The following is a 72,089-nucleotide window of genomic DNA, read 5'->3' as shown; positions in this document are numbered from 1 at the left end:
CGATGGATCTCCATCGACGGAGTCACTGCTTACACATACGGACACAAACACGTATTGAATAACTGAACGCTTACTCACACATGCGTACATATATCATGGAGAAAATTTATTACAGACCGCGAGGGTACTGGAAAGGCGCGGACGCCATCCCGAAACTCGCCAAAGCCACTCGAGTCTCAGAAGAGAAAGCCAAAGCCTGGCTAAAAAAAACCTGCCTGTGCCTTGGTACATCCAAAGAAAAAAATTCGACATTTCAACGCCGAATCGCGTTCACCAAGCCGACCTCTTATTTCTGCCTCACGACAGGGTGATGCCAAAACCTACAAGTAGGCCCTGACCGTCGTCGACGTCGCCAGTCGCTACAAGGAAGCCGAACCGTCGACAACGAAAGATTTGAACGAAGTCGCCAAAGCCTTTGAACGCATATACAAATGCAGTTGCTTGACATGGCCTACTGTATTGCAAGTTGATCCCGACGCGAGTTAATGGGAGCCGTGTCACAACTGCTGGCCAAGCACAAAGTCCAAGTGAGACGAGGTATAGCGGGAGCTCACCGTAGCCAAGCCATCGTTGAGAGATTCAATCACACCCTAGTCGAACGCCTGTTCTCGCACCAATACTCGCAGGATTTAATGGATCCCGGAAACAGAAAAACGGAATGGGTTGTACGCTTACCACGAGTGGTGGTGGATGTCATCAACAACGAAGTCACCCGACTCGATGGGAAAAGACCCGTCAAGGCCATCAAAATGAAATCAGTCTAATCGTCATCAGTGGCGGCATGTCACGATAAAACAGAGAAAACATTACCGGACCGTGTCAGCGTTAGGTACTTATACCAGCCGGGCAAATACTAGGGAGACAGCAGAAAACAGAAAAAACCGATCCGATGTGGTCCATGAAAACGTGCAACATCGACCTGGTCGACATCAAAGACGGCGAACCGAACTTGTACTACATGAAAGACGGGACTGAGCATTCGTTGATGATCGTATCTCACGACACAGTCCATTACACATCACCAACCGTGTGATGATAGTTTCTCGTCATGATTTTTTATATGTCGTGCATGCTTATATTTCTGCTTAATGTAGCCAGCCAGCCACCCGTACACCAAGCCGAGAGAGACAGCGCTCCGAGGAGCAATAAACCCCATCCGAGGCGACCCTGATCCTTTTCCCCAACCGACCCCGTGCTCACTTAAAAGTCAATATTTCAAAAAAACTATTCGACCGATTTTCATCACATTTTGCATGCACCTCAGTAATAGTATACACAATGGGGCTATGGGATTAGGGACTTGGCCCCGTAGCCTCATTGTGTATACTTCTGTGATCCTATTCTCCGGACCAGTGGCGAACCCGTTACTTCAGCGTCATGGACTGGGATCAACATTCTAACAGGATAATGCCCGTCCCTCACAGTTAGGTACCTGGAGCTTTTCGTCATAGGCACGATGTTTAAATACCTACATTGACCTTCAAATTCACCGGATCTACCCCTGTAGAGCATGTGTGTGGGGTGAAATGAAGCGACGTCTATGCCGTGTACCAGATCCACCAGATAACGTTCGTGATATGGAAGCAGAGTTGTAGAGAATAAGAATACACCCTATAAGCATTTCTGTTCTCTATAAGCCTCATGGGCATACCCATTACTGACTTTAGGACATTGTTGCTTGCCCCACTTTAGGACTCGTAACGTCAGTGTCAAGGGCATTAAACATGCTTCAGTTAAGTGTGTATGTTCTTGCGCCGCTTTTAGCAATATTCCAGTAATATCACTAAAATGGGCTTCACACATTGTACCCATGTGAGGTATCGAATCGGATGGGTACAATGTATGAAGTCCACTTCTGGTGTCTCCCGCCTTGATACTGCTGGAATATTACTAAAAGCGGCATAAAAACATACTACATGCTGCTTTACCGTCTTCCTTCATCTTCGTATCCACGTATTAAAGTTTACATGGAAGCTTTTCATAGTTGTTTTATTGTCAAATTACAGTTTCCATTAATGGCTAGTATATGTAGTGCGTACAATAATACAATATAAACGCACCTCCTGGTGAGGATATCGGTCTTAGTGTAAACGAACTAACCTCATCCCAGACTCTAAAAGTATAGAGGAACAGGTAGCTGAATTTAACTATCACGAGAAACAGGTAAGCTCTCTACTGAGTAACTCTATCTTTTATGCAATATCTATCATCCGTCGCAGTCTGTAATCTGGAGAATTTTGGGATGGTTTCTGCAGTTAAAGATGTTAATTGTAGGAACAGTACAGGACTCCCTTGGTAAGCAACAACGATTAAACTGAAACTAAAATATGGTAATTTCTAGTCCCCAAAGTCAGGCAAATCCCTTTTCGCTTCGCCTGGCCATCGGAGTTTCAAAGTTAGTAACAAGCTAAAGTGTATGCTCGGCGAGCTTGTGTTGTTGGCGACCACACCAATGATGCTATAGAGTGTAGAATGTTGGGGAATAGCTAATGCTTTTTCTTAGTGTTTTCAAATGAGAATAAACTGACTGTAATCGGGATAGATGGTGACGTCTTTGGCGTTCTAACGAATATTATAGGAATGTCCTCACGGTAGACAAACATGACAGGATTTTGAGGTGATCTAAAATGTTAGGGGTGGGATAACAATCGCCCTTATATTTCCATGCAGGCGTCACTGGACAGTTGCTCACAGACAACACACTGGCGCCACCCGTTCACACACAACTGTGTTCATATCGTAACAAAACTTTTGCCAGAAATGCATTGATGAGTTAGGAAATATGGAGAAGTTTCTTTAATGGTGAACGGTTAGATGTTGTTGGTACTTATAAACATATCAGGGTACATTTTTCAAGTTCGGGGTCATGGTGGGGCGGTGGAAGTAACCTAGTGGTTAAAGCGTTCGCTCGTCACGCAGAAGACCGGGTCCGATTACCCACATCGGTCCAATGTGTGATGCCCATTTCTGTGTCCCCCGTCGTGATACTGCTGGAATATTGCTAAAGCGGCGTAAACCATACTCACTCAGAAGAGAAAGCCAAAGCCTGGCTAAAAAAACCTGCCTGTGCCTTGGTAATGGGAGCCGTGTCACAACTGCTGGCCAAGCACAAAGTCCAGGTGAGACGAGGTATAGCGGGAGCTCACCGTAGCCAAGCCATCGTTGAGAGATTCAATCACACCCTAGTCGAACGCCTGTTCTCGCACCAATACTCGCAGGATTTAATGGATCCCGGAAACAGAAAAACGGAATGGGTTGTACGCTTACCACGAGTGGTGGTGGATGTCATCAACAACGAAGTCACCCGACTCGTGGGCAAAAGACCCGTCAAGGCCATCAAAATGAAATCAGTCTAATCGTCATCAGCGGCGGCATGTCACGATAAAACAGAGAAAACATTACCGGACCGTGTCAGCGTTAGGTACTTATACCAGCCGGGCGAATACTAGGGAGACAGCAGAAAACAGAAAACACCGATCCGATGTGGTCCATGAAAACGTACAACATCGACCTGGTCGACATCAAAGACGGCGAACCGAACTTGTACTACATGAAAGACGGGCCACTGAGAGCATTCGTTGATGATCGTACCTCACGACACAGTCCATTACACATCACCAACCGTGTGATGATAGTTTCTCGTCATGATTTTTTATATGTCGTGCATGCTTATATTTCTGCTTAATGTAGCCAGCCAGCCACCCGTACACCAAGCCGAGAGAGACAGCGCTCCGAGGAGCAACCGGCCCCGAGGCGACCCGATCCTTTTCCCCAACCGACCCCGTGCTCACTTAAAAGTCAATATTTCAAAAACTATTCGACCGATTTTCATCAAATTTTGCATGCACCTCAGTAATAGTATACACAATGGGGCTACGGGATTAGGGACTTGGCCCCGTAGCCCCATTGTGTATACTTCTGTGATCCTATTCTCCGGACCAGTGGCAATTCCGTTACTTCAGCGTCATGGACTGGGATAACTTTCTAACAGGATAATGCCCGTCCTCACACAGTTAGGTACCTGGAGCTTTTCGTCATAGGCACGATGTTTAAATACCTACATTGACCTTCAAATTCACCGGATCTACCCCTGTAGAGCATGTGTGGGGTGAAATGAAGCGACGTCTATGCCGTGTACCAGATCCACCAGATAACGTTCGTGATATGGAAGCAGAGTTGTAGAGAATAAGAATACACCCTATAAGCATTTCTGTTCTCGCTCCTCATGGGCATACCCATTACTGACTTTAGGACATTGTTGCTTGCCCCCACTTTAGGACTCGTAACGTCAGTGTCAAGGGCATTAAACATGCTTCAGTTAAGTGTGTATGTTCTTGCGCCGCTTTTAGCAATATTCCAGTAATATCACCAAAAATGGTCTTCACACATTGTACCCATGTGAGGTATCGAATCGGATGGGTACAATGTATGAAGTCCACTTCTGGTGTCTCCCGCCGTGATACTGCTGGAATATTACTAAAAGCGGCATAAAAACATACTACATGCTGCTTTACCGTCTTCCTTCATCTTCGTATCCACGTATTAAAGTTTACATGGAAGCTTTTCATAGTTGTTTTATTGTCAAATTACAGTTTCCATTAATGGCTAGTATATGTAGTGCGTACAATAATACAATATAAACGCACCTCCTGGTGAGGATATCGGTCTTAGTGTAAACGAACTAACCTCATCCCAGACTCTAAAAGTATAGAGGAACAGGTAGCTGAATTTAACTATCACGAGAAACAGGTAAGCTCTCTACTGAGTAACTCTATCTTTTATGCAATATCTATCATCCGTCGCAGTCTGTAATCTGGAGAATTTTGGGATGGTTTCTGCAGTTAAAGATGTTAATTGTAGGAACAGTACAGGACTCCCTTGGTAAGCAACAACGATTAAACTGAAACTAAAATATGGTAATTTCTAGTCCCCAAAGTCAGGCAAATCCCTTTTCGCTTCGCCTGGCCATCGGAGTTTCAAAGTTAGTAACAAGCTAAAGTGTATGCTCGGCGAGCTTGTGTTGTTGGCGACCACACCAATGATGCTATAGAGTGTAGAATGTTGGGGAATAGCTAATGCTTTTTCTTAGTGTTTTCAAATGAGAATAAACTGACTGTAATCGGGATAGATGGTGACGTCTTTGGCGTTCTAACGAATATTATAGGAATGTCCACGGTAGACAACATGACAGATTTGGAGGTGATCTAAAATGTTAGGGGGTGGGATAACAATCGCCTCATATTTCCATGCAGGCGTCACTGGACAGTTGCTCATAGACAACACACTGGCGCCACCCGTTCACACAACTGTGTTCATATCGTAACAAAACTTTGCCAGAATGCATTGATGAGTTAGGAAATATGAGAAGTTTTCTTTAATGGTGAACGGTTAGATGTTGTTGGTACTTATAAACATATCGGGGTACATTTTTCAAGTTCGGGGTCATGGTGGGGCGGTGGAGTAGCCTAGTGGTTAAAGCGTTCGCTCGTCACGCAGAAGACCGGGTCCGATTACCCACATCGGTCCAATGTGTGATGCCCATTTCTGTGTCCCCCGTCGTGATACTGCTGGAATATTGCTAAAAGCGGCGTAAACCATACTCACTCACTCAGGTTCATGGTACATTTCTCAGAAAGTTCTTTACGAACAGGCTTTGAAACTTCTTAGAATTATCCGCTCTAATCTGCATTATTGTTTAAACCTTCTACATAAAATGTTATTACATATTTTCGATGTTAAATATCTACCTATCCTTATGTACGGTAGAGAGGTTTGGGTGTTCCATTCATCGCCTGACGTTGCTCTTGTTCATGATAATTTCTGTAAAGATGTTTTGCATGTGAGTAGAACTACGCCTAATTTGGTAGCTAGAGGCGACCTTGGTAGACATTCTCACCATGTTCATCAGCATGTTAAGATTATTGAATATTTGGTAAGGTTGTTGTTCCAACAAGATAAGGATATTCTACGGAAGGCTTATAATAATCAATATAGTTTAGCGGAGGCTGGAAGGAAGTGTTGGGCATTAAATGTTACAAAATTGTTATTTAGCTATGGGTTCGGTTAATCAAGATGAAGGCTGCATTAACAGTTTTATTTCAAAGTTTAAAGAAAGGTTTGTTGCTATAGATAATCAGTTATTCTTTGAAAATATCTCAAGTTATTGTAAACTCCATATAAGCACTTTGTAAGTTCTGATGCTCAAACCGCCAATTGTTAATCAAGGAGGACAATAGACCGGCCAAGCACGGAACAAAAGATTATGCCCATTTTGCAGTACCCGTTGTTGAGTCAGAGTACCACTTCTACATGGAATGTGACTTTTATAATAATCTTCGTCGGAACCTGCTTCCTAAATATGGTCATTCTTCCCCAACCATTTGTAAATTTGTAAAACATATATTATAACGAAATACTACTCTTATTAATATACTAAGCAGCAACAGAAACGTCAGTTTGGAATTTTCCGTCGCAGAAACGCATAACTGTAAACTCGTTTAATGTTTTGGTTGCATATTTTTGACAACATCTCCAACTTTACCTGAGCAAACGCATTCCTTCCCAAACCCAGGAAATGGTCTAAAAAGCGCAACCTGATCTCGGAGATAGTACGGTGTTCTCCATGTTTTTCATGCAACTCATGCTGCACGTGCTGTTCACAAGGACCAGCCCTTTAAAATGCACCCCCAAACCTGGTTGAAACATTCACATTACAACGTCAGCAGGATGCCGCGACTCAGGACAGCTCAGAGGAACCAGGCGCTTGGAAGACTTGAAGCTGGCCACACTGCACAAGCCGTTGCCAATCACTTCCAGGTCAACGTTCGGACCATCTACAGGCTGCAGCAACGTTTCCGGACCACCAACACCACAAATGATCGCCCCCGTACTGGCAGACTAGGGATGACGACAAGACCGCAATGTTGTGCGACAGCATGTGCAGAATCCCTTCATGCAAGCATCCGAAACAGCACGACAGACAGTGGGAACACACGGAAGACCAATCAGTACTGATACAGTACGCCGACGTCTTAACAGCGGGAACCTCCATGCCGTAGACCTTACCGTGGACCTATCCTCACCCCTCGTCATCGGCGTGAACGTCTACAGTTTGCTCTACAATACCAAAACTGGCGATACAGGCAATGGAGAACTGTTCTGTTCACAGATGAGAGTTGGTACTTCGTATCAACTGCAGATGGCAGAACACGAATATGGCGACGACATGGCCAGCATTACTCAGACCAATGTGTTATGGAAAGAGACTCATGGGGAGGTGCAAGCATCATGGCATGGGGTGGAATAGGCCTGAACCAGAGTGGGTCCTGTGGTGTTTCAGAACCTTGGTCCAGGGAGAGGAGGCGGCATCACAGCGGTGCGCTACATCGACCAAGCTCTCAGACCCCACGTCATACCACATTTCGCACGTCACCGGAACAACATTTTCCAGCATGATAACGCCCGTGCTCATACTGCCAGAGCTACTCGGGACTTCCTACAGCAGAACGGTGTCAACATTATGCTGTGGCCAGCCCTTAGTCCTGATTTAAACCCAATTGAACATCTTTTGGATGAAATTCAGAGGAGACTGAAATATGTCACACCAAAGCCGCACACAGCCGATTTATTGCGCCAGGCCTTTCTCAGAGTGTAGTTCCAGGTGCCAATGGCCTTCATCAATCGATTGGTGCACTCCATGCATAGACGCTGTGCTGCAGTTATTGCCGCTCCTGGTGGTCACACTAGATACTGAAGTGAAGAGTCTGAATGGACTGCAAACGTTCACGTAATGTCTTGACATTGATGTGTCAAGATATTGTACACAAGAAATGTTTTTGATCCGCTTATTATGTCCATTTCTGTAATGATTTGATTACAGTGCCTATGTAATTTTGAATTCGTACTGACGATTTTTGCTGCTGAGTATAATTTAGCTAATATGTATTTCTAGCTTTCAAGAAACGCTCAAGCTTTTTCAATTGTAATTAACCGAAACAGTGTCATTTTACGTTGCTTCACCATCCATCCATGTATACTTGGTACCTGTATAATGGGCCTGTGCCCCCTTTACTGAAATAAACGCAGTTTATATTAAAGTCATGAATCCTGCCCTTTCCCCTTTAGAGCACACCTGCTACATGATCGACAGACGGGCAACCACCTGGATGTTTTGGTGATTGTTATGTTCACTATATGGTTCTTATCACCATAACTCTCTCTACTTTTGTAATTACCAGTTTTTTCGATTATCTCCGACATCTGTGGCCAGTACACGTAGTGCTTACTTTAACATAAAATGGCTATATGATATAGCTGAAGGCATGCAGATTACAGCCTTTACTCAAATGGTAACATAAGCGATTTTATGTGAACCGAAAACTGTTTGTATATAACACGTGAAAGAACAATCTATAAACTCATTTGACAGACAGGTTGTGTTGGTGGGCATCTCCATCTGTGGTTTGTAATGACAGGTCGCTTGAATCGATGACACATGGTAGTTTTTCTAAAGGTTTGTTGTTGACCTTATCTGTTAATCGTTATATGTTTTCGACATTCCCTGCAAACATGAGTCCTAATAGATGTTTATCTATTGTCAGTTTGGCACACCACGCATCCAAGTTAGAACAGATACAAACGGACTGCATTTGTATGAAAGGTTAACATCTGGCAGATTGACGTTCGTGCCATGGCATGATTTGATGGAGGATAAACGTATAAATGTTGTTTTCTCCAGTTAACAATTGTTTACTGTAACAAATAACAATGGGCGACTTATTTTTATTGATTTCATCTTGTGTCCAAATCTTTATGCATTATGAAAACCCGACCGTGTCTCTTAAGTGTACAATACACTCGAACGAAATAGTTTGTAACTACCGAACATAACATTGCAAGTTGAAAACAACTTGAACTCAGGCTTTGTTTTGTTTGTTTGACGAAACTAAACCCAATCAGTTCTTCACACGTTTGTTCTTCTAACACTGTTTGTCCCCAAATGTCCGTGTTACGGTGCCGTCATTTCAAATTGGTTTTAAACCTAAAAAGTATTAATACTTTAACGATAGATGGAGTTTTAGTAGCAGAACCATAACGTTAATTCATGTGTTGAACAATATTTACTTTCTTGTTTGACATCTTATGTCAGGTTATGCTAATACGTGATTACACTCCTTACATACCGACCGCCTGCGTGGTGTAGTGGTTAGAGCGTCCGCCCGGAGAGCGGAAGGTCGCGGGTTCGACCCCCCGACCGCGTCATACCAAAAGACGTTAAAATATGGTACTTGTTGGTCCCTGCCTGGCGCTCGGCATTAATGGGTACAACCAGGACTGGTCGGCTCGGAGTTAGTATAGTGTGTCTGAGTCAGTATAATGTGTCTGAGTGGGGTATTCATGCTTCACTGCGGCATGGTATCTTAGTGGGCTAGCACTATAAAACCAGCTGAAGTCTGGGCTAGTACAAGCAGCCGCACATACACACGCATGCACTTCGTCATATGAGCGAAATATTCTCAAGCACGACGTAAAACCCATTTTCACCTCACCTTACATACCGAATATGATAAAGACGGTTTTTTCGGCTGCAGCAGAACACCGTAGCTTGTTGAGACCGGAACAAGCCGCATTGGTCAGGCGATGAAACAGCAGATCGGCACTGTCTGCATCCTATCATTAACGTTAACATTTCAAGAAATATCATGCATTCAGTGTTTGAATAATATAACAAAAGAAGAACTGACATTATTCAGAACAAGAATAAATACACATAAATATGGCTTGGTATAAACAAGTGTTTTAAAAAAAGGAAATGCATGCATTTTTATTCTTTCAGAAGTCCAATTGATTCTTCAGAAAACTCTTCCCAATATAACGCATAGAATAATGTAAAAACAGCCGGTGTAAATGTCATACAGCCAGTTGGCTGCACGACATTGCTGATCTGTGACATGCCCCATGTTGCTTGAGTGGTGGCTCAGATGTTAGTTAGGCACATGCCGTCCACACAGGCGCACACATCCAACACAGATAATATCAGCTTACACCAGAGCTAGTTTTGACGACGGTCAGGTTACTCTTCCTATCATTCATGACCATCCCTCCAACTTGCCGAGAAACTGTACATGTTGAAAGTTATGGTGTGAAAGATTCAATCCGTTAATAATGAAATCCCACGCCCTCGCCCAGCTGTACAACAGTGAGACCTGGCGGGCCGCCCACACAATGGCTCACATCGATGAGAGGCAAGACACTAGATGCCATATAAGCTACAATGACGTGACATTCTACAAGTAACTTCATACACACTGGGTATCCCTTCCATCCAAATATCTGGCTATGCCGTACCACTTTCACCTTATCATATGTCTTTCTGCTACACAAGGTAAGAAGCTTTCTGTTTCACATCCCTTTGTTAAAACTAAATACACTCACTGCGTATTCCACCTGGACACAATAGGCCAGTTTGTAGCAAAGGTGAAATAGGATGAGTCCTGTGGAATACACTTGTACAGTTTACAATATCGATTGTTTAGCGGTGATTTAATAATTATTAATGACGCATTTAATATGTGCGCTAATATATGTTTGCTAGAAGCATTTGTTTTATATCAATGTGTGCATATGCATAACATTTGAAACTGTATCTAAGGTGGTTCTGTTCTTCGACCTTACCAGTTTCAGACCTTAACTACCTTCACTATGCAAACATTCTTAACTGTCTCAATTTTAACATCAGAGAGAATCCAAACTTGACGACTGACCGACGTGCAACCTAATGTCAAAACCAAAATCCAGTGGACAATGTTCTCTAAAATGTTTCTAGGTGCAATATACTGCGTTGTACAGGGGACGGAAACAGCAAAGTAAACCGTCGATCCTAAATTTGCAAAATGTTGAAGTTGTGAAAACTGTTTGTTTGAATGCATGCACTTTTATTCTTTGAGAAGTCTAATGGATGTTTCAGAAAACTGTGTCTAGAAAATGCCACATCATCCTAACATACTTTTTAGTGAAGCGGAAAATCGCGACGCGTTAATTATCAACTCACGCACGTTTGTGAGACATAAAAGATTACTCATAAACATCAATAAAGGATTTGACCGATTACGGACAATATCATGGTGCATGTTGAATAACAGTGAACTACAAATGTCAACACTAATTCGAAGTAGAAGATATACTCTATTAACTCAAATTGCATGGAACAAGGTCAACAAGTGATGCTGGACATGCCTCTAACGTTTGAGGTCTTATGAAACTGTTTTGTTCACTTTGTACTTGTTCATTGCATTATCACCAACCAGACATGTATAACATCACCATCAGATGGGAAGTGTACCCCAGTAAGTCAGTCATCATGGATCAGTTGGCCGATGATTAAAAAATGGTAATGACGAAATGTGCAATGGAATATCACTGTCAGCCAAAGCATTGCTTTGGGTCGATACTTTGGGTGTGCATTTCTTAGTTTTGTCACGAGGAAGAATATTAGCGAAATTCACTGGGTTTTCTCAAGGAGAGTAGGAGTGTATGGTCAGTGTTTGTGTCATTCAAAATTTAATCCGTCTGAAAAACGAATGAAAGTCAAAATTTGTCGATCATACTCTTATTAACGACAGTTCCGTCAGACCAAGTACCAATAATCAAACATAGATTAATTTCTATCCTGTCTGGTGTGTTAGTCACACGAGTGTTTGAACCATACATTATACTGATGTAAAACCAGACGTCATTACTGGCACGTAGAAAGAACATATTAAAGAACCGGCAACAGCAGTGTACAAAGGTTTTCTGATAACTGTATCTCTAGAAACAATGCTGATACCTACGTGATTCCCACGAGATGTCCTGATAGTGCGCAGGGGTACAGCCGTCTGAGGCGTAGCAATACTCTGTGCAGCACGGCTATGTCCCAGAGATTCCAATACCAGTTCCCCTCGATTATGTTTCTTGGGTTTTTAGCACCATACGCTTTCGTTTCACCAAAGTTTTTTATGTCTAGCACCTGCATCACTTCAAGCCTTCCCAAATCAAAGCTCATGACATTAAGTAGGGGTAAAAGAAACTATTATCACATGCATGTTTTGCAATCGTAATTAAATTGGCGATATCATGTCCATAATTTGAAATATACTGGAGCATATGATGAATACTATCATCATTTTATTGCTTGAAATAGAAGTTTCATTTCATACTATTGATTAAAATTTCGATAATACGCAACTGCGGGGAGTGTTAAGTCCCATCCGGGATTCGAACCCACACCCTCAGAGTCAGGTTAGGCGGCTGACTTCGTGTGCAGGCGATTAGGTGCCTGACTCTGAGGGTGTTGGTTCGAATACCGGTTGGGAATCCCCCCAACCCCCACCCTCCATAAAAAGAGAAAGAAATGTACCAGAATCTGTACCTTACTAAGAAAGTGTAATCCCAAATATTGCATATGTTACACTTGAACAAATCTGTTTTTTATACAAATACATCTAGCTACAGATATTTTTTACAATCTGCGTAATAGTTAAATAACATAATCAAATCTACAACCTTTCTTAAAGTTTTCAAATGCAGGAAAAACAAACTTGGAATACTTTCTGTTTCCCCTCAGTTCCTATCCCAATCATCCTTGCATAACTGCATCCACATAAAGATCCCACACCCCGAATGAAATAACAAAAGACATACCGAGAACCTTATGTAATGTTATAGCTCTGGAAACAGGTGCTAAGAGACACGTATCTTAAATGTTATTCAGAACATGAAACAATACACCTCGAACTAGTATTTTACCAACCTTGTATGCAGCCTAAACATACACCAGGACCATACCTTTGTTCATTGAGAGCATGTCATTTAGAATCGCTGAATGCTTTTCATATCGCGGTTGAATTAATTCTTTACAAATTCGAAAGTGTAATGCCCATATTTCAGAAACGATGAGTCAGTGATTTTAATTAATTGGTTTATTGTCCGTTGCGCATTGAGAAATGAATGTGATAATGCTGATTTGTCAATTCCTTCATTGTTATAATCTAATCATTACCAACATGAATAACATCTGCACAATTGTCAGATCGGTTATCATTCTTGGATATCCATTACACTTCTTGAATATTTTGCCCTTAATGAAGGCGATACCGCTTCTTTTTCATGAGGAACACAACATTATAGATCATATTCATACTCCTTGCAATGGACAAGTGGAAGCCAGCTTGATTAATTAGCTTTGATTGTATGAATGTGGGTGTCACGGGGGAGTCTAGGGTTTTCCCACTTATCTTAAGACACAGTTGCAAGGAATCAAGTATAGTGAGGTGCTGCTGGTGCCTCTTGATGGGTGATGGGGCGGGTTGTGGTCGTCTGGGCTCGAGTTCTTGAGAGTCTTCTTCGTGGTTTTGGCGAGTCTAGGTTGGCAGAATGTCTGTTGAGGAAGTGAAGGATTTCTTGAGATGTCTTAGTTCACTGCTGAAGGTATCAGGAAGGCAAATGGCCCTTCAGAATAGCCTCCCCAACCAAGGCCCCATCAGTCATCACATTTACCAGTTAATCAAGCATCCAGCTAGCACTGATGCCACCTCCTCAAGCGGCTAGACCATCAAAACCCACCTACGATCCAATATCAGAGGTACCAGCAGCGCAAGTTCCTATCCAAGAGGATGTATTTACTTTGACCACATATACATTGGAGCAACCCCTAGCCCCTTCACACCAAAGATGATCAGACCCCATGTCAACACAAAGAAATACTCAATTTCCGAACACATCACCAAGACTGACGCCCATATGTCAAGCTGTCGTCCAATCAGTCAAATTATCTGTTGGCGTCCCTTGTTTCGTTTCCATCTTCGTCATCTTGTTACTTTGTTTTTTTCTAACATGTGCGCTCAATCAAAACTTTGGATAATCAACTTGGACCACTATGATTGGCTGCGTATTCTCTGAAACGGCAGGGGTCACATAAATGGTAATAAACTTAGAACAAATAGGCAGCTTTAGTCAGCTTCATTTCTTGTACCATACGTTTCTATGCAACTATACCGCTCCCACCGTAGTATTATGAGCAAGTTCTTCTCTGGCACTTTGTCCTTAGAAATAGGGCTGGCAGATTTACTCGTCAGCCCGTGTTTGCAAATGTTGCAGTGAAAATGTGGTTGAAGAAGAAATACACTTTCTCGTTAATTGCAGTATTTATTCGGATTTGCGATATGACATATGGCAAGAAATAGGATAAGTTCATCCAGGTTTTTCCCAGTTTATACCACTTGAGCAAACCACGTCCCACATGCGGAATCACTTGTCAGTAAAACCTCTAGCTGCATTACTAAAATGTACAAGCGCCGGCAATTTGCTCGGCGATAATAAGCAGTATCACTTTCATGTGTAAGATATATATCTTCAACTTTTTAAATATGTATACGTGCTATGTGATCGGCCTGTCGTGGCCTTATTTTAACCTTTATCATACCGGTACTAGATCCCATTGTCGGAAACTCTTCAAATTCACAGTAGACTCTCATGCTGGTGTGACTAAAAAAAATCCTAAATTGCATAGTGATATCACGAACGGTTCCAGATATACAGGTATGTTCCCATATGGGAACATTGGCGGGATCATCGTGAAAAGTGAAACAAAACTATATTTTTGTAACATCTTTTATTTCTTTCAAATTTAGTGAACAAAACTTTCTTCAACTCATAAATCGATGATGCAGGTTTCTTCGCAAACTTTCAGCGACCAAAATCATGTGGCAAGTGTTCCTGAATGTTAGTCCAGCCATGTCAAAACTGACCTTGAAAAAGGTCATCTGATTTTAATGGGGGATTTCAATATCCATGTTGATTCTGTGTCTGACTCCTTTGCTAAATCTTTCTGTCACATGCTTGCATCTTTCAGTCTCCTACAGCACGTGTCTGGCCCAACTCATCGATCAGGCCATACACTAGATTTAGTTATAACCAAGTATAGTTGTGATAGTCTGGACGTCGTTGATGTTAGTGACAGACAGATATCTGTTCAATCACAGTGCTCTGTCAAACTCACCAAAGCAAGTGAGAAAAGAAATTCGCTACACGAACATTGGATAAACAAGCTCCTCTGAAGTCTAGCTCTGTTGTCATTCGTCCTCACTGTGGCTGGTATAACGATGATATCCGCAAGCAGAAATAGATATGCCGTGCAGCTGAAAAACATTGGCGTTCAAAATTGGAAATTCATCGCCGGCTCTTCAAAACTGCCAGGAATAATGTCAATAAAGCTTCAGCAGCAGCCAAACGAGCATTTGTGTGCACCTCTATTGAACGCAACTGCAACACTTTCAATACGTTATATTCCTTGTTGAACAGTCACTTGAAACGGGATACAAATTGTACCCTAGCCCACAGATTTGCAGATATTTCCCACGCCGAGATATAGGATATACGTCATGAACTAAACATTAGACTTACTCTGCAGAATCAGGTGTTCAATGAGTAATGTTTCAGTGGTACATATTTGTCTGAACTCTCCTTAACCTATCCGGAAGAAATAAGACACGCTATATCCAGAGATAAAGCAACTTCTTGCCTGGAAGCCATACTAACATGGCTGGATTCCCTTATCAGTCCATTATCGAATGTGGTCAACAGCTCATTGAGGGATGCCACAGTTCCCAATGTTTTCAAGCAGGCAGTCGTCACTCCTCTCATTAAAAAGGCCAATTTAAATCCGGATGAGTAAAAAAACTTCTAGCCAGTATCTAATCTGTCTTTCATTTCAAAATGTTTGAAGACGATTGTTTCACGAAGAACACCTACTCAATAACGACCTGCTAGAACCCTTCCACACTGCTTACAAATGAAAACATTGCACAGAGACTGCGCTTGTTACACCTTAAACCACACGATACTGTTTTCTCGCTTGGAGGAAAGACTCTGTGTTACAAATCCTATCTGTCCGCCAGAACTCAAGTTGCCAAGATTGGCAACATTACCTCACTTCCGACAATAGCCAACGTTGGTGTTCTGCAGGGTTTAGTTCTGGGGCCTTTGCTTTTCAGCATATATATCCGTCCAATAGGTGATAAAATCAGGAAACACAGTTTGATGTTCCATCTCTATGCTGGCAACAATCAGATCTACATATCTATAAAGCAACCTGAAACCACTACTGGAATCAAATTGAAGCCTGTGTGAGCGAGGTTAGATCCCGGATGAATGTGAATATTTTCAAATTAAATGGCAATAAAACAGAATTTCTACTACTTGGTTCTAAACAGCAGCTTTTGAAATGCCTGCTGGTCTGTCGGTTAACGGTTTGGCTACAGCAATGTCGGAACCACTCCATCTGCAAGAAATCTTGGAATCATATTTCAATCCAGCATGTCCCTTGAAAAAGTCAAGAACTTGTTCCACATTCACAACATCAGTAAAATCCGCCATCTTATTGACCATGAAACGACAAAACTTCTTATGCAAACTCTCAGCACATTATTGTAACTCCCTTTTCTTCCATATTCCTAGTTACAGCGAATCCAGAATGCAGAAGCAAGCGTTGTAACGCGCACGCTGCAAACTGAGCATGTAACACCTATCCTGAAGGCCCTCCACTGGCTGTCCCTGAATTTCAGGATTCAGTACAAGATATATCTTCTAACCCCAAACTGTGTCTGTGATGAATCATCGTGTCAGAAGCCTTGTCAGCATATACAAACCAACCCGTACCCTTCCGTTCTGTCGACCATCTTCGCCTGTAAATCCCAATCACAAAATCATCAGTGAGTGATCGAGCCTTCTCTGCCTCAGCTCCTCTACTGTGGAACAATCTACCTCTTCCTATAAGGACTCTCTCTGACAAACCTCATTTTAAGCAAGCCTTTGACTAGCTATTCTTATATCTCCTGTACAAAGCACCACTGAGCAACCTGTATATAGATGGAAGATGGGTGCTATAGAAATATATTATTATTATTACGTTTTACAGATTAAAAATAGTATGCAGCAGAGAGGGTTCGGGTGATCCTGGCAGTCAGGCTGGTAAGGCTCATTATCAGCTCAGGGCACTTGCCCCCTCTACACACAGCCCAGACAGCGAATGGGACTTCTCCCATGAAACGCTGCCTAGTTGAACCCACCAAGAACTTTTGGATAATATGTAGACTCCCCGCCCCTGGTGGAAAACCCGGGTACTCTCCTGATCTGCTCCAAGAGATCAGGAGGTACAAAACCAAGGGCACCGAGAACAGTGGGTAGCCTGATGACAATGTACTTGGGATACAAGCGAGACATTTCAAAGGCAATGTTCGCATATTTAGCATGCTTTTCCCAAATCTTGCCAATTACATTGGTGTCAAAAGGGACAGAAAATTCAATAACATAGATATATTCATTGGCTTTATGAATAAGGACAAGATATATCATTCGAAATAAAGAATTGAACAAATCATTCGAAATGTTAGAACATTGGCTATTATCTTAAGATCAGTATGGTCCAAAAACATCAATTTTTCTTCACACATAAAAAAGTTGCAAAGCCTTTTATGACATATTCCCATATGACCTTAAGTTTGTTTCTATTATTGACGCAAGCCAAGAAGTAGTGCATTAATGTATGTTTAAAACAATAATTACTGACATTCAATATATCTTAACATTCAAAAGAGTACTTGAAAAGATATCATCACACGTCTGTGAGTCCAATAAGACAGTGCAGTCAGTCATTTAACAGAGTGTTTTTCTCAGTAGGTACTATTGACAGATGCCCACTGCCAGTAGCGTACAAATAAACAGAAGACAGCAAAACAGGAAGTAATGAAAAACCGAAAGAATATTAGGTAACTATTGACTATTGAGTTACGATGACTTGAATAAAGCAAGTCTGCGAGCCTGTCAACCCGCTCCTGCCAATTCTAACCTGGATCTTTAAGGGCATAGATTACAGTAATCCTCCCTCATTACAATATACATGTATATGTTAATTGATAATCGTTGTTCAGCAAATCACTAACTTACTTTAGTTATTTTCTGAGAAGTAAATGCATATATCATTTGTAATGTCATGTACTACTAAGACTTAGAGTTTCAATCCTCTTTCGCTGTCTTGGCTTTCTGGCTGTCCGTGGTGTTTTTGGGTTGTAGATGATACAGTATTTGGTTGTTGATATCAAAGACCCCGCATGAAACGGTCTGTCTTTCTCCTGTTGGCATTTTGGTGTAGTGCGGCCATGAACTAGAACCTCAGTAGCCATAATAGCTGGAGGAATATATACCTTATTTGAAAGAATATCACTAATGGTAGTAATGCAAATCAAGCTGGTTCACAGTCGTTTACCTACCTCACTTGAAACACCCCTATAAACCTGTGTACTTGGACCAATCAACAGCCTTCATTGGTTTGACTACTTTAAACAATAGTAGCGGGTACACCGGGAAGTTAACCCACCAGCGAAATTGTCGTAGACAATGTCAGTCAGGTGTCAATCCACAGGCAACATCGGACAGTGTACATAAAAAAACCATCTAGACATCAAAGTTCAAATTAATGTTATATCATGCTGTGCGTATCAATGGCACTTCCAAAGGCAATTTTAAAAATCTTACTAGTTTTCATTTTGAATACCATTATGTAATTGTAGTAGATTATTCCTACATAAGACAACATCACCAGCATGTAATAACATCTAATTGTAGCAATATCATGGAATTTGTATCCATATATTCCAGGTTGTAAGGTCAGTGAATAGTTTTAATTTTGCTAGTTTGAATATTTCTGTAAGTGTGCATAACCAATGAATTATCGTTTACAAAGAATATTTTTTGAAATATATTTAAGTATTAGTGACTATTTTATTCATTTCTATGAATTCCTTTTTATTATGTAAGTGTCACATTTACAACGGTAGTAAATAGTGTAGCGTAAAATGGTTAATACCTTTCTTCTTGTACATCGGTTTTTATAGACACTGAAAAATAAAGAACTGTCAGTCGTGGTAATCAATTGGGAAATCGTTTTCAGCTAAGTCTATTCCGGAAGATATTTTTTTTTTCGATTATATTAAGAGCTGGGAAAATTTCTTCAATCTTGATACCTACATGTAATGTTTTATATAGTATGTTATATCATTCATATATACTAGGCACATAAAGAAACTGTGCATACAAAAATTTAAAATCTAACTTTATCAAACCTGTGTAGACACATAAGGATGTAAACTCAGAGATAAGTGACATGTATCCAACATGCATGCACGTGCCACGTTCCGTGACGTCAGTGGGTTCGTCCTTGAGACGTGCAATACGTTGTTGCACGTGCATTCCGGGAAAGAGAAACAGAGCAAATGAATGCCACACAATACTGTCACTTTGGAAAGCTCAACCCCTGCCCTTGCGATCGTTCAAAAAATTAACGGCTATTGAAACGCATAGCATGCCACGGCTCACGTCTGCACAACGTCATGAGGCCATTGGGATGGTCCGTGGGGGAATGTCTCAACGACAAGTGGCTGCACATTTCCACTGCCACCGGAACACCATTTCTGCACTGGTGAGACGCTACCAGAACACAAATGACGTCATCGATCGGCCACGCTCTGGACGTCCACGTGTAACATCGCCAAGACAGGACAGATGGATAAGGGTGACCCATCTTCGCCACAGGTTTCAGACTGCAGTGATGACTGCCCAGGACGTCGCCGTATCCATCCCAACACAGTTCGACAACGTTTACGTCATCACGGGATCAGACCACGACGTCCCGCCATACGGCCTATCCTGACACAAAGTCATCGACAAGCTCGCCGAATGTGGTGCCGAAATCATGTCCGCAGACCCTTGTTTTGGTGGAGAAATGTTGTTTTTACAGACGAGTCCAGGTTTAACATTTCCCATAGTGATGGACGTCAACGTGCCTATAGACGCGTGGGAGAACGTTATGCACAGGCCTGTGTCTTGGAGAGGAATCTCTTTGGTGGTGGTTCCGTGATGATTTGGAGTGGAATAACAGCACGCCAAAGAACTCCTTTGGTGATTGTTCAGGGCAACTTAACTGGTGTGGGCTACAGGGATTAGATTCTTCGACCTGTGGCAATTCCTTTTATGCAACGTCATGGCCCTGGGTTAACATTCCAACAGGACAATGCCCGCCCTCATACGGCAAGGGTTGCTATGGATTTCTTGCAACACCACAACGTTGACTTACTGCCTTGGCCTGCAAATTCACTGGATCTCTCCCCGATAGAGCATGTTTTGGACGAGATGGATCGACGTCTACGCCGTCTTCCTCATCCGCCAGATAACGTCCTTGACCTTGCAACAGAACTTGAGAGAATCTGGCGTGACTTCCCACAAGCCTTCCTTGCACGTTTGATAGGCTCTATGCGTCGTCGATGCACTGCTGTTCTCAATGCCGATGGTGGACATACCCGTTATTGAGCTTGTGACATGGTCGTTTGACCCCTGTCACGCTTGTGGACTCGTGACGTCATTGTGATTGACTTTTTAATTGAAATTCTCCCGACGTGTTATGGTCTCATGATCCCTCCATTAAAGTTTATATGTACCTTTGACATTGTTATCGTACTTATCAACTGGGATAATATTTTGACAATGCACAGTTTCTTTATGTGGCTAGTATATATCACATGTTTAACCTCATCATTAATTTTACTTCATTTAGTTCATGCCTCACACAGTAATATTCCAGCTATATGGCGGTACTTCATTTACTTCTTTAAAGGACTAAAAATGACTTGACACTTACATTCTTCGTCATAATTGTGAGGGGCGGTAATTCAATGTAGTGTCTTGTTGTGTCATAAACACGGCAATGACAGGTAGACAGTCTAAAACATGGTCCTTGCGACCGACGTGAAACTTATGGTCATAAAAGACTGAAACAAACTCCGTGAAATACATCAATATTACCTTGGCGATCGCATGTACTTTTGAGTGCAAACTAAACGGCATTGTTAAACAGGAAAACACATCAAAATTGCAAGTTTATAAAAAGGGATTCACAGATCAGCAAGGGGGTCCTGGACTGACGTTTCAACAAGACAACAATGCCCCCATACTGCAGTTCTGACTCGCATCCCCAGACTTGACCCCGTTTTTTATCTAATTGTATATCAACAAGCTGGAGGGGACCAGTGAAGACTTTGTTCTACGAAGGGCTTTAGGATCGTGGCGTGACTCGGTCACTTCCTCCGATACGCCTCCGTCTGCACCTACAGAAGGCGTTGTGTATCTTTTTTGTCTTTTAGTGTCATATCACTATCACTGGTGGGCTACCGCTTCCCAGACTGGGCCGTCACTTTGAGGTGATACCTGTCTGCAGTGCTACCCTGACCTTAATAGTCACATGGACGTTTTAGTACTACAACCGGATGTAGGGTACCCCAATATTATTCAATGTGACCCGTTGTAGCGCCCATTTACAGCATTCCGATGGCCCTCTCTCGCTCTGCTGAAGTTAATCTCGCCATTTAAAAGTGTTTTTCTGTTGAAGTACGATCTGCTCTGTACTGTGAGGTGGTTTTATATCATGCATGCACGTGCATTTTACCTTTACTTGCAAAACACGTGCATTTTGCTGCTTTCGATGCAAAGTTGTCAAGAGGTGCGTTTAAGTGCTGCTGTTCGTCAGAAACGACCTCTTGTTGTTGGCAATAACTATGGGGCAATTTCCATTTGATTATATTTTCTTATGTTAATATTATGAAAGATTTTGCAACAGAAAGTTTCTTTTGCCAATCAGTATAGTATGGCCAATGCGGCAGCGTCGCATAATGACCTCCTTAAACCTGGACTGACAACCCAAGTAGGTGTAACCGATAGTTGGCTTTATTTGATGTAATTTATTTATACCTACTTGGGTGTCCCACTTCTTTTGCATAACATCACGGATGTACGATCTAATGCTAGCTTTGTAATCAGAGTATGAAATGAGAAGTGTTGTCACAGATTTGTTGAGTGCAAAATCAGCCATTGTAGTACCAGAAATGCCAACGTGGCTGGGTCACCAACAAAAGACGATGTCGTATTGGCCAGTTGCAAGTTCATTATATAAATCAATAATTTCTGTTAAAAGTGGATGTTTGCAACATAAGTTTTTTAATAGACTGAAGGCAAGAAAGAGAATCAGGAAAAATTAGCTCTTAATATATTTAAGAGCTGTTAATATGGCGTTTACTTCTGCTGTGAAAATAGAGCTGTGATCCCGTATTCCAGAAGATATTGTTCTCGATTCAGAGACAGTGGCACAAGCAACTGCACCACCATCTTTGGATCCATCTGTAAATAAGGATTTGTATGTATAATATTTACTTTTTAGATGAATATGGTCTTGTTTGTATTGTAAGCCATGGTCCCTGGCATGGTGATCTACCTTCAGTTGCTGGCAATCTATAGCCCGATTTTATATTGTATTGTATTGAAATGATTAAACATTTTACACTGAACTCAAACTAGTTTTAATAAATTTGTGATAATCTAGTCGTTATACTGTCCTTCGCTGACAGGTTTTTACAAATGTACACATATATTTATTCTTAGTCTATAACTTTTTGTCGTCACGATATGGCTGAAATATTGCCGATGTGGCGTAAACTTTTAACTCACTCACTCACTCACTCATTTACTCACTCACTTGTATTGTAAATCAGTGTCTGATTTTTTAAACGTTGTCAGTGTTATTCCAACTTGTGGCCTCACTTTAATTGCCAAGGAGTAGAAGACAGAAGGCGGGAAGGAGCTATATTTTCCAGCTCAATGCCGGCAGCAGGAATGAATGTTTTAATCTTAGCCCAAGAGAAGACTTTTCGTTGTACAAATCCCCATAAAGAGGATTAAAAACACAGTTAAATGCAGGGTTAAACTCGTTAGAACATAGTTTGGTAATATGTTATACAGATAATTTTATACGTGCAAGAGATGACTCATCTGCCTCGACGTAAAGACTGTGAACAGAAGTTCTAAAAGATCCAAGGCAAAGTCTTAAACCTTGGTGGTGGACAGAATCTAATAGTTTTATGTTGCTTTTGCAGGCTCCACCATATACGATGGAGCCATAATCAAGTTTGGAACGGACCAATGATCCATATATACTGAAAGGCAAAAGAAACGTCGTAATATTCGAAATGACATTTAAGTATCAATGGAACATTTGAACCTATTTTTTTTAAATAATACGCCACTGAAATGCAGTACCGACTTTCATCAGAGAAGATAACCCCTCTCCATTGTCCCCCACGACAGTTTTGCCGCTGTTGTGTCCACTTGGATACGTTCCCGGCGGTGACGTTGGGTGAATATGGGTCTCCTGGCAGGACATCGACAAAACAGGTTCCTGGCTTGGAGACGTCGCCGAATGGTAGGTCACTGACTGGTCGCTGGTGGTTTCCTATGGTCACCCAAGCTGTTTCTCTGGCCCTTGCGAATAGGTCTTGCACGTGTTGATGGACGATATGACGGTCCTGGCGACGTGTTGTTACACGGGGTTGACCACTACGTGGACGGTCATCAGTGCTGCTGGTGGCGTTGTATCGCACTCTAAGACGTTCTATCGTTCGTACGCTGCAACTGAAGTCATTAGCAATGACTCGAGCATGTTGACCAGCGTGCAGACGTCCAATTGCTTGTTGTGGTTGATCTCTCGTTAACCTAGTCATAGCTGCTGTGTTCAGAAAACAAGTGAACGATTGCCATTCAAGCCGGCAATTTATGCCAGAATGCATTTATGATGCACGTGCATCTCGATTTCAATGTTGTGTTTGTGGGAACTTTTCCCTCTCCAAAAAACAAAAACATTTCTAACTTCAATCTCAAACAATACTTTATTGGGCGATGCAGGCTATACGACCACGATTCATGTTTCCTCAAACTTGACTTCTGGTGTATATTTAAAAAAATAGGTTCAAATACTCCATTGATACTCAAATGCCATTTCTAATATTACGACGTTTCTTTTGCCTTTCAGTATAGTTGTAGGAGGGTAGCTTGATCCCCTCTTTGAGTTAGAAACGACTTTCAACAAGTCAAGTGCCTTCAGGCATGTATTTTTTAGGTATTTGATATGTGGCAGAAACGTTAAATGGAAGTAAAAAATTAGACCCAAGAACTTAGCCTCCTTAACAACTTTGATGGGAGAGCTATTTAAAAATAGTTCTGGGTCGTTATGTGGTTTGTATTTACGGCAGAAATGTATACAATTAGTTTTCGATTTAGAAAATGTTTAAGCCGTTTTCAAGACACCATTTATGTTTTTTCTTTAAACACAACTGCAGTTGCCGTTCAATAGTATGCATATTTGTACCACGACATCGATCCATCGATTGAATCATTAAAAAGCTTTGATAAACTGTTGATCTTAATACTAAACAATGTGACAGACAAAATACTGCCTTGTGGGACACCCTGATTCTGATTATAATGATCAGACAGGGTAGAACCCACGCGTACTTGAAATTGCCTGTCAGTTCAAAACTCAGATATAAACTGAGGCAAACGGCCCCGTAAACCAACATCAGGCATATCTTTCAAAATGCTGTACTTCCATGTCGTGTCATAAGATTTTTTCTAAATCGAAAAAGATTGACACTGCATGTTGCTTGTTAATAATGGCATTCTTAACGAATGACTCCAATCGAACTAAATGGTCAATGGTCCTGCGATTTTTACGAAAACCACATTGAATATTTGTGATTAAATTATTTGACTCTAAGTACCAAGTTAATCTGTTATTGACCATGCGTTCCATGGTTTTTCAAACGCAGCTAGTAAAAAAATGGGCCTATAATTAGAGGGATCTGTATGATCACGTCCAGGTTTAGGTAAGAGTACAATGGCATCACGCCAGGATGAAGGAAATTTACGAGATGTCCAAATGTCATAAAAAATATTCTTTAGTGTCTCTAAACACTCTTCCGGTAAGTGTTTCAGACGTTGATCATGAATAGAAAAGGTTTCATTATAATAATCTTCCCCATTATCCGAATAAAAAGTAATTTTGTTGTTATTCTGCTGTTTTGGGTATTTTTGAAATTTAGGAACATAGTTAGACGAGGAAAAATGTTTTTCAAGTATTTGAGATATCAGATGTATCTGTTAACACCTGATCGTCAGTTTTGAGATGATGTATGCTTGATTTGGTACCATTACCTTTAATTCCCTGGATCATGTTCCATTCCTTGGACATCGGCGTCGGTGAATATATTTTTGAAACATATTTTTGCCAAGACTGGCGTTTATTTTGCTTAAATGTACGCCGTGCTTTAGCATTTAAAATTGTATATTTATTTAAATTATGCACCATTGGGTGGCTACGGAAAGAGAGTTTGCCTTTTTTTCCGTGCCTTCCTGGCTTGTTTGCATTCACTATTAAACCATGGTGTACGTATATGCGGATTTGCAGAGGACTTAGGAATACATCCATCGGCTATTTGGTTTAATTCATTAGAGAATAATTGCACTGAATCAGGAACATCAATAAAGGTTAGGTGAAATTGGGTTTAACGTCGTGCTTGAGAATATTTCGCTCATATGACGACGTGCATTCGTGTGTATGTGTATGTGCGGCTGCTTGTACTAGCCCAGACTTCAGCTGGTTTTATAGTGCTAGCCCACTGACAAACCATGCCGCAGTGAAGCATGAATACCCCACTCAGACACATTAAACTGACTCCGAGCCGACCAGTCCTTGTTGTACCCATTAATGCCGAGCGCCAGGCAGGGACCAACAAGTACCATATTTTAACGTCTTTTGGTATGACGCGGTCGGGGATCGAACCCGCGACCTTCCACTCTCCAGGCGGACGCTCTAACCAGGAACATCAATAAAACGATCAGGAGTTAAGGTGTCCGTACATAGTAACTTGAACAAAGGCCAGTTAGCTTTGTTGAAGTTCCATCTTGATGATGGAGGAACGTAAGCCGGAGATTGTTTGAAGAATGGTCGGAAAATGATCACTGCCACACATATCACTGCCACACTGTGGACCGACCATTCAAATTCATTTAACAGACCTGTATCAGTGAGAGATAAATCTAGACAAGAGTATGTATCTGTACCAGTATGTAAGTATGTTTTCGAATTATCATTGAAGATACACAGCTCGTTGTTAGAAATACCATCTTCCAGTATCATCCCATTTCTGTTCGTATCAGAAATACCCCAAAGTGGATTATGACCGTTTAAATCACCCATAATTATACATGGCTGGTAAGCTGGTCATAGAGAGTCTGAAGATGTGTTTGGTGAAGAGAAGAAGATGGTGGTACATACAGTGAGCGTGATGTGAAAACAATGTTTAGAGTCAGTCTGACAGCAACAGCTTGAAGACATGTATTTAGGGGAACAGGACTATGTACAACATACCGTCTCACCAAAACGGAAGAAAACCCAGTAGCTCTAGGCCCTGGAGGAGAAAAGTAGTTATATTAACTATATTGTCTTGCATCAAATTGATCTGTATTTTTAAGATAGGTTTCCTGTAAACAAAATGCCGATGATTTTAAATATTGAATCAGTAACTTTAAATCATTGAGCTGTTCATGGTATGGAGGCTCAATGAGAGATCGTATATTGGAGTGGGGCCTTCTCCCATGGCTAGGGAGCAAAGGATTGACCTCCATCTCCAACCTTTACTGGAGGTGACTGAGAGGAAGGCACCTCCAAATGCTGGAGGGTTCTGGTCCTTTTTGACTGCTTTTTCTCTTTTAAAGTATCCAGCCTTTATACACTTCGGAAGAGCCGAAAGTGCAAATGTAAACAGGTAAGTATTAAGTTTAAGAATACTGCCATCATCTCTCTTTTTGGTAAATCGATTTACAGCGATCACCCCTTGATGTTTCAGCTCAGCTGCAATGTCTTCCTCACTCATGTCAGAAAGACAATGAGCCCTGTCTCTGACTATACCTCTGCAGGAGTTCAAAGTTCTGTGTACAGAGACAGCAACGGGTGTATTGACGACCTGCTTTAATTTTAACAGATTATCCGATTGTTGTCTCCGTACACATTCAACTAACAATAAGCCGTTCCGGAGACGTGTTACGTCCTTTTACCTCCCCATAGACACCTTGAATGCCCTTTGAAATAGCGAATGGGCTCAGTTTCAAAGGATTTTCATCTGTAGATGAGATCACAATGAATCTCGGCCATGATTAAACTATGTCAGGAGATCATTCATCTGATGATGTAGAAACCACATGTCTACGTTTGTGTTTTGAATGGATTGAATGGAAAAAGCAATGGCGTATCAAAAGTGTTCAACATCCCTGCTCTCCATCCGCCATGGAGTGTCAACAAGGACGGTGTTAGAGCGGAAGCCAGGCTGTTCCACCAGGGCTACAGGGATGTTTTACTCCAGCAAGTAAAAATAAATAGCTGTAGAATCTGAAAGAAGAAATGTCAGATTGGTTCGCCCGTGACATCACTCTAGAGAAACACAGAATTCAGCGGTTTTTATTGCCAGATTGGCCCATGAGCCACCGTCTTCTTTCATAGGACTCTAGGCATATCAATCTTTTAGTAATTTATACACTGTAATTCAAAAGAGCTATTAGCGTTACCCAGCACCCACCACGAGGAGGTTATTATTCAAGATTGCCTATATCAGTTAGTTCTACAATACAATCTCATTGTTTCAGGTGTCACAGAACTACTCAATCAATCGGGTAAATAAGCAAAACATATCTAAAGACATATGCGTACGGTTTATCCAACTTTACTACATGCTGAGTCACATCACTGGTTTTAATGCACTTTGTCAGTTTGGGAATTGGCCTTCGATGTTGCCTGTCAACGCGTAACAACTTGACTACACTGCAGCGAACGAAGATATCGATATGTGGATCTGGCGTTGGTTGGTTTAATACCAATGACAATTTGTGTTTTACGTTTCAAACATTCCATTTATTTTGTGGTCGCAACATATAACAAGTTGAATTAGAACTGAAAGGCGAAATATCTCTTTCTCGAAATTATTACAGAAGTTCAATTTAGCTTCAAACACAACTATAATAAACAACAAGCTCGACAAATGAGTCACAGCATATTTGATAGTGTGGTAAACACGATGTTCCTTTGTATATACCTGTCTGTTTGGCTCTGTATTGTGTCTGTAACTTTCAGTTCTGATGCCTTTAATCTGCACGTCGCTCTATAGTTCACAAAGGGAAGAAATCCTCACACTACACAACAGGTTCCGGCACGACATCGCCACTGGAAGACGTGGACCTAACATTTCCAACATGAATGAACTGGTGAGATGACCTATATGCTCATTTTGTTATGAAAAGACCACTATCATATTGTGAATATTTTTGTTTTGTAACCCCCTAAAACAGATGGTATCTAGGTAACTGTTACAATTGGCTAAGGTAAATACGTAAATCGCCGTTAAATAACCATTTTGTGGTATATATCCGTAACCATGTAAAACAGCCCATGCTATATAACTTTACAATTACGTGCCGTCCATAGCTACTGAAGCATTTTCTTCATTGTGGAATACATTTTGAAATATGACCTCCGTTCGTGATACTACGGCAGCACACAATGCCCTTAACAATGGGCAGTATGACTAAATAATAAATCGTAACCCTGGTACTTTGATTTTTAACATGAGCTTATCAGCATATTCTCACCTATATTCTGACCCAAACCTTTCTATCTTCAAATTCCAAATCCGTGTTTTGATATACCGCTAACATAAATCTTTGCTGTTGAAATCAGTATGAAGACAGAAGTAGGAGGTATTAGTTGATACTGCTGGTTTATAATTGAAGGTATGGAGTCAGACTTTGGAACAAACTGCTGAAAGTCTGTTGACGTGCTCAAGAAACGTTGTACACAATGATGACAACTTCCTCATGCCAATGATTAACTATGGAAGGTATAGGATGTTAAACATCACCAAGATATTGAGATTCTGGCATCGGGAAAGCAGACATTATGTTCCAGAAGCTGCAGACTGTATACCCTGGGACAGTTGCAACAGGTACCGCGCGGTGAGTGGACAACAACACTTCTTTAACATTGCAGGACCAAATGATGTCAGATTTGATGATGTAATGTTCTCATTTGGAGTTCTAAGTTTAGTATTTCCTGCCATGTCCTACTCAATTGTTTTACATATGTCAAAATACTTCTTGTTGATTCAATGTCTAATTCTGACGTACTGTAATATGTATCACACAGGCTCACACACACACACACACACACGCACGCACGCACGGATATAAGGAAAGTGTGACGAAAATCATATCGCAAATGCACACTTTCATTTTGTATACTCACTGACTGTTTCATTGATTCCGCAAATTGAAAATGCCTAATATTCCACTCGTGAATGAATCGTTTGTTTACCGAAGCCATTTGCAATCATCACTCATTTGTGTGCCCACAAAATGTGAAGTGGATTACGTAGTCGTTTACAATATATTACTATGTACGGCAGCCCATTGCAGTAAGTATTGACACCAAGGAAAGCAGACGACGATACGTGATCAGGTTGGTGCTAACGGTATCTTTTTTACTTGACATTTTGTTAAAATAATATTTGGTATTGGTGGCATTAGTGATCTTGGGCTCTTTATCTCAGTCCTTGACAGCTAGATTTAGTGTATTTACGTGTAATGCAGACATACTGAACATTTTTGTCAGCGAGGCGTGGCATTGTAAGTACATCAAAAGTACCGCTTCGTGACGTCATACGAGACTTAATTTACGAGATAGCATGATAATTACCGCGAATCAAGGTTATCCACGAATTTAGGTTACGGTTCTGTACATGCTTATATATGATGAGTGACAAATTTTCTCATTTAGTGATTGTTTCTGATGACAGCGTTACCAGCGTAATGAAGAATCATAATATTGCATAACTGTATAGTTCCCATTCTTATGACGAGGAATGGTGCCATTTGTTGACGTGTTTATTAGCGTTATTATTGCCAACACATTAGTTGGTGTCTAGGAAATCGGTTCGCGTTCGCATGCACTCGTATCCCTGCCGCTATCCAGTTCCTTGGATGCCTATTAAAGGATTTGGAATTGATGTTAATGTAAACCAAGAGAGCACGGAAGTGGTTGCTGGCCGATTTAAGAGTCCCCTGCTTGATCGATAACAAGGACATGCCCTTAGCGGAAATTTGCGTTCATGAGGGACCTCGTCCTAACGCCAAAAGCTCGATATAAAACATTTCTCGACAACATCCCATCCTATTTCATGTATTTCTAGCACAAGTCCCTAAATGAAAAAGTTCCTAGAAATAATTCAGAACAGGATCAATATGTGTTGGCACCTCAGCTTAAGGTACTTTCTGTCTTACACAATGGCTATTCTGCTATCTATAATTTATGGTAGTGTTTTGAAAACACGTAGAGTACGTTACCGTAACCCGTGAACAAATGGTGATGGCGACTCACATATACACTAATCACTTTCTTCGAGGTGTAGATATTCATCTTTTATGTTATTGTGCTGTGGTGGGCAATGCTGCGACGCCTCAAACAATAATGTAGATGTTATTGCCTTCAGTATAGCAAGTATCGAGGAACATATCCACATTGCAGTGACTTTAGTTAATTACAATGATTAGCGAATAAATACTTTGTCATGCCGCAGTTGTCATAACTTGACGTCCCAGTCCATTCCTTGTCACCCAGTTCAGTATGACCACACCGCATACAGTGGCAGAGAAGTCACCAGTGTAATGAAAAAAAGTAGACATCTACAATAACACAGGATGTGACGTTTACATTCAATACGCTACTAGCAAGTTGTAATTAACTGTCGCCATTGCTTCCATCTAGCTCCAGTATATTGACATACTTAACCTGAACTCGCAGTTCTGACGAAGCCTGTACAATATAACATTAACAGTTACACAACATACAGTTGACATTCCTTTGTAACTGCCCTTGACGTCCGACCGATGACACGCCTCAACAACAATTGGCCTGCTTGATTGAAGGAGTCGACACATACGTGGCATAGGTTGTATTCCAATTCCAATTCCTTTATTCTCGTTCAACCAACATCGGTGGTACAAGAGAAGACAATACATACAAGTTATGCATACAAAAAACAATGACGTACTTTAAGATATTGAGTCTATGGCAGTTAGGTAGTTGATTGCTGAACGCATCAGATAGTTCTATCACAAAGGACAATGCAGAACGTGATTCTTTAAACTGATACGATAAATTGAAAGTTAGACACTTGTATGCAGTGTCAGTATAGATAAATGTAAACAGAATCAGTGTTACAAAAAGGTTTGAAGTAGTGGTTATTTTGACCACCAAATTTGTTACGTTTTTGAACATATGTTGGTGACGTAGTGCAATAATCCTTAATGACCATATTTCTATTCCGTGTATTGTAGATGGTGGGAGCGGATCGGGAGAGAGTTGGGTGCAGCTTGAAGCACTGTCCGCGGCGTCAATCACAGACTGTCTACGTTCTTATGTGCTTATATGAAGGGGGGTAAGTGTACATATCAAACTTCCATTAGTGCAAACTAGGAACGTGTAAAGTAGGTTTCAAATGCCTAAAGTACTGTCGGAAATGCTGGAAAAATGCTTTTTGACTTATATTTAAAATTCAGAGGTATTACAGTTACTTAAATAACAAATATCACTTCAAGAAACATCTACCTAATGTAGACCGGGGGGAATAAATTTAGAGACATGCTCTAAACTGTGTTTTTACTGATGAAAATACCAAAAACTTAGAAAAATAAGGGGTAGTTGGACGTTATTTGAAACAAACATTAACTGCCTGTGTTACGTCATCAGCATGCACGGTATCGACAGGTGAAATTGACACCTGAGCACACGCTCGGGCGAGGGGTCATCTCAATAGATGTTTTCTGCAAAATGTTGAATATGTGTACGTATAGTATACGCATCAGTTATGTAAGGGATCATTTGTGTATGTGTGTTTGTTGTGACATAAACATACGAATTACTGTACATTGGAAAGAATCCTATCACTTGTGGTATCTTATCGATTGATTGTAGAAATGTGCAACGTTTTAATAAATGTTTTGCATGTCAACAGTATAGTTCATTGAAAAAATATGGATGTAATTCGGTCAGTTTAATCTAGTTGTGAACATTGGCCAAAGATATATTATATATATTTTTCTTCTCATAAAGTTTGTAGACCGTCCGTCTAAGCACTCCCTTGTCAAAGTTGTCAAGGATGGTTTTACGTCTCGGTTTTGCATATGAGACGGTCCCTGTCTTGTCTGATTTGTTTACAATATTGTAAACTTGTTGGTAAGACATGCCAACAGCTCTACAAGTTCTGTAATAAACCCTCTCTACACTAATGAAAGGTTTACCTCTGTCTTTTTAAGCAGAAAAAAACTATAAACCTTTGCAACAATCGACTGCAAATCGTTGGCCATAGTGCACGCTGTGATAAAGATGTGCATGCATGACGGGAAACCTATTTATCAAGACTTAACATTTATATTAATATTTCTTCAATACAGAAAACGATAATTAAGTAAAGTAACACAAACATTCAACATTTATTTGTTTAGGAAAAACGTTAATTCATATTTTTACACCACCTGTATTATTAGCATAAATGTAAAGACTATTTCAGATTTCTGTTGTTGAACTCTGAATAAATCTTAAGTTGCTGTTTTGGTACCGAATTCTCTCCTGTAAACTGCCCTTTAAATGCATGGGGATGTTAAATCGATTGAAATAAAAATTAGGTAGACAATAGGCGAGTTGATATATTGACAACATAGTACATTTATCACCTTTATAAAGATACTAAGGCTAAAAAGCATTTTTCTAGCATTTCCGACAGTACTTTTTTTAGTAGGTTCCTTTTTCGGGAGAAGGGCAAGCACGATACTTCCTACAGAGCATTATGTTTGTTATTGAATTCCATGGCAAACCGACGTAGATTCAAGATCTGTAAACTTGTAAACTTTCAAAGTGTACAAGTATTTAATCACCGAAATATAATGGGTATCCAATGTACAATTTGCCATCGGGAAATGACCTTGTAAACCCGAACATTTTGGTTGAAGCGAAGACCGGTTTTAATCGGTCATGTATTTTACCATAGTTGTTATGCAACTTTAGGAACAGTCAAAACAGTTATCTTGCGCAGATATCCTGTAGTGAGTGAGTGAGTTTCGTTTTTCGCCGCTCTCAGAAGTAGTCCAGCAATATCACGGCGGGGGACACCAGAACGATATCTTGTAAGAATTATACACATTCTTCCCTGTAGAAAACGAGCCGACTCTAGAAACATTTAGCTCTAAATTTCAAGTCACATTCATAACATGCCTGATCCCTGTTTCACACAGCGATCTTGACGCGGAGGTGATCCTTAGTTCCACACTTTAACACAAACTCACAGCAATCGTAGCGTTAAGGTCCCTTGGTGAAACGGAAACAACCTATGATCGTGGATTCAAATCCCAGTTCGACCTGAGTATGTTTCTTGTTTATCCGTATCACACTTGTAGGTTTCTCCACAGAGGTAAACGTCTTGCATAACTTCGGAGTTTCCCACCACTTCAAGCGGAAATGCCATGGTATATTTAGAATACTGTCTAAAACGGCTGAGTGACCGTCAAACTTAGTGACTCACTAATCGTAACAATGATCAGCCTGTAACCCAAGCATTGTGTGTTTTGTTGTCTAACTCCATACCAAGCAATCTTCAAGCTATATGACGACAGTCCGTTAAAAACAAGTTTGGACCAGACACTCCAGTGATTGTCATCATGAGCATCGATCTACTGAACTGACATTCGATGACGTGTGTCAACCAAGTCAGCAAGCCTGACCACCCGGCCCATTTAGTCGCCTCTTACGACAAGCATGGATTGCTGAAGATCAATTCTATCCCGTATCTTCACGGGTCTCTCAGCATTGTGACGTGAAAGATGATGTGATAGTGTTTGATGGAGTAGCGCTATAAATCAGGCTATCGTCATGTCCCTGAATCTGAGTACACATATACACATTTGCCACGATCTAGGTATAATCTAAGAACCACAGCTCGTTAAGTGGAAAACTAGTTTCATCGCAGTGTAAATATTCTAACCGCGCTGTAAATATATTCTCACCGTGGGGAAGATTGTTATTGCCTTGGAAATAGTTCTAGGTAATTGTCTTTATAACTAGTATTTTCTAAAAGTTTATGCAATTCTCATTTGATTTTTCAATGGACATAGTAATGAGTTATTTAATTTTAAGATACACAATTCCGTTATGATAATTTCGGTATTTTGTGTAGCATATTGTCCATGATTTGCTGAGGCCAAGAATTTAAAGTCTAGCACTAGAGTAAGAAAACGCGTATTACACTCAATTTTGAAAACGTTTCAATGTGTTTGTCCAACTCCGAGTACAACCCGCTGCTTTGTAGTGTCTCGATACAGGAACACAAACATTTGTCTTATAGAGCTTGTTATAAAGACTATTCTAAACATTAAATAACCATGAAAAGTTTCCTTGGGTAGTTTTCCTAAGATCTAGAGTTGCGATTTCTCTCAGTTCCTGTTTCCAAAATATAATGCTGTGGCAACTACAATTATCATTCAATATATATCATTGCACAAAAAGCTCAGATGTTCTGCTATATGTAATTTGAATGCGCATGATTGTCATCCTAATTTTTAAACCTGGTACATTATGCTAAAATGTCTCGATGGTTGGTAAACGAATATTGTATCACTTTTTAATAAGAGCATTGCTATGTTCTTGAAGAGTATCCGGCGGACAGGGCATCGTGAGGGGGCGATCTGCAACACGTGCCGCAGGTTTCTATGCGGCTAAAGCCTGGTGACCGGGCGGGCCACATTACACAGTCAATGATCTCGTGCATTGGTAAAGACGATACCAACGAATATGAGGTTGTGTATTATCATCTATGAGGATTTGCGTCTGATTGTATACGGTAGAGAATACCATCTCTATGGCGCACACCAGTCATTGTGCCTCCATAAAGGTCATGCTGGGCTTCGTTGGAATCCTGAAAGGTTTTCTTCTCACAGCCTAGTCGTCAGCAAAAAAGTACTAGAGCCCAGCCCTGGTCTGTCCAATTGATGTGATCGTCAGCCTAATGAAACCGTGCCTGCCTGAAATGTTCCGGTTAGTGGGATAAGAATGCATGGCCTCGGAGACCGGAGACCAACCTTGCTGAGACGATAATGCACTGTCTGAGAAGAACCTACCTTCCGGCTGTCTAATGGAAGGCTACCGGCCACCTGCATGCCGCTAGGTAGCCACACGCCTGACATCTATTCTACCCCAACCTTCAGATCATGTTTGGCTCACAAGTTTCAAGTATGCCTATCCATCTGCTTACATTTTCAGTCGTCATTTGACTGATGACATTTTTTCATATTTTCCAAACTTGAACCCCAGGAAACTTTGAGGAGTATATATGTCGACAGACGTTTTGTCAAACTATTCGTATATGTATAACAACGCCACATGCGTATCGGATTTTCAAACTGAGTCTATGGCTTTCTAGTATTCCAACACACTTGTATTACTCAAAGTTGAGTATTGTATGATTTATATGTTGTTTGCCTGTGGCAGAGATCCAGATTCCTTCAAGTACAAAGTGGGCCCAGCTTGTACTCGATGTGGAGACGCTCTATCCTTCTGTCATCGTGACATGTGTGGTAAGTGTCACCATAAAACATACAAGGAAACGGCAACGAAGTCTTTTTTCTCTATCGCCCCCAAACCGAAACATGACTCATTAACCTATTCGGACAATGACCTACTTTTCTGCCGATCCGAATTTTGTCGTGTGAAAGTGAAAATAGGTAAACCATGGTTACACTGAATTCCAATTTCTTGTTTCATAAGAAAATGGTATGTACAAATGAATTTTAATTTCCAACTTTAATAACGTGGTATTTCTATATTTTATGGCGAGGTGTAGGCAGCATGACCTTAACTAAGGCGTCACAGACTGCCCCTGTTTGATGAGGTCGTAAAATGATTCACAATGCATCTGGCTCACTGGTTACACCTGTTATGTGTTTTTTGCGCTTATTCAGTGTAGTTCTGTAACGCACAATTTGATTGATATAATATCAAGTCCGTATCAGACCGCCAACCTTTTCTAGCGGGAGAGCCTCGTTTTGAGATTTCCACGATTTCCAGGTTTCCGTTTGTCAGAGCTCGCTGTACGACAGAGCACGCTGCACGACGTGTATGCAAGGATTAGAAGGGGCGTGGTGTTGCAATATACAAGTGCTTAGATGTATCAAATAATATTGATTAATAATGATGTATACAGTTAAATGAATTGTTCCCCAAATTCTCGACTGGTTATTGTACTAAGTTGCGCAATAGGACGGGACCCAGTCAACAGGCAACGAGACTATTGTGTAATCAATGTTTTGACTTGCTGAATAACTAATATATTCAACAGTCATATTTTAATATTTACCGAAACATGATACATAACTGAAATATTATGAAATAGATATAGCGCACAGGGAGATATTGTTATTATATTACGGGTCGTCTTTGCAAATTCACCTTGCCATACCGTTTGTTATTGTTGACATCGCTCTCATACTAACTAATGCCTTTCTTTAGTTGCATGCTCGCATTCCGATTACAGGACTTGTGGTAAGTTAGAGTCACGTCACCTAATATTTGTCTCTGAAATATTAAGCGATTGATTACCTCTCCCCTTTTTCATCCGAAGGCACTATAATAAACAACACAAAATCCACGCGGTAAGAATACATATCCTGATAACATGTTTATACTCTCCATTTGTCCTTTTCCCAGATTGTCGGAAGACGTGTTTCCGAGAGGATATGGGCAGTGGAACCCTCAATAGGTCTACCTGTTCTTGCAGTTGTACATATGGCCTGGGTCCAAATTGTGATGGTGAGTACCACTGCCACAGTTTAGTGGAAACTTAACAAGTTAGCCTTAAATCTATCTCGTGTGTATTTGAATTTAGCAACGCAACATGACGAACTTGAATGTGTTAATGGTAAGTATCAAGTGAGTTACACGTGTGCATGGGTTTAGACCCGGGATGGTACATATATTGTCACTGTAGCATGTTTGACAACAAGCCCACACTACGTGCCAATGCTGGCCAAAAGTCGCAATGATCAGGTCTGTCCAGATGTTGCTGGATTAACCTTCCACTTGTAGCGACACCCAGTGAAATGGTTTAATGTTGCGTTCCGCATGCTGTCTTCCACGCATCCCTTTTCCGGGACCGAGTTAGGTACATACTTACCACATGCTTACCTTCAACATGAACATTTATTGTTCAGTATTGGATAGATTTGGTAAATAGTGAGATTCACAGAAAACAGCTTCACCATTAGCCATTAACTGAAGGTAAACTGACTAAAGTTTTATGATCTGGGATTGGTATCTTCAAATTTATGAAAATTAATCAGATTCGTGCGGCTGCTACATTAGAGCTGGAACAAGAGGAGGTCCCTTACACAGGACAGGAATCTAAACATGTTCGTTATTATGGTGTATATTGTTACTTTGACCGCACTAGTTAGTCGGGTGAAGTGAAGTGATGAGGCATTGTCAAGGCTAAAATATTTCTCAGACATGGTTAAAAGGTCAAAAGTACTGTTTAGTTTTGGAAATATACTATTCCAAAAAAGAAACGCATAGGCGATTTGTATTTATAAAAATCTATAAATTACCTATTGTGTTCAAACAATCGTCAAAATATGTACCAAAAGTGTTGATAACATGATTTTACACAATTGCAAAAGTACAAAATCGATTTTACCTGAAAATGTTGATTTTGAAGAGATTTCTTTCAAGGATTAAAAAGGCATCGCCACAACGCAACAGAAATCACCTTCCAGTTGAAATTGTGCAGCAAAGAGCATGCACTGTCTAGCAATAAAAATCCAGATTACTGTCGGAAATTGGCATTCGTTTTGAAGGAGTTTCAAGGTCAAATTACTAGGCCACGTGTTGACTCTGCGACACGGAACATCGCCATTGAAAGAATGCACGCTGGAGATTACCAATCTTCTGTTGCCAGGCGTCTGAATGTTAGTCTGAGCACGATATCACGGCTTGCAGCTCGTCACAACCAAATAGGTATAACAAATGACCGTCCCCGTACAGGCAGACCTCGAGTCACCACTGCAGCCCAAGATCGGAACATCCGGGTACTACATTTGCATGACCGTACTGCCACGGGTGAGAGCACAGCAGCCAGGGTGCCTGGACTTCGGAGGATATCCGGTCAAACTGTACGGAGCAGGCTGAAAGAGATTGGTCTGAGAGCCAGGAGATCCGACGTCGGGACCGTGCTACGTCGTCACCATCGCGCTCAACGTCTCCGTTATCTACAAATATCCACTTGGTTGTATAGGCATTACCTTCTTCTAAACTGGTGTAAAAAGTCATGCACTAAAGTCTATTTGTGGACGAGATATACATGTTTGAAAATACAACATTTTCGCAACAGATTTCCGGCCTATGCGTTTCTTTTTCGGGATAGTATATAATGATATTTTCAGGGGAGGTCAGCTGGAATAGTCTTCACCCTTTGAATCGAAGCACAATAAATTTGGACGTATAGACGTCTGTTTTAGAATGAATACGCGGAACATCTCATGCGTCTATTAACAGGTGACTTCGTTTACGGATGCATGCTTGCTTAGGTCGATGCTTATAACATCAATCACAAGATGAAATAATTTGACATTTAAAAAATTCCTGAGTGGGCAAACAAACAACAAGAAACAAGAAACAGATCATCAAGGCAATTCCTTAATTAGTAAAGGGTTTCCTTCACAGAGGAGTGTCGCAATCCGGAGTTGTACGCTGACTACGACTACTGTGCCACGGTCAGCCGGGAGGACTGTTCCCATCCAGACGTGGGGGAACTGCTGAGACAGTCTTGTCCGGAGCAGTGTGTTTGTCGTAAGTAGCTGCTCATGTGCACTTTGGCCAGTTGATATAGACTGATTTCTGTACTTCTGTGGGCCCTGTCTTGTCGTTACCATATACGCCAAGTACAGAAGGCTGACACTAATACTTCTGTCCTATAAAGTTGAGTAACGTGCCTGGTTTGTCAGAAAATGTGATGGGAATACACGCACAGCTGAAACAATCATGTTAGTCAGGACATTATGGACAAGTGTGGTAGTGTCCAGGCGTGTACATTCATTGTGCATCAAGATATATATGTTCATCTTATGCAGTCTACATTCGGCTCCAAATTTAAATGTGCTATGATCTATTTCAATAAAGAGTAATTGTTACAGCCACTGATATTTCATAGTTAAGGATTGGTATTTATAAACGCAATCTAACCTGCTGCATACTCATCTGGGGACCTCGGTACCTGATGCGAATCACGCCCCAGATTACCTATACATAGACGAAGGGGTACTATTTCCCCTTCACTCTGCAGGAAATACAGATTCGCAGTGTTTTCGACATTTTAAAAAAAATTCCAAAATGCATTTTACCAAAACACTTTGAGACTAATCTTAATTCATAGTCCATACCAAATGAAAGGCAATGGATACGTTCCCATTATTGCGTTTACAAAGCGTTTATAAAGTTTCAATTGAGACCAGATAATAATATTCATGCATTCTGATTAATGTCAAAACCTACACGACAACGCAGAACATGATCTTCAAAAGTGAAAATATCCAAAAGAGCTGCACAGATAAGTTGTTTGATGAGGACAAATATTCTGACATTTTGAGTGATAGAGTATTTATGTAGGATGAACACTCAGAAAGCCACGTGTGCACTCTATGTTATTGCCGTTCTTGTGTATTCACAGGGAAACATCCTAGTCAGACATAACCGTGCTGCCGACTGAAGAGATGAAGCGGCAAGGAATGAGGGTGGAGACTTGCGTCAGACATTGATGGTAACCTTGTTAGGGAACTCACCACACTGTGGGGTATACCTGCTACAGGAGTGTGGGCTGCCCACCTGAACATTTATAGAACTGGCCGGAAAACATCATACAGATGTTTACCTTCTTTATATTGACAACGTGACGAATTAAATCAGAAAGAGTATTTTGGTATTTTTTGTAAGGTTAGTTATGAACAGGCAAAGAATATATTATTATTTTTACACTTTGTACATAATTCATTTCCGAATTGTATTTCACCACAATGAAAATCAAGTGAATGACAGAAAGCTTTTGAGTAACGGATGGAACCAATCGTGTTCACTAAATGTGCAAGATACCAATATGGTAAAATATGAAAAACACATGCTATGTTTTGTTTGGTTGTATGTTACACGTCAGACCCAAACCTACTGATTATGATCACCATGGATGCACTGAGTGTGAGACGCCATTAAACTACTGTGATACTTAGTGCTTCTTGTTTTGTGCCGTGTTCTACACTTTGTTATTGTGACATTGCTAGTTTCACTTTTATCTGTGTTTCATTTGGCTTGCAAGCGTATTTTATATTTCTGTATTTATTAACCAAGGCTGGCTGATATTCAACATGTGTGATATTATATGTAACATGGACAAAACTTACCTATCTCCAGGCGTATGTGCTAATCAATGACTGTAATACTGTGTAAAACAGTGCAACGATGACAATGTCAATAAAGTACTTAATCTTCTATATATCAATGTGATATAAAGTTGTGCAATATCCAAATTTTCTTTTCTTTTTAGCGATACCAGTGTTCATATGTTTTACGATACCATCACTGGATAGATATAAACTAATGTCCAAAAGAAACGATACCAAATATTTGTCAATATATTTTGTGAAAAAGTATTCCTTTTTTATGAAAACATACTTGAGTATCTCCCATGTTCCAAACCAAACGTATTCGATCGAAAAAATCCGGGAACATTTGATCAGTTGAGAAAAAACGCGCACTTTGCCAAAATGATGTTACGTCCCGTAGCGCATATAATAAAGAGAGAGAGAGAGAGAGAGAGAGAGAGAGAGAGAGAGAGAGAGAGAGAGAGAGAGAGAGAGAGAGAGAGAGAGAGAGAGAGAGAGAGAGAGAGAGAGAGAGAGAGAGAGAGAGGTCGCCAGAAGGTTATGCGCGCGCATAACTGTCACCAGGTCAATGCAGCGGTTGCGTCAAACTGGTTGGACAATAGACCGGCCGAGAAGCGGAAGACCACGAGTGACCACGCCTATTCAAGACCCGGTTACTTCATCTCCGGAACCGCTTCATCACGGCGACGTTAACGGTAAGGACGGCACTGGGACACGTCATAAATCGACAAACCGTGTACAGGAGATTGCAGGCACATGGTATCCGACCACGTCGCCCCTACCGCGGAGCGTTCCTGACACCTCAACATCGAGCCAACAGACTGGTGTGGGCCAGGCGACTTCAACGTTGGCAACACCGAGACTGGGCACGGGTCATGGTTTCCGACGAGAGCAGATTTTGCATCTTCAGGGACGATAGTCGGCAGCGTGTGTACCGAAGAGTTGGTGAACGTTTGTCACAGAATTGCATTCATCAAGTCCGGCCACTCGGAGTCGAAAGTTTAATGGTTTGTGGTGGAATCTGCGGTGACGCCAAAACGAGGCTCGTCGTTATTCGAGGAAACCGGAATGCACAGCGTTATCGAGATGAAATTGTGCAACCATTTGTGGAGCCATTCATCCAAACAACCGTCTCGTGGAATCATTTCAAGCACGATAATGCAAGGCCACATACGGAAAGGCTGACTAGGAACTTCCTCGCCAACGCCAACATTCACCGGTTTATGAACCCAATCGAACACTTACGGGACCATCTCAATCGGCAACTCAGATATCGCCCTGCACCTCCAGTCAACCTCCGGGAATTGGAACATTGCCTCCTTGATGAATGGAAAAGCATCCCCCACGTCATCCGACGTTTGACGTCATCAGCCCGTAGACGTGTACTGGCGTGTATTGGCGTGTATCACAGTGGACATACCCGGTACTAACGTGACTTTGAGACGTCTGTTATGACATGTTCCACACTTGCCTCGTCATGTGTGTTTGAAAGGACCCCTCACGTCATTACAGGCCTGTCCTAATGATTGTAAAGGATTGATTGAAATGAATTTTTGTGCACGTGTTCTCAATGAAATATATCAGTCTAACATTTCTGTATCGTGTTGTTTTTCTGTAATGTCCTTTCAAACACGTGGTATCGGGGTTTTTTTGGACATTAGATTATAATGAGTGAGTGAGTTTAGTTTTACGCCGCACTCAGCAATATTCCAGCTATATGGCGGCGGTCTGTAAATAATCTAGTCTAGACCAAACAATCCAGTGATCTACAGCATGAGCATCGATCTGCGCAATTGGGAACCGATGACATGTGTCAACCAAGTCAGCGAGCCTGACCACCCGATTCCGTAAGTCGCCTCTTAAGACAAGTATGGGTTACTGAAGATCAATATTCTAACCCGGACCTTCACGGGTCCATCAGTTTATAATGTATAACTATAACTATACAATTATAAACAACATGACATGGTATGTCTTGCAATACCAGGCGAAAAATACTAGAGGGAAAATTCATCTGCATAAAACAGCAACACAAAACAAGAAGACACTAAAACCTAATTGGACGCGATATTTTAGAATGATGTAATAACCTAATAACCACGTGTCTCGCTTCGTTAGGATTACCCATCATCATCACATGTATAAAATTCCTTAAGTATGAATTCGCCACACATTCAGTATGCATGTGCGATCAAGTCAATTCAAACACAGAGCAAGGTCTTTTACTCGTAAATAGCAATTTTGTTGATAGTCAAACTTCGTTAACATTATGCCACGCCTGTCTGAAAATGAACGGTTGCTTGCAATAAGAATACTTGAAACCGACATTGTAAAATTCATTGTTGTTTAGCCTGTTGTATGTTCATCGCAGCACCATAGAGTCACTGAATTTATCGTCCTGTTTACGCGTGTTATTTTTAACTTTCTGCATTCTTTGGCTGGATCCCCCTGGTGTCGATAGGATCTGCACATCACAGCACAGTGGTCAGTCACATCCACTCAGCTATAAGTAGCACAGGTCTTTATGGCTGAAAGCAGCTGTACGTGTCATATATAGGGAAGACAATGTAGTTTCAGTGGACGTACAAATGACACCGAGTGAGTGAGTGAGTGAAATGAGTTTTACGCCGCACTCAGCAATATTCCAGCTATATGGCGGCGGTCTGTAAATAATCGAGTCTGCACCAGACAATCCAGTAGTCAACAGCATGAGCATCGATCTTAGCAATTGGGAACCGATGACATTTGTCAACCAAGTCAGCGAGCCTGACCACCCGATCCCGTTAGTCGCCTCTTACGACAAGCATGGGCTACTGAAGGCCAATATTCTAACCCGGACCTTCACGGGTCTAAATTACACGGAATGTTCGTATTATCGAGTATGTTGCAAGCATCTTGAGTTTTATAAACTATATAGTATTTTCTGACATGAAAACGCACCATTTACATAAATACCTGCAACATAATTGAGTGAAAGTGTGATTTCGAATTTTGGTGGTATTTACTGAAAATACGCGTCACAAATATACTCTGCAAAAAAAAGAAACACAAAAGTGTTTTTTAGATGTATACTTTATGTATTTTATAAATAATTAACAGATAAAAAAATGGCAAAAGTTATTGTCATGGCACACGTGAAACATTCAATGTCAAGGTGAAGGTAGTCTTTTCTCAATATATTGTATGGCCCCAAGACAGTCCAGAACTGCCCGGCATCGTCGCCACATGGAATCAATCACAGTACTACTTGTGGTCAGCGGAATGGTCACCCACTCTTCGTGATCGTAGACGTTATTCAAGAGATAACAATGTACTATGGCGTTTACATCACGAAGCCTTGAGGGCCGTGGCAGTACTTGGATGTTGAGGTTCCTCAAAAAAGGCCGTTGTTGGGCTTACCGTGTGAGTTCATGTGTTGCCCTGTTGAAAATGAGGTTTGTTTACTACATAATGTGTAGAACGTGCGGCCCTTGTGCCGTCAAATTGAACTGAATGTGTACTAGGTTCGTTCTACCAATATAGGAGATAGCGCCCCGCATCATTATACTGTGCATTTATCCAATATGCAGTTTCGAGCACAAGGTTCCCCACGACATTTGTAAACACAACCTTTTCCATCGGTATGGAGAAGCAAAAACGAAACCATCGCTGTTGTGGCCGTATTCCTTGAGACAATTTACGCCGTAGCCGACAATGCTGATCAGTCAGAATGACGCCTCGAACCGGTCGTTGTGAGTGAATACCTACGGCGCGTAGACGGGTCCTCACAAGCTGTCTGTTCAGAAATTCAACGCAATCCTGGTGTTGCTGCAGCTGTAAAGGTTTTCGTGGTGAGTCTATGACGTAGGTGACGAACCCGTAAGAACCTGTCCTCTGCTACAGTTGTACCACGTGGTCTACCTGATTTTGGTAGGGCAGGGTTGACCCCTGCGTCTGATAACGGTTCCAAAGTCTTGTAATGGTGATACGTGGAAACTGCAGTCAGTCGTGGCATGTTTTCACTTTTCACTGAAAACCACCCTTTTCATAGCAATACATGTTGGACATACATTCCATGTTGGTTTGTTTGGCCGCCAAACTCCCGCAGGTTGCGTTTTTGCGTTCTCCAACCTTTCGGTATTTTTTGGGGCGTACTTTATTCTAACCGCGCAAATCACTCATATTTGGTTTTCATTTTGTGTGAATATCAGCATTTTTTTTCTACTTTTGCGTTTTATTTTTTGCAGAGTATATAATTAGAAAACTATTGACATCACTTGTTAATCAATTGCGATATTTTACATAATGAAACGTGATAAAGATAACAGAGATACAAATTGGCTGGCAAGTGGGGGTGAACAAGTTTATTGATGCTGGAAAGCATGGACGTGGCAAGTCCCATGAGAGGTTCATGTCGGGCAGGCAGCTGGGAAGTAATCAGTTAATCAGGTGAAGCACGGCATTCCGAAGACAAAGTCCACCTCCGCGCAATAAAATGATTTTCCAACCCCAACAGAAACCTGCAGGGAATAAGCTATTCTAAATAATTGACTGATAGAATCACAAGGTAGCGATGACATTGGTTGACGATCTGATTGGTGTGATAGCGGCCAGGAAACGAGGCAGTGTGTTATTTCTGGCATTTCTACGGGTCAGTTTACCTTACTGCTTGATACTGTATACATATTTAGAGCAAGCCTCGAACACACGCACACCTGGGGCAACATTAGATTCACGTTTTCCATTCATTTGGAGGAGGTTGACGTGTATGCTGGACAAACGGACTTGACCAATGGGAAATCAATGAATTGAAACATACGTGAAAGATTATAACAAACACAATGCATTGGAGGGTCTATCAGTCGAAGGCATCAACGAACATTCCACCTAAATTTTGCACATTATATTTCTTGCAATAAATATTTGTTATCAAAAGCATTGTAGAACTTACTTGAAATGCCATGCATATTTACTTCCTGATACCAGGCACGTGGGATGTGTACGTGGGAACAATCAACTGATACACACTTGAAGCTAGATTGTGTCACCTTTCCCATTTCGGTTGGATATGTAGATATTCAAGTAGACTATGGGCCGACTGATAGCTACAAATTCACCTTTGGAACACGGAATTTGTGATTTCAGGTTGCTCTCCTAATTATGATGGTTGATGCGTGATAACTCGCCGGGGTTCGCTAAATACAATGTGTACCGGTACACGCCACATACCATTCCAAACACACTGGCGTGATATTCCTTCTCCACATGAACCTACATTGTCTGTAATATGGTGATGGTGCACCGTTAATAATCTGTCCATCTATAAATGGACAGACACTGTAAAGCAAACACTAATTAATGTCGGATTGTCATAAGTAAAGAAAAACATCTTTTTGCCGACCGTCATGGATGGTTTCACATGTCAAAATAATACTGAAAGATCAATTGAATATTAATAAGTGGCGAGACCATATTGTTTATACCACCAACACTTTATATGTTTTCCAGAATTCGAATTCTATTACTTTCCCAAAAATATAAAGACCAACTTTCAAATGCCCAGCCTTTCAAATGTTGCGCGTACCTTGCACACTGATGCCGGTCGATTGCCTGGGTTTCTGAAAGAGGAGTGTTTGTACTCCTTCACGATTTCACGTTGTGAAGCTCTTCTCCAACAACTTCTTTACATCCCAAAGAATTGTCACATGTGGCCCAGTGGCCCAATATGCATGCATTATTCAAAGCATAATCACCTAAAATTTGATTTTGAAACATTTTCCAGATTCATTGCTCATTTGAATACATTATTACGGTATAGTGTATAAATACACACACGCATGCACGCACACACATATACAGTTTTCCCAGAAATCATTGAGAAAATCTGTGTTTCCTAATACTGATAATAGAATTTTAAAATAGATGTTACATCTTGTAGTAAGTTACTCAATATGGGAGGCAACTCTTGTACCCTTACGAATGAACCTTACTACATCAAGAGTTATCTCCCCTGGTGTAGCAGACAGCTTCCTTGGTTGACATGGCACATGTGACAGCAGATGAGAAAAGAAGCTGATTCTAGATGATTTTGAAAGGGGTGTGACTAATGCAAAAGAGTTAGCTGGTAGACATGACATTCCTCTGTCTACTGAGTACAGAACTTTGAAGAATATTCAGTCAGGAGTTGGAATTGAGCACAAGACAGGGCCAGGCAGGCCAAGCAAATTCAGATCGCCGGCGACTCCTCTGTCATTCCTCGCAGATTTTTAACAGGTGGATTTCTAGTTTGAACATGGTGTCCAATAGACCGATCCAATCTGTCAATTCTAAACTGGCACATGCGCGTTAATTTAGGCCAATCAGAAGGCATTACGCGCTTTGTGGACTTGTCAGACGTACTTCCCGGGTCAAACGATATGCCTCTGAAGCGATCTGCGTACGAATTATACCATTCTCATTTGCGATATCCATTACGTAGTGCTAGGATTTGATGTGTACATTAAACATACGTCCATATGGTCGGGACAACAAAACTGAGTCGGATCAAGGAGCGCGATAGGCATCACGATTAGTAAAATGTCAGCACCATCTTTCATGAACCCTACGTCTGCTCAAAGGTCAGCATTTTCACGGATTGTCGAATTGTAGCACGATGCATATTCATTACCAGAAGATGGCTGGTTGATTGTTGTTTAACACCGCACACAACAATATTCCAGCTTTATCATATGGCGGTGGTCTGTAAATAATCGAGTATGGACAACGTAATTGGGCTTACCAGATGGCAGTAAACAGCAAGTTATGATTTTGCAAGTGTAATGAACACAGAAAATGCTCGTAACCACAAAATTATTTTTGCCTAACTTTTTGCCTAAATCGGGCAGTAATATTTTTACTGCTTTGTTTCTATTTGCTATTTTTTTTATTCATTAAACAGTAACCCCACACTTTCAAAATATTGGTTTTACGTAATTTGAACAACGGATAAATAAATGAATTGTGAATATATTTATAGATATCAACAACAATCTGTTCCTAGATATCAACATGCTCTGCAACTTGCACATGTACTTGGGTTTACTATTTTCATAAGATTTCGCTAGGATTTTTTTTAAATAACAAAAACAACAACATTCTGTTACCATTCCCTCGTTTAAGTAATATAGTTGACAGATCCGTGCCTCGCGTGACAGAGTGGTACGAAAGAAAATATGCTTCCCACTCCCAGCACCTGGCCGATACGGAGCATTTCATCGGAGCATGTAACTCATTTCTCAGTTCGATACAATTAACCATAAAGTTTTGTTTGATTGTCTAAAGGATGTTGGAATAGTGTTATGATATCTTAGTGTCCATGTATTTGAAGTTGGTAGCTTGTGTTATGGCCTCATTGATACTATCAGGTGTAAGCAAGGTACCCGTCAAGGCTGTATTCTAAGTCCCTAATTATTTATTATTTTTATTAACAGGCTTTTTCAGTTCTAGAAAGTTTTAGAGGAAAAGGTGTTAATATTAATCTTAATGTTCATAATCTCTATGCATTAATGTTTCTGATGATGTGTCAGAAGTTGCTGATACTGCACTTCAGTTGCAGAAGACGCTAAATGCACTAGAGTTATTTTGCAGGCATACTGGTATGAAGAATAATTTGGACAAAACAAAGATTATGGTGTTTCGAAATTCAGGATATTTAAGGTATTATGAAAATTGATTCTTTGAAGGTAAACAAGTTGAGGTTGTGTCTTTTTATAGGTATCTTGGTGTAAGTTTTACTCCAGGCTATCGTGGACGAAGGCGCAACACTGTCTGCTCTCCCAAAGTAATAAAGCACTTATATCTGACTATTCTTGCTGTCAAAGAAATTGTGGCAGTTTGTCAGCTCAGGATCTCTTTAAGTTGTTTGATTCTGTCATTCTGCCTATTCTGTTTATGGATCTGGGGTCTGGGGAACATCATATCGTAAAATTATTGAAGGCCTTCAGATTAATATTTGACAGCACCTAATAGTTGGTAGAAATGTAAGTAGTAGCAGGCTTCCATTACAGTTTAATTAGTCTAGAGCGGTTAAATATTGGTGTAGTTAATTCGGTTAGAATCACATAGACTCCAATTTCAGGGTTATGACATGTTGAAATCTCTTGATGATTTAGGTTGGACTACATATCTTATTTACATTTGGATTTGGGTTTGTATGGTTTTCTCAGGATGTCGGTGACAGCAAGGTATTTATGCAGCGGTTTAAACTTTGGCTTCTGATAATCTCAAACAATCATGGTCTGCCACTATTCAATCAATCAATTTCAATTTGTTTATTCAGCAAGTGTGGCCGTCGGCCCTTATACAGATGATACAACCAGCAGGTTGGAACTTGCAAATTACAAACTTTGACGTCTCAGACGTTGTGCATAATGAACCTTAAGTTGTAGCTTAATAATAACAACGTTTGTATCATTAGATACCATCAAGTTGATGAAACCAGTTATTATATTATAGGATGTACAGACAAACGGTAGGTATTTAGATCTTAAGCTTTCAAAATATGGACATATCATAACAAAATGAAATTCATCTTCAATCATATCTAACTTACATACTTTACACAGTCGCAATGTTCTTATTACGTTATAATATCGCCCAAGTTCAACTTGTAATCTGTCCATGCTAATACGCATTTCGTGAAGTCGCGATAAGGAACAGTCACAATGAGTTAAATACAATCCCGGTTGTAAATTCAATTTGAATGAAGAATAAGAGTCATATCTGCAACTACACTGCAAGCTAGATTTCCATTCCTGAGTTAAGATATCAGTAACACGTTGCTTAAAACCTGATAAAAATACTTCAACACCCAAACGTAACCAAATCCGTAGCTAAATAAAACTTGCTTAACCGATGAAGCCCATGTATGGCGATCAACATTATCAAATGAGTACAACATTTCATAAGCTTTACGTGGATACCTATGACTAGGCATACGAGTAACTCTATGCCAAAATTTAACACATCTCAACAAAGAAGCCAAATATACTGCGAAACTGCCTCATTCGAACATAGCTACAACATTCGGAGCCCTTGTACTAATGTTAAAAACCGTTTAATCGCTAAATGTTGTATTCTTTCTAAACTATCTAGACGCTGAAAACCCCACAACTCGGAATCGTATAACAACATTGGCATAATCTGAGAATCAAATATTATAGGTAAATCTTATAGGTAAACTGCCGATAGGCTTGGCATTTTGTTACGGTTAATAAATTGCTGTGACAAAAGGTATAAGAGTCCACTTTGAACCAGCAAAATATAACACAGACAAGTCTAAAATATTCAATCATATATTGAACAAACAATGAGCAAGCTATGTACAATGAATCACAATAGTCAATACAGATTTCTAGTACAATGCAATTGAGTCACAAATCTAAAGTAATGGGTCACAAATATAAGATATCAACTCACCACAAGCCTTGGCATTTACAGTGAGTGCAGATATACAAATTGAAGGTAGTTTACAATGTCAGTAGACAATCGGTCTTGACGAGACAGTCGGTCTTGACGATGTTGACAGACAGACGACGACGGGAGAAAAATGTACACAACTGCAGTGATCTGAAAAGTCCCGTGTAATTCCGTGTGTGTGTGTCAGCATAACGACCAGCCTTTATATATACTGACACAGAGTCCAGAACATTCTTTATCCACTGAGAACATTCACGAATCATGTTGAACATGCGGCATGACAAAACAAATAAACAATCCAAGGGAGGCAACTCTGAAGTGCAATCAAAAAGGCGTGCCGCTAAAATACTATTGCCATTGAACATATATGATGTGAAATGTGACCCACAACCCACACTCAAAACTTTAAACATTGTGACCCAATAATAACCATCACTTAATCAATGATAATACAAATTACAAAAAAACACACACTCTCGTAACACTCTATAGCAACAAAACGGCAGCTCTGTGAAAAACCTACAACCACATTATTCCAACTGTAGGTCCACTTATTAAAACGTGATAATTTTCCACCTTTTCTGAAAACCATTATTTTAGACATATTAACCGTCATATTCCATGATTCACAATAACTTTGGACAATATCAAGACGCTTCTGTAGACCATTTGCACTATCTGCAACAAGAACAACGTCATCTGCAAAAGGTAACAGAAAAACTGCAATGGTATCAGGATACAGCTGAACACCTCTACTGTTTGAATTAATTATTTCATTCGCCAACTCATTAATGAACAAGGAAAATAGTACAGGACTCAAGACGCAGCCTTGCCTTACTCTATTCGGACATTCAAAGAAATCTGAAAAACCTTCATTTGTTTTGACACAAGACCTTATACATACTCTTAACGCTACGAAACAACTTTCTCTTCAAACCAATTCCGCGAAGAAGTAACAGCAACTTATTTCTATTAACACTATCAAAGGCCTTTTTGAAGTCAACAAAGGCAACAGAGAGTTTACTTTTCTTCTTGGATAAATAGTTTTGCACAAGCCCACACAAAGTAAAACGATTATCAGCCGTAGAATATCCGGCTCTGAACCCAGACTGAGATTCCGAAATAAGCGATTCATCATTAGCCCAGTTAGTTATTTTACTGTTAAGAATACCAATATATACTTTGCTAAAGATTGACAACAACGTTATGCCTCTATACTCATCTGGATAATCACGACATCCACCTTTGTGCAACGGGACAATAATACCTTCTGTCCATTGCGAAGGGAAAATACCTGAACAGCTTAACCATATAATCAAGGAGAAATGGATTACCATACAAAAACATTTCCGCCTAAAGTTTATCAATACCTGCTGATTTACCAACTTCAAGCGCCTCAATGACTGTGTAGCCGTGCTTTTATTAATATTGCCCCAAAAGTAAGCTCAATCACAATTCATTTCATCATGTATCATAAACATCATTATAATTATGTTAAATGCTCAGTTATTCTATGTTGTTTGAGTCTTGCCGTTGAATGCCGCCTCCACACATCTTTACCTTTACCTTGTTTCCAGACCGCCTCCGTGGTGTAGTGGTTAGAGCGTCCGACCGGAGAGTGGAAGGTCGCGGGTTCGACCCCCGACCGCGTCATACCAAAAGACGTTAAAATTTGGTACTTGTTGGTCCCTGTCTGGCGCTCGGCATTAATGGGTACAATACGGACTGGTCGGCTCGGAGTCAGTATAATGTGTCTGAGTGGGGTATTCATGCTTCACTGCGGCATGGTATCTCAGTGGGCTAGCACTATAAAATCAGCTTCAGTCTGGGCTAGTACGAGCAGCTGCACATACACATACACACACATGCACGTCGTCATATGAGCGAAATATTCTCAAGCACGACGTAAAACCCAATTTCACCTCACCTTGTTTCCAGGAGCCTTGTCTACAAGGATTTCCCTTCCTCTCTATTCTTAGCCAGTTGACCCAACCTTTGGGATTTATATTTATATTATTAAACATAGAAATAGGCACATCAACATTAGCATGGAGCATATCAGTTGCATTGCTTATAGCTAACTTCACAGTTTCCTTCAGGAAAGATTGTTCACATATACACCTTTGTCTCATCCCAAACATATTTATCAGTCTCTGTACAGCTTTCAATGACAAGCACTTGGGTTCCTGTTGAACAAGTCAGTGGCAGATGTTTAGATTCAGATCTGTTTCCCTTATATAGGAACACAGTTCAGAGGATGCAGTACAATAACCTATTGAACTTGCACCATTATCACCAAAAGAAAGTAAATTTACTGGTTGGAATAGACACCCGACCGTTCAGGATGGATATATTTTGAGATTGGCACAGCCACTATTCATAACCTTTCAGATTTATTTGCTTACAAGCATTGTAAATCATTACTACATGTAGAAAGCTTCCTATCATTATCTATCTCTCCTTATTTAAAATCCCTGTTAGCTAAGTTCAGGTGCAGCAATTTTGGCTTAGGCATAGGTTTTTCGGTTTCCATGGAAACGATTCGGACTTAGTCTCAAAGGGAGGGTCGGGTTTCGTTTCCGGAGCACAACTACAAACTTGGCAGATATGTGAGGCAGATGCCAAAGTGGTGCCTTTGCTATTTGGCAGATGTTTGGCATATTTTCCCGGTTTCCATGGAAACGGTTTCGGACTTAGTCCCAAAGGGAGGGAGTGGGCTTCGTTTCCGGAGCAATACTCAAGAACCGTTCAATATTTTGCACCCAAAACCTGGTAGATATATATGAAACATTACCTTAAGTGATGGTACCTTTGCTATTTTGCAGATTTTTGTGATTTATTATTTTACCGGTTTCTATGGGAAGCGATTCGTATAGTCCCACAAAGGGAGGGGGTGAGCTTCATTTCCGGAGCACAATTTGAAAGCATTCAGTATCTTTCAAAAGAACTTGGCAGATATATTAAGGCAAATTTTGAAATGGGTGCCTTTTGCCATTTACAGATTTTTTGGCCTTTATGTTACTCATGATTTCCAAAGGGAAACGATTTGGACTTAGTCTTAAGCTTCCTATCATTAGTAGGAAGGTAGCTAAGTTCAGGTGCAACAATTTACCAGTGGCTGACAGAGTCTGTTTTTACTGTAAACTAGATAATGTTTACGGTATTGAAGATGAAATATATGTCCTAAATTATATAATGATACTAGAAATAAGTTTATTACTCCATTTTTGTATAATACTCCTGTCAGTGGTTAAAGTGTTCGCTCGTCACGCCGAAGACCCGGGTTCGATTCCCCACATAGGTACAATGTGTGAAGCCCATTTCTGGTGTCCCCCGCCGTGATATTGCTGGAATATTGCTAAAAGCGGCGTAAATCCAAACCCACTCACATTCACTTAAATTATATGTATACATAAAACTCGAGCTGTCAAAGCATAACATGTACCCTTTTATGTGCGCTTATTTCAACTTTGTATCTTGTTTGTATTATGGGCCTTTACACTGAATATAATTATAATATCTGTCTGTCTGTCTAACTCATTTTCACTCTCCATATACAATCTGACAACTAAAACACTGTCAACGTGTATATGTCGACAGGGGAAATAGCTCAGAATTCAGACGAACAATACATTGAGTTCACACGTCTTTTCTTGGCTATACAGTACATGCTAAACAAATACACCAGACAGCAGTGAGCGGAGTTGCAGGTTCAGGCATTAATGAGGTGAGCGGAGTTCCAGGTCAACCACAAGGCGTTTCCTACAAGCACCATTATCCTGCTCGCTGTTGTCCCTACACAGACAGTCGGAATACCGGACTGGTGACAATATACATCAGGATATGTATAAAGTTGCAGACAACAGACAGAAAACCCACTTCTAACCCCAATATCGCAAAGCATAACAAACCTCATAACTGAACACAACACAATAAGCTAAAACAAAACACCACCCCATCCGGTATCTTCACACCGAAACTAAAAATGCCTAAAAAATACACAAAACTCTCCTTCAAAATAAATAAACAAACACACCCCAACATCGCATCGCAAGGCCAAATTGGTACCACATTTACACAGACGGATCCTTTGACACGGGTACAAAACGCACAGGTTTCGGCAAACACATATCCCAACTCTCAAGACAAACTAAATCATACTCCCAGACAACCAATCAATTTCCACTGCAGAATGTGATGACCAGTTGAGGATATAAATGTCACACAGTAATTAATGAAAGTGTCAAGGTCAATGTTCAATGCCGTGGTGGTGATGATTAAGAGTTTCGCGTCATATAAATAATAGCAATTAAGTCTTAAGTCTTGGTTATATAGATTTTGTCCTTTGGAAATATTTGGACGATGGCTGTCCTGAATTTGTAGCTATGACAGATATTCAAATTCAACATACGTATAATTGTCCTCTTTAAATTATGTTTCAGTAACTACGTGTACTCAAAAGTATCACAAGCAAAATTCACCATTCGCTCAACATTCATTCGTCCATGAATACCAGACGTCTGGCAACGTAATGGTTATCAACATGCGGTACGACGGCGGTATCAAGTACTTCCTGCTGAAAACCGTGACCATGCACTGAGTGTCCCAGTTACCGTAATGAGTACCGACGAAAAGCAACCACACAATATCACTGATCCAACATCAAACGATGAGTTAATATTGAGTTAGTTAATATTTAACGTCACATCGGCAATATTTCAGCCACATCGTGACGAGAACATATTTGATATTGAAATGGAACATGTAGATATTATATAAGCCTGTCGTCAAAGGACAGTAAAATAACTAGAATATCACAATTAGAATTAAAACTAAGTTAAAACTAATAGTACTATTTGGACAACACAATATAAAACCAGGCTATATATCGCCAACAACTGAAGGTAGATCACCATAATAGGGACCATGGGGACTTACAGTACCTTTGCTACCTGCATGGACCCTAGTTGGATTTACACCATGCCTTCAGCTGCTGGCGATTGTAAGAAATGTTAGCCAATATTAAAATAACAAGAATACTACGTTTCAAAATCCTGGTAATTTTAAATTGACTTTGAAAGTTTTGGGACTTTCGTACCCTCTCAGGAGGACGATAATCTTGAGAGACGAATAAGGACTCGGTCATCATGGTTGTGGTGTTCCTCGGTCTTCCAGTCTTGGACGATCTTTATTTCACCGATGGCCACGCATTCCTCACAAGTCGACTTAATGACCGTGCTGTTAATGTTAACGGTAGCACCGATGTTGCGACAGGACATCCCATGCAGAACCGGATAGTATTCTCATATATCATACAAAATAATACAGAGAACATACAAACTGCCATTATGGCTTATATACATATAAATATATTATATACGTATAATTCAAACAGGGACAATACGATTTTCCTTAAACTGGACAGTTTCTGTACCAGAATAGGCTAGTCAGATTTCATGAGAGAAATACACTTATCAATATGAGGGTTATGACAATAATTACTAGGGAGTGTACTCTTTTTCATATCATGGAGAGCTGTATATGATAAGATAATATGAAATGCGTCACATATAACGCGGTGGTAGCAAATTGTACATATTTTATCTTCTATGCCTACATGAGACCATCTGCCGGTTTCAACCGGTAATCTATGATTACGTGTTCGCAGTTTTGTTGACGTTGTTTCAATGGGAAGCTGATCAAATAAGGTTCGAAGTTGAGAGTATGCTTATACAGAGAGTAGTATTTGCCTTTTGATGAATTTCATAGGGCAGCATTCCATGTTTGCTTAAACTGATCTATAAGTGTACATTTAACATAGCTTTTCAGACAGTATGCGCGGCGAACAGTATGGAAGGTATGAGTGCACAATTCATTTTAGAAAGTGGTCAGATGTAAAATATGTTATATTATGGGGATTTACTTCCCGAGTAAAGAACATGTTCAATCTTTGTGTACTGGAGTAACGGCCGGGATTCGAACCCACGCATTAAGAGTAAGGCACCTTATGACGATGAAACCCGCTCATCCAGGAAGAGATATGTGAACGAGTTAGCATGGTTATGTCATAACCACTGTACACAAGCTATGGTGACCATCATACAGATGTTACCAGAGTACGGGGTAGCGTGTGAACACTACTGTACACAAGCTATGGTGACCATCATACAGATGTTACCAGAGTACAGGTGGCATGTGAACACTACTGGACACAAGCTATGGTGACAATCATACATATGTTACCAGAGTACAGGTAGCGTGTGAACATTACTGTACACAAGCTATGGTGCCCATCATACAGATGTTACCAGAGTACGGGGTAGCGTGTGAACATTACTGTACACAAGCTATGGTGACCATCAAACATATGTTACCAGAGTACAGGTAGCATGTGAACATTACTGTACACAAGCTAAGGTGACCATCATACAGATGTTACCAGAGTACAGGTATCATGTGAACATTACTGTACACAAGATGCTATGGTGACCATCATACAGATGTTACCAGAGTACAGGTGGCATGTGAACACTACTGTACACAAGCTATGGTGACCATCATACAGATGTTACCAGAGTACAGGTGGCATGTGAACATTACTGTACACAAGCTATGGTGACCATCATACAGATGTTACCAGAGTACAGGTAGCATGTGAACATTACTGTACACAAGCTATGGTGACCATCATACAGATGTTACCAGAGTACGGGGTAGCGTGTGAACATTACTGTACACAAGCTATGGTGACCATCATACAGATGTTACCAGAGTACGGGGTAGCATGTGAACATTACTGTACACAAGCTATGGTGACCATCATACAGATGTTACCAGAGTACAGGTATCATGTGAACATTACTGTACACAAGCTATGGTGACCATCATACAGATGTTACCAGAGTACGGGGTAGCGTGTGAACATTACTGTACACAAGCTATGGTGACCATCATACAGATGTTACCAGAGTACAGGTAGCGTGTGAACATTACTGTACACAAGCTATGGTGACCATCATACAGATGTTACCAGAGTACAGGTAGCATGTGAACATTACTGTACACAAGCCATGGTGACCATCATACAGATGTTACCAGAGTACAGGTAGCATGTGAACATTATTGTACACAAGCTATGGTGACCATCATACAGATGTTACCAGAGTACAGGTATCATGTGAACATTACTGTACACAAGCTATGGTGACCATCATACAGATGTTACCAGAGTACAGGTGGCATGTGAACACTACTGTACACAAGCTATGGTGACCATCATACAGATGTTACCAGAGTACAGGTAGCATGTGAACATTACTGTACACAAGCTATGGTGACCATCATACAGATGTTACCAGAGTACAGGTAGCATGTGAACATTACTGTACACAAGCTATGGTGGCCATCATACAGATGTTACCAGAGTACAGGTATCATGTGAACATTACTGTACACAAGCTATGGTGACCATCATACAGATGTTACCAGGTACAGGTAGCATGTGAACATTATTGTACACAAGCTATGGTGACCCATACATACATGTGATGTTACCAGATGTACAGGTATCATGTGAACATTATTGTACACAAGCTATGGTGGCCATCATACAGATGTTACCAGAGTACGGTAGGTAGCTATGTGAACATTATTGTACACAGGTAGCTATGGTGGCCATCATACAGATGTTACCAGAGTACGGGTAGCATGTGAACATTATGTACACAAGCTATGGTGACCATCATACAGATGTTACCAGAGTACGGGTAGCATGTGAACATTACTGTACACAAGCTATGGTGACCATCATACAGATGTTACCAGAGTACAGGTAGCGTGTGAACATTACTGTACACAAGCTATGGTGACCATCATACAGATGTTACCAGAGTACAGGTAGCATGTGAACATTACTGTACACAAGCCATGGTGACCATCATACAGATGTTACCAGAGTACAGGTAGCATGTGAACATTACTGTACACAAGCTATGGTGACCATCATACAGATGTTACCAGAGTACAGGTAGCATGTGAACATTACTGTACACAAGCTATGGTGACCATCATACAGATGTTACCAGAGTACAGGTAGCATGTGAACATTACTGTACACAAGCCATGGTGACCATCATACAGATGTTACCATGTGAGTACAGGTAGCATGTGAATCATTACTGATGTTACACAAGCATCATGTGACCATCAGCTGGTGGCCATCATGCAGATGTTACCAGATGTTACCAGAGTACAGGTAGCATGTGAACATTATTGTACACAAGCTATGGTGACCATCATACAGATGTTACCAGAGTACAGGTAGCATGTGAACATTATTGTACACAAGCTATGGTGACCATCATACAGATGTTACCAGAGTACAGGTATCATGTGAACATTACTGTACACAAGCTATGGTGACCATCATACAGATGTTACCAGAGTACGGGTAGCATGTGAACATTACTGTACACAAGCTATGGTGACCATCATACAGATGTTACCAGAGTACAGGTAGCGTGTGAACATTACTGTACACAAGCTATGGTGACCATCATACAGATGTTACCAGAGTACAGGGGTAGCGTGTGAACATTACTGTACACATGCTTTATGGTGACCATCATACAGATGTTACCAGAGTGCAGGTAGCATGTGAACATTACTGTACACAAGCCATGGTGACCATCATACAGATGTTACCAGAGTACCATCATGTGAACATTATTGTACACAAGCCATGGTGACCATCATACAGATGTTACCCAGAGTACAGGTGTGAACATTACTGTACACAAGCTATGGTGACCATCATACAGATGTTACCAGAGTACAGGTAGCGATGTGAACATTACTGTACACAAGCTATGGTGACCATCACAGATGTTACCAGAGTACAGGTAGCGTGTGAACATTACTGTACACAAGCTATGGTGACCATCATACAGATGTTACCAGAGTACAGGTACATGTGGTAGACACAAGCTATGTGAACATCATACTGTACCAGAGTACAGGTAGTGTGTGAACAGCTATGGTGACCATCATACAGATGTTACCAGAGTACAGGTAGCATGTGAACATTACTGTACACAAGCTATGGTGACCATCATACAGATGTTACCAGAGTACAGGTGGCATGTGAACATTACTGTACACAAGCTATGGTGACCATCATACAGATGTTACCAGAGTACAGGTAGCGATGTGAACATTACTGTACACAAGCTATGGTGACCATCATACAGATGTTACCAGAGTACGGGTAGCATGTGAACATTACTGTACACAAGCTATGGTGACCATCATACAGATGTTACCAGAGTACAGGTTGGCATGTGAACATTACTGTACACAAGCTATGGTGACCATCATACAGATGTTACCAGAGTACAGGGTGGCATTGTGAACAAGCTATGGTGACAGATGTACCACAAGTAGCTATGGTGACATCAGCGTTTTATCCATCATACAGATGTTACCAGAGTAGGGGTGGCGATGTGAACATTACTGTACACAAGCTATGGTGACCATCATACAGATGTTACCAGAGTACGGGTAGTGTGTGCACAACATTACTGTACACAAGCTATGGTGACCATCATACAGATGTTACCAGAGTTACCAGGTAGCGTGTGAACATTACTGTACACAAGCTATGGTGACCATCATACAGATGTTACCAGAGTACAGGTAGCATGTGAACATTACTGTACACAAGCTATGGTGACCATCATACATATGTTACCAGAGTACAGGTAGCGTGTGAACATTACTGTACACAAGCTATGGTGACCATCATACAGATGTTACCAGAGTACGGGGTAGCGTGTGAACACTACTGTACACAAGCTATGGTGACCATCATACAGATGTTACCAGAGTAGCGGGTTAGCAGGTAGCGTGTGAACATTACTGTACACAAGCTATGGTGACCATCATACAGATGTTACCAGAGTACGGGTAGCATGTGAACATTACTGTACACAAGCTATGGTGACCATCATACAGATGTTACCAGAGTACAGGTAGCGTGTGAACACTACTGTACACAAGCTATGGTGACCATCATACAGATGTTACCAGAGTACGGGGTAGCGTGTGAACATTACTGTACACAAGCTATGGTGACCATCATACATATGTTACCAGAGTACAGGTAGCGTGTGAACATTACTGTACACAAGCTATGGTGACCATCATACAGATGTTACCAGAGTACAGGTAGCATGTGAACATTACTGTACACAAGCTATGGTGACCATCATACAGATGTTACCAGAGTACAGGTGGCATGTGAACATTACTGTACACAAGCTATGGTGACCATCATACATATGTTACCAGAGTACAGGTAGCGTGTGAACATTACTGTACACAAGCTATGGTGGCCATCATACAGATGTTACCAGAGTACGGGGTAGCGTGTGAACATTACTGTACACAAGCTATGGTGACCATCATACAGATGTTACCAGAGTACAGGTAGCATGTGAACATTACTGTACACAAGCTTAATGGTGACCATCATACAGATGTTACCAGAGTACAGGTATCATGTGAACATTACTGTACACAAGCTATGGTGACCATCATACATTATGTTCCACCAGAGTACGGGGTAGCGTGTGAACATTACTGTACACCAAGCTAAGGTGGCCATCATACATATGTTACCAGAGTACAGGTAGCGTGTGAACATTACTGTACACAAGCTATGGTGACCATCATACAGATGTTACCAGAGTACAGGTAGCGTGTGAACACTACTGTACACAAGCTATGGTGACCATCATACAGATGTTACCAGAGTACAGGTAGCATGTGGACATTACTGTACACAAGGCACCCTTGTAGAGCCACCTCCTCGTGGTGGGTGCTGGGTAACGCTAAGAACTCTTCGACCCCCCGTTGTGGACCCGGGGTATATTTGGTCCACCAACCCGTTTGCCGTGGGTTGCGCCCCTGTGTCGGTGGAGGAAGGGATTCTGGTGGTTGAGGGCACTGGTTCCAGGAACAGTGTTCCTTTGCCCAACACACCAAGCTATGGTGACCATCATACAGATGTTACCAGAATACAGGTAGCGTGTGAACACTACTGTACACAAGCTATGGTGACCATCACACAGATGTTACCAGAGTACAGGCAGCGTGTGAACACAACTGTACACAAGCTATGGTGACCATCATACAGATGTTACCAGAGTACAGGTAGCATGTGGACATTACTGTACACAAGGCACCCTTGAAGAGCCACCTCCTCGTGGTGGGTGCTGGGTAACGCTAAGAGCTCTTCGACCCCCCCGTTGTGGACCCGGGGTATATTTGGTCCACCAACCCGTTTGCCGTGGGTTGCGCCCCTGTATCGGTGGAGGAAGGGATTCTGGTGGTTGAGGGCACTGGTTCCAGGAACAGTGTTCCTTTGCCCAACACACCACTTCGGCCCTGAATTCACCTAGACGGGTGGTTGAATGGGCCCGGTTCAACCACTCGGCTGGTCATGCCAAGCCCTGTGTATGTATATTGTAATGCACAAAGTTCAGAAACTGTTTAAAATTTATCATATGTCTTGGCTGCATGATTATATATTTAAATTCCAAATGAGTCACTTCAATTTTGTAATTTGCCTAGAGTCTTATGCGCAGAAGGCGGTGGCTCATAGGCCAATCTGGCGGAAGAATTATTATTTTTCTGCTTGAGTATATCATCCGAGTATCCTTGGTGCTGCAAGTTGGAGACCCAATTGTTTTTAGCATTGTCTTCAGGATACTCAGTGGTGGGTGCGGGGAGCTCTGATGATGAATCTTTAAAACACTAACCATGGCTTACGAAACTCCCCTTAAAAACAAAACGTCCTCTTGATACTGACCCTGATGATGATGACCATAGACAGCCCAAATCAATTGACTACTGACCACGTTTCTTAGTGATGGAGACTCAAGATAACACCAGACTGAAGTTAAATCCTTTTGCTGTACAACAAGGCATACAAGGCATAGCCGGTGATGTGAAAAACATTAAACTTTTGCGTTCAGGGTCATTGCTCATTGAGTGCAGTAAAAGGCAACAGGCAGCTAACCTGATGTCTACTGAAACATTCGTCCGCATTCCGGTATCAGTCTCTCCTCATAGATCCCTTAACACCAGCAAAGGAATCGTTAGAGACCGAGATCGATTGTTAACTGACATGTCCGAACTTAACATTGTTTCAGAAATGAAAGATCAAGGGGTCACTTACGTTAAGCGTTTTACAACACGAAAAAACAGGAAACCATTCAGACGAACACTTACCTGTTTTCATTTTTTTCTCCCAATGCTCCCAGATGAATAAAGGCAGGATACTGTAACATTACTGTTGATACCTACATACCAAATCCTCTGAGGTGTTTTAAATGCCAGAAGTTTGGTCATGATGTTCGTACCTGCACATTGTCTGTTGTGTGTGCTCACTGTGGTGAGAAGACACATACAACAGAAGATTGTGAGAGTACCTTTAAGAAATGTACCAACTGCGCAGGCACTCATTCATCATTTTCCAAAGATTGTCCAATCTGGAAACAGCAGATGGAGATCAATAAGATCAAATTTACTTAAAACATTAGTTTCTCTGATGCAAAAAAGCTTGTCTTAAGATCTGATATTAAGGAAACTTATGTGTCCATAGCAAACACGTCGTCTGATATAACTCCTACAGTAACCAAGTCCTCTGCAAGCTGTCAGACGAACTTGACATGGCTCAAAACTGAGTCTCCTGAAAATTGTATCACCTGCAATGTTTACACAAACTGTGGAACCACTAAGTCTTCCTGGCTCGCCCCAAACCCAATCAGAACCATCTTCTGAACGTGATACATCTTCTCAGGCATCTCAAATGACTCAATCTAACAGAAACGTTCAGAAAATCATCAAAAGCAAAACCAAACCGAAGCCAGATTCTTGGAAAAAACAAAGTGGCAGAGCCCCCAAAGGGTCAGATGATAAGATCAAATTATATAACAAATACGGATCACTTGAGTACATGAACGTGTCCGAAAACGTCCATTCTAGGGCACATAGCTTGTCGCCCTCGAAAACGGTGCGGGGTAGATCCCCAATTAAAAGATAGGTCTATCTAACAATATTGTGAAGTGGAACTGTAGAGGACTCCATATTAACAGCTCTTAGATATATTAATAAACACCGTAAATATAAACAATACATCATCTTTTCCGATTCTCTTTTGTGTCTTCAGGCTATTAAAAATCTTTCTTGTAAACATCCACTTTTAATAGAAATGATTGAATTGTATAATGAACTTGCTACCGGCCAATGAAATACAGTTATTAATCCAGGATTTAACACCATCAGCATTCTGTCTGCAAGAGACGTATCTGAAACAGACAGATAATTTTAACTTACGTCAGTTTGAAACGTATCATTATTTTTCCCCTCCAGGTGATAGAGCCACTGGAGGTTCTACTATCCTTATACGACAGGATGTTATTCACAGCCCTGTTACACTTAACACTAATCTCCAAGCTGTTGCAGTGAGACTTACTCTGGGTGTAGCATTTACGTTATGCTCTCTGTATATTCCGCCTTCATCGAACCTTCAGCTGACTGAACTTCAATCACTCTATGATCAACTCCCAAAGCCATGTGTTACTATGGGTGACCTAAACGGTCACAACCAACTCTTGGGCAGCACTACCACTAATACTAAAGGCAAAATACTGGAAGATTTCATTTCCAATAATGACCTGTGCATATTTAATGATGATTCAAGCAACTATCTGCATCCTGCAACTGGCACTTATTCTTCTCTGGATTTGTCTCTTGCAGATTCTAACCTCCTGAATGAATTTGATTGGTCTGATCATAATGACCTTTGTGGAAGTGACCACTTCCCAACTATCCTCTCCATCGTCTACAAGATGGAACTTTTCGAAGGCTAACTGGTCTTTATATCAAACTATATGTAAATCGAAACTGCGACCTGCATGTTTCAGTGATATAACTGATCCCATTCAAACTTTTGCTGACGTTTTAAAGCAAATAGCTAATGAGTGTATACCAAAGTACTCAACGACTCCACATGTACGAAAACCATGGTTTAATACAGATTGTAGAAAAGCCAGAAAAGCGAGGAAAAAGGCAGAGCGTTATTTCCGCCATCATCCAACTGTCCATAACTTAAATAAACTCTTTTTATATCACAGTTTTTAAAAAACAGGCAATTTCAAGTCCGAGTGGGTTCAACCCTGTCTGATCATTATAATCAGGATCAGGGTGTCCCACAGGGCAGTATTTTGTCTGTCACACTGTTTAGCATCAAGATCAATAGTTTATCAACAGTTTTAAATGATTCAGTTGATGGATCATTATTTGTGGATGATTTCAATATTTCTTGTCGTGGTAAAAATGTGCATACTATTGAACGGCAACTGCAGTTGTGTTTAAACAAAATAAATAAATGGTGTCTTGAAAACGGCTTTAAATTTTCTAAATCAAAAACTAATTGTATACATTTTCGTAGAAAATATAAGCCTCATACGGACCCAGAACTATATTTAAATGGCACTCCCATCAAAGTTGTAAAGTAGGCCAAATTCTTGGGCCTAATTTTCGATTCCCATTTAACATTCCTGCCACATATTAAATCCCTTAAAGCTAAATGCCTGAAGGCACTCGATTTGTTAAAGGTTGTTTCTAATTCAAAGTGGGGAGGGGATCAAACGCCGTATAAAATTTTCTTTACAATATATTACCAAACTATATTCTAACGAATTTAACCCTGCATTTAACTGTGTCTTCAATCCTCTTTATGAGGATTTGTATAACAAAAAGCCTTCTTTTGACCCGCCCTTGGACACAGAATTAAACCATTCATTGCTGCTGCCGGAATTGAGCTGGAGAATATATCTCCTTCTCCTCTTCTTTCTTCTCCTCCTTGGCAATTGGTGAGGCCAGACGTTGACTTAACATTAACCACATTTAAAAAATCCGAAACTAATGATTTACAGTATAAACAAGAATTTAGTCAATTAAGAAATAAATATAATACATATAAATCCTTTTTACAGATGGATCCAAGGATGGTGGCGAGGTGGCTTGTGCCACTGTCATTGGATCCCGAACAATATCTTCTCGACTACCAAAAAACAGCTCTATTTTGTCAGCAGAAGCTAACGCCACATTAACAGCTCTTAGATATATTAATAAACACCGTAAATATAAACAATACATCATCTTTTCCGATTCTCTTTTGTGTCTTCAGGCTATTAAAAATCTTTCTTGTAAACATCCACTTTTAATAGAAATGATTGAATTGTATAATGAACTTGCTGCCGGCCAATGCGACGTCGTCTTTTGTTGGTTACCCAGCCAAATTGGCATTTCTGGGAATACAATGGCTGATCTTGCTGCTAAGGCAGCACTCAATAAATCGGTGACACCACTTCTTATTCCATACTCTGATTACAAAGCTAGCATTAGAACTTACATCCGTGATCTGATGCAGAAGAAGTGGGACACCCAAGTAGGTATTAACAAATTACATGAAATAAAACCTTATATTGATTACACCTACTTGGGTTGTCAATCCAGATTTGAAGAGGTCATCATGCGACGATGTCGCATTGGCCATACAAGATAAACTCATGAGTACCTATTAAAAGGTGAGGATCCTCCGTTTTGTACCCTTTGTGATGAAAGAATCACGGTCAAGTATGTCCTGCTTGACTGTGTTGAATATTCCATCACAAGGGATATCTATTTCAAATCACAAACTATGAAGGATCTTTTTAGTAATATAAGTTCTCATTTATTTATTGAGTAGTAGATACAATGATAGTCCGAGACCAAGTCCAACAAAAGCCTCTGCAAAGCTTTATTTCACAAATGAAGCTTTTGTTAGGCCCTAAGATCTCACCAACCATTGTCTACTACTTTTGAACCCCCAGTTAACTTCCCGACCCCACGTGGCACTACTGTGCCGCTATGACGTGCGAACTAGCACGTGACACTATGTCGCGTTGACCTCGATGAAACAGTTTAATGTGAATCGCCTATGATCTCTTTGGTTTTCGTAATAAAGGCTTGCTGGGCTTTTCGTACCCCCTGTTCTATGTACTTTTTTTTCTCGTCTTCGCTGATAGCAGACTTACGAGACTTGGACCGGATTTCTTGTTTCATCTGACGGTACTTGTCGAGTTCAGAGAGGATTGAACGAAATTCCTCCTCTGAGATCTTACTGTCGGTGAGAGCTACCGAAATACGCTCACTTACCGTGTTCAGCTTTGCTTCAGCTAGAACCCTGATCTCGTCGTGTTTCAATGCCTTACGATGCAGTCTGTGGGATACAAACTTAAACACCAACCCTGCCACCCCTACCACCCCAGCTGTTATTTCAATACCTAGCACTATAGGTTTCGGCCACGATGGTGGCTAACAACCCAACACCTGCCGCCCCTAGTCACATGCTGGTTGCCATAAGGGCAGTATCAGTCCCGTCCACGATATTGAAAGCTCTATGGTACTTCTTATATAGTGCTTTCCGCGTGTCGCGGTCTTGTTCTAGTTGGCGTTTTACATCACATAACTGTCTCAAGCAGAACCCGTCTACAGTTTCCAGGGTCTTCGCAACTTCCTCTACGACTGGGTACAGCCCCATTCTGTGTGCATATAATATATCTTATGTGATATTTTTTAATTGGGCTTCAGTTAATAGTCGATCAATGTACTTGAGGCTTATAAGGTTTAGATCCCTGAGCAGGATAATAGGTGAGAGGGTAATAGGTAAGTGTGCGGGCACATGAACCTCACGGGGACTTACTACGGGTTCTATAGATCCCATTGAGGGGTCCAGTTGTATGACGATACGGCAACGTTGGGGTCGTGTGTGTATGGGGTCGGGGTATATTGTCACCCTGGAGAAAAGGCGTAGTGGTGAATCAGAATTGATTTTTTCTAAATTGATTTCTATGATGAGTGTGGAGCCTGGTTTCACAGTCATAACACTCAATTGGGAATCGAGACCGTCAAACCTTAACGGGGCATCCAGGTCTGAAATAACTAACATATTGCCCGTTTTATCCAGTGTTAGCCGAGGGCTTATATAAACCTCCGGGCCGGAATGAAAGCCCCGAGCAAGATACCGTTGTTCCTAATTTCGGAGATAAACCCATCTTTGTTTATCGAAATATAAGGTGCGGTGAGGGTCATGTTGATCAACCATGCGGGTTCTTTAAAGTCTGCCAGAGGCTGCCGTATGTACCCGCCATCTCTTATTAGCAGGGCGTATGGGTCACCTTCCTCATCGGGCTGATCGAATCCCTCCGTGTCTCCTAGGTCGTTAAGCGTGACGTTGGGGCGATGCCACCAGGACATTGTTATAATACTATTACGAGATAGTTTCCAATTGTTTTTCTGATAATAGTTCAGGGATGCACTTCACCCCCATGAAGTGTATGTTATCGTGTTTTTCACGACTTCCTCTACCACTGGGTATAGGCCCATCTTATAATATATATTACAATAGATGTTTTAATTGGGTTTCATTTAACCTTTGATTAATGAACTTAAAGCTGATAATACTTAGATTAACTTGCGTGGACTCAGCTCTACTTCCATTTAGGACACGAACTCCATCAAGGCTTGCTAAAGGTCTGTTTCCCGATACCTTATTAATACGACAACGTTGGTTATTACACCTGTCTTCCCAACCTAACTTACGACCATCTTAAAGGTAAATAAACCTCCCAGTCAACTGCCTATCTCCGAGATAGACGTCTATGATGAATGTGAAGTCTCTCGAGTAATCTCTAAAATCCTCTTGGTAATCGAGTAATTTGATCTCTATCTTTACCTTCCCACTGGAAGCTAACATGTTGCCCGAGTGGCCCGGTATTCGAATGACTTGTACACTAGAATCCGGAATGAACGATCCTAGAATGATGCCGTTGTTCCTAATCTCGGAGATAGTATTATTTTGTTTCAAGGAGATATAAAGGTGAGGTGAGGGTTAAGTTGATCAACCATGCAGGCTCTTTAAAATCTGATAACGACACCCGCCTATACACGTTGTCTTTCAAGTGCAGGATGTATAAGGTGTCTTCCTCACCAGGCTGATCAAATCCCTCCGTGTCCCCTAGATCGTTAAGCGTGGCGTTGGGCCGATAATTGGCCATTGTTATAATACTATTACGAGATAGTTTCCAATTGTTTTTCTGATAATTTCTCAGGGGTGCACTTTACCCCCATGAAGTGTATGTTGTCGGGTAGGAAGATCTTGGTTAGTGATATCGTGGCTTCCACGGTCACCGTGACCCCCTGCAGACTGGTGTGGGAGTCGACACCCACCCGCACGTAAAGAGTGCAAACCTGATACTGGTGTTGTTTTCCCCACCGGAGTTTGACCCCCTTCACGATTTCAACTTCATCCGTCGATGGTTCCCCTAGGTAGACTTTGATGATCAGCGTGGAGTTCACCGGTAGGCTCCCAGGATGTTGGCCACGCCAGCGAATTCAGACACCAACTGCAATGCCCCGTCCTGCACTCCCGGTTTACTCGATAGCATGTGGGCTGCCATACTGGCGACTGGGCTGATGACTACGCTACGTCTCTGAGCCGGGACGTAAGCCACCAGCAGGGTTCCGTTGTTCACGACTTTGTTTAGGTAGTTGTCTTTGTTCTCCGTGAACAGGTAGGGGGAGCCGAGCCTAATATTGAGAAACCAGTCGCCTTTAGCAGGTAACAACACCCACTTGTCATCGTCGGTGAAGACGAGCGTATATGGCTTGTTTCGGGCGACGTCCGTTCTCTCAACATCTTCTAAGTCGAACAGTTTGCCTCCGAACGATGGGTATATCATCCATTTATCATCACCGGTGCGGACTAGGGTGTACCGAGTGTTGACGGTCGCTCCTGAGGTAACTACTATATCACTTAGGTTTCTAGTACCACTGATGGAGGGGACTTCAACGCGTTTGTAAATGTTGTTGTTCAGTTGCAAGGCGTACAGTTTACCATCTACTCCGGGGTCGTCGAATCCGCGTGTGTCCCCGAGGTCGGAGATCCCTGCATTGATGCATTTTTTCAACCTCATCCCGGGGCCTTGTGCGCTAGTCATATTATGTGCAGCGTTATGCTGAGGTATCCTATATTCACAGGATTATGATTTATATCTTACACCAATATTATCAGCTCAGAGATGTTGCCCCGAGTTAACCTCTTGTACTGCCGCGGTGAAAACGACTCGGTTCTACCGTCGTTGTATTTCTCCGTTTTCACCGGTACGGCTCTCAGTATCGTGGAAGGGTGACCCCCTTGAATGTTGTCCGTTGTGTTCAGCTGACCGAGATGAACGAACAGCTCTCGCACAGCTTGTGACGGTAGTTGTTGGTTTTATCTCGTCCGGCGGCATACCGAGTGTCCTCGCCAATGGTCGGCCGAGCCTCAAGGGGTTTATTCCGTTGTTGATTAACACCACTGTGCCATTTGAGTCGTTCATCTTGAGTTCTGCTCCCAAGGGTTTGAAGACCTCTTCGCTTAGCGAGCACACGCTGTAGTAGCCGTCAGTTATCTGGTTGCGGGCGCCACTGACGAACAGCTTGTTGTTGTTGATGTTGATGTTAGTCCACCGCGGTAGGTAGGTGATATCGCAGAGTGCAACTTCGAGTTGACCCGACGTGTTATTGATGGCGTGCATCAGCTGAATGTTAGAGTATATATACTCATTATATAATACTTTAAAAATGTACTCCCCAGGAGTGTTTTACCCTAAACTGGATATATATTTCCCACACATGAAGATCTTGGTCGCTGCTGGGTTGTATTTGGCGCCCAGTTTATAGATGTATTTGCTAGGTATAGGTTTTCGGTGACTAACGTTAAGGTAGTCAACGCTTGGTTCAACAACCCGATGCAGTTCTGGCAGAATCAACTCAACTTCGCCATGTGGTGCGCTACAACGGGGTGTGGCTTGACATTAACTGACACTCGGCGGGGACCGCTGAGTCAGTCTGTGTTCACGTACTACCAGGTCAGGCGTATCCTCAAAGAGATCAGCGCTCCGATCCCACAGGACAAAGCATGGGACGCAGTAAACAACCAGTACAATAGACGGGCCTACGAACGCGTTTGCAAAGAATTCGAACTAGACCCGAAGACGGATTGGCGTTTGCCGGGCCCGAACCATGGGTTGGGTATCCCCATCGCTCACAATATGCATATCACGGAAGCTAGCAAACAGCTGGTGAAAGATTGGGGTTACAAGTCGTATCATATCACAACAAACGAGTGGGATGGCCGTTACATGGATTTCGATGACAGCAAGGATTACCGAGTCTGGAGGTTCGAGCAGGGGCCTGCGGATGATTGGAAAATGTTCATGCTGGACACGTCGAAAAGGGTTTACTCGTGCCGGCACTGAACGCTTGAACGACTCGATTCGAACTATGTGTGGGCGGTGTTAGGTGCGCAGGTGCAAACGCGTTCCAGTATTATCGGTAAGGGGACTGCTTACGACGCTCAGAAACAGTTCGTTGTTAACGTTGAGGATGCTATCAATGCTCCAGTTGATATCCCGAGCGCCATCAAACGCTACCAAGACGTGTTGGAATACGCACGGTCGAAAGTCGACTACGTCTTCGACGTGGGACTGTACATGGCTCCGAAGCGATATGTAACTGAGAGTAAAAAGTGGTGGGCTACAACAACGAAATAGTCATAGCCACGGCAGACCAAAAGTTGGGCGTCAACCCCAATGTCAACGTCCCCACGTCCCACCACCCACACATACTGGTGCGATGGGTATAGTCGTACCACCCCCGGAGCCCAGGGTTCAACCAACACCCCCACAACCCCAACCCCCACAATCCAATCAGCAGCACATCGACCGTAAAACAGCCCTGGTGGTTGGTGGGGTAGCGGCCGGTTTGGGCCTCATTTGGTTAAAAATTCCTTAGCCGCTACGTACACCAGCCCCACCATGGCGACAATGGCTGCCCACAGGTTTTGGCCGAGCCACGTGGCAGTTTTAGCCAGAGCGCTCTGCAGCCACGAGACGATGCTACCCAGGATGCCGGGCAGGGCTTCGGTCGGCCTTACCAGAGAGTTTAGCCAGGGCCTCCCCGAGGAATTTCAGGTGTTTTTTTTATCCAGTCTCTGACGCCACCAGTGGGTGTACCACCTAGTGTACCACTGCCGCCGGCAGGCGTCAATGACACCACCAGGGTTGATATGATGAAGCCCAATGCAGTCAGAATGCTGGCGATAGTAATCCCTTGCTCTCGGAAGAGGATTGGGATCCTGTTGGCCAACGTGGTGTCCTCATTTAGGACTCGATCGATGGTTTCCCGCATGCGGCTGATCTGGGATTGAAGCTGTTCCCGGTTCGAGGAAGCGGATTCCAACCGAGTCTGTCTCTCATCTTGCAAGTCACGCAGCCATTTTTCGATACGGCGCTTTATATCCTCGTCGTCCGTTTCGGTGAGTTTTATTTTCTCGAGAGCGATGTGTTCGTCGACTTCATTCAGTTTCCCCATGTTGTTCACGAGTTCTCCACGTACACGTTTTACGGCTTCATCTAGGCCTCGCAGTTCTCGAAGAGTAAATTCCAAACCAGGCAAAGGTTTGTCATGGTACGTGGCCAATATTTTTTCGATACCGTCTGTATCACCTTCACCGCTGAGTTCGGCCCTGGCTGCTTGCAGATCTTGGACGACCTTCGGGGGAAGCTTAGGCCATGCGCCAACGTAATCTATGAAGCCTAGTTCATCACGGATCAGTTGACTCCCACCAGGGCGACTGGTGAGTGTTGACAAAGCATACGGCCCTTTCCCATCTTTTTTCATGATATCGACAACCGGGTGAGCCTTCAATCGCAGCGTGCCCTTCTTATCGACGATAAACTTGGCATAGTCTCGTACCAACGGCTTGATGTTGTCTCTCTTTTCAACTGCGTCGTAATAATTGTCGACGGCCGGCTGTACAAGTTCAGCACTTAAGGGGTTGTTCGTGAATGTGGTGTCAGCGTAATCCACATCACCCATATCATCCATCGGGATGTACTCATGACCGCCTTCAGCCATTATTTATATTAAACTTTTATATTTTATCTATATAACAATGTATGGCAGGAAACTAGATCCTTTCCCAAGATCAAGAGAGCCTCTAGGCGTCAGAG

The 72,089-nt window shown here is 41.4% G+C and overlaps 1 protein-coding gene across 1 annotated transcript; it reads left to right on the top strand.

The window, feature by feature from the left end:
- The first annotated feature begins 26,178 nt into the window (after positions 1–26,178).
- On the top strand, positions 26,179–39,886 carry LOC124261933 (cysteine-rich venom protein ophanin-like). The gene is made up of 9 exons (XM_046696303.1): positions 26,179–26,185; positions 28,097–28,227; positions 28,753–28,974; positions 31,354–31,454; positions 35,555–35,640; positions 36,572–36,604; positions 36,770–36,871; positions 38,780–38,905; positions 39,783–39,886. Exons 1-9 carry the CDS (start codon positions 26,179–26,181, stop codon positions 39,803–39,805), a joined length of 831 nt encoding a protein of 276 aa, XP_046552259.1. The 3' UTR covers positions 39,806–39,886.
- Positions 39,887–72,089: the final 32,203 nt, after the last annotated feature.

Source organism: Haliotis rubra, unplaced genomic scaffold (assembly GCF_003918875.1).
Source record: "Haliotis rubra isolate DU_JTF1 unplaced genomic scaffold, ASM391887v1 Scf12, whole genome shotgun sequence".
In the NCBI taxonomy this organism is placed as follows: Eukaryota; Metazoa; Mollusca; class Gastropoda; order Lepetellida; family Haliotidae; genus Haliotis; species Haliotis rubra.
Note: the sequence above shows the minus strand (reverse complement) of the source record. Positions and strands in the feature narration are given on the sequence as shown.

Coding starts and splice junctions, on each gene's coding strand:
- LOC124261933 (XM_046696303.1), top strand. Junction 28,228..28,752: donor TTTCCAACATGAATGAACTG/GTGAGATGACCT, acceptor TTATAATTGAAG/GTATGGAGTCAGACTTTGGA. Junction 28,975..31,353: donor GTTGCAACAGGTACCGCGCG/GTGAGTGGACAA, acceptor CGTGTATTGTAG/ATGGTGGGAGCGGATCGGGA.